The sequence below is a fragment of the Nicotiana sylvestris genome, chromosome 11 (assembly GCF_000393655.2).
Source record: "Nicotiana sylvestris chromosome 11, ASM39365v2, whole genome shotgun sequence".
NCBI classification, from domain to species: domain Eukaryota; kingdom Viridiplantae; phylum Streptophyta; class Magnoliopsida; order Solanales; family Solanaceae; genus Nicotiana; species Nicotiana sylvestris.
Genome location: NC_091067.1, coordinates 124,849,677 through 124,921,765, shown reverse-complemented (window position 1 = coordinate 124,921,765; position 72,089 = coordinate 124,849,677). Strand labels below are relative to the sequence as shown.

At 38.7% G+C, this 72,089-nt stretch overlaps 2 protein-coding genes across 2 annotated transcripts; both read right to left on the bottom strand.

The window, feature by feature from the left end:
* Window positions 1-769: 769 nt before the first annotated feature.
* Window positions 770-1,450, bottom strand: LOC138881612 (uncharacterized). Its single transcript, XM_070161850.1, has one exon. It carries the CDS (start codon window positions 1,448-1,450, stop codon window positions 770-772), a length of 681 nt encoding a protein of 226 aa, XP_070017951.1.
* Window positions 1,451-31,827: 30,377 nt separating this feature from the next.
* On the bottom strand, window positions 31,828-41,992 carry LOC104248971 (protein TIC 100). The gene is made up of 11 exons (XM_009805328.2): window positions 41,294-41,992; window positions 38,994-39,065; window positions 38,781-38,870; window positions 38,518-38,691; window positions 38,076-38,166; window positions 36,448-36,510; window positions 36,306-36,372; window positions 34,610-34,713; window positions 34,408-34,534; window positions 32,796-33,538; window positions 31,828-32,392 (listed from the first exon to the last, which is right to left on the bottom strand). The coding sequence occupies exons 1-11, from the start codon at window positions 41,905-41,907 to the stop codon at window positions 32,075-32,077; spliced, it is 2,463 nt and encodes an 820-aa protein (XP_009803630.1). The 5' UTR covers window positions 41,908-41,992; the 3' UTR covers window positions 31,828-32,074.
* Between the last annotated feature and the right edge of the window lie 30,097 nt (window positions 41,993-72,089).

Sequence of the window (72,089 nt, the reverse complement as noted above, 5' to 3'; positions counted from 1 at the left end):
ATCACAAAATCAACACCGTTCACTTTAAGGCAGATGTTATAATCCTCAACTTTGAAGAAGTCACCGTAGAAACTATGCACTTCTGCCTCATACACTTTGGGACTATCACTTGTGAACAAATATGTCCACTGTCACGGATTTGTTTCCCTTGTCACGGATTTGGGAAACGCTCAGCAAGCTGTACTTCAATCCATTAACATAGTACACATTTTCAATTGAGTGAGAGAGAGACCTCCCAATCCTTCCAACTCCCAGAATGTATTCTTTTTTGCCATTTCCAAAGGACACACTTCCTACTTGCAGAGCCTTGAGTGAAAGGAAATCATTTGTGCTTCTAGTCATGTGTTTTGAGCAGCCACTATCCATATATCATTGTTGGCTGCTCCCTTTCACTGCTCCCTGCACAAGAAAATCAAGGGTTAGACTTAGGAACCCAAACAAGTTTGAGTCCCTTATAGTGAGGAAATGGGTGAATCAGGACTCTTTTGGTCCAAGCAGGCATTACACGTCTTTTATATGAGGGACCAGGTTCTTTAGCAGTAGTTACCTTTTTAGCAAAAACTTTATTTTTCTGTTGAGACTGAAATCTGGCCTTACACGTTTCCTTAAAGTGCCCAGTATTACCACAGTGAGTGCACAACCAATTATCAAGTACAGTAACGTACTTGCTATAAGGGTTGTAAGGGGTCTTTTCCTTTTGGAACCCGATTCCCTACTTGTTTCCCCTATTGTTCGTATACATGGCAGTGATAGCATCAGAGGACCAGGTCTACTTAAGTGATTTTTCAAGATCACTCTTAACTCTTCCTAGATCTTCCTGAAGTTGTTTGTTTTTCTCAAGTTCAGCACACAGACTAGATTTCACTGATTTTAGCTTATCTTCAAGCCTAAGATGTGCCTCATTTGCAACTTCCTTTCCCTTTTGAATAATCTCATGCCTACCTTTTCCTTTTAGTTCCTTAATTATTTCCTTTAGGTCCACAACTACTACTAATAAATCATCTCTCTCATGCTCTATGTTAGCAACCTTTTCAGTTAAAGCTTCTTCCTCCTTTTTAAAACACTCAATGGTCTCTTTTAGATCGACTACAACAATAACTAGATCATCTCTCTCATGTTCTATGTTTGCAATTTTTTCAGTTAAGACATATTTTTCCTTCTTCAAACTCTCAATCATTTCTTTTAAATCGACCACAACAACTACCAGATCATCTCTCTCATCTTCTACTTCTCCTAGTTCCATAATTAATGCATTTTTATCATTTATAAGACTATGATAAACATTAATTAAAATATTTTCCAAAGACATAAGTTTTTTTGGAGAGTAAGACTTCAGATTTCTTTGAACATCTAGAAAGTTTACCATATCATCATCATCATCATCATCGTCAGATTTTTCCATCATGGCAAAGATAGAGTCATACTTAGCTGCATCACTTTCTACTGCCATCATGGAGTCTCTTCATGCAGCAAGAGCTTGTTTCACAACATTTTCAGAGGCATCTTTTCTCTTGAATCGTTTGTCAGGAGCTGGGTTCCTCTTAGCTGCTTTGTTTGTGTTGTGTTTGTATTGTTCTTGCTTGAGGAGAGGGCAATCCTCGATGAAGTGTCCTGATTTGCCGCACTTATGATGGTCGTATACTCTTGACTTGCTGGAGCTTCCCCTTTTTGGAATACCTCCATTTTTGCGAACCATTTTCAGAAATCTTTTGGTCAGGTAAGCCATATCAGCATCCTCACCACCTGAGTCATTGTAGTCTTCCTTGAGGATCAGGTTCTTCTCTCTTTTAGGCTCTCTTATCTCATTATCCTTCTTCTTCTTCATTTCATAAGTCTTCAGATTGCCAATGAGTTCATCAATGGTCAGCTTCTGTAGATCCTTTGCCTCTGTAATAGCATTTACTTTGCTTTCCCAGGAACCAGGTAATACACTAAGTATTTTTCTGACAAATTTGTTCTTGGGGATAATTTCTCCTAGAGAGTGAACCTCATTGATGATAGAGGTGAAGCGAGTGTGCATATCCTAAATGGACTCATTGTAAGCACGTAATTTTTGCTTTACGAGCAATTGCACCAAAAGAAAATAAAAATAGTGACAAATGATTTCGCTGTACAATTTTTCGAGTTTTCCGTGACATGTGTTGTTAGTCATTTATGGGTCTGTCCGTTTTGCATCTAGGCATTATCAAACAAAAATACAAAAATGCCTGTCGTTAAAAGAAAATTCAAAAAAAAAAAAAACATGTGTATGTGTGCATCGTTCGTTCTCAGCTGTGATCTAACCATTTTTATTTTATTTTATTTTTTCATTTATGTGTGTTTATCGTTGTGGGTATCACTCAATATGTATGTAGGTTTATTTTAATTTTTACATTGTTTTAGAAATTTTTGTTTAATTTGAAGAAAAAAAAAGAGAAGGGAAAAGGAAAATCTGATTTGGGCCCCGAAACAAGGCCCAAAACCAAAGTACTGATCCAGTCCAAGACGAGCCTGCCCAAACACGGACTCAAACGACGCCGTATCGGCGTCCCTACCAAAGCCGTTGATCTGATTCAAACGAACGGTCCAGATCAGGCTGTTCAACTCGCCTCAACGACGTCGTTTCAGGCAAGATGATCTAAGCCGTCCAACCCCATTGATCCAACGGATCCAGGCCCTCCTCTAAACCCGTCAACATGGCCCGATCCATGCCCTTTACCCGGTCTCACCCACCATCACGCCCAAACGACACCGTCTTTCCTAAGTGGATGGATCCTGGCCATAGATCTCACTTGATCCAACGGCCAGGATCTAAATCCTCAATACATATATAAGCTCTCCATTACACCCCACGCCCCCCAAACCAAACCCCGCCTTCCCCACTGTACACCCTCGTCCCAAACACAACCCCTTCTCATCCTCGAACCCTAGCAGCCGCCCCAGTATCCCTCGCCATTAAAGCCGGCGGCATGAACGCCGATGACCGCCTCCTGAACACCCTAGGACCACCTCACTGTCCTGAACACGAATCCACTAACCACGAGCCTCGAATCACTTTCGTTCGTCTCGAATCTTCATTTGAAGATTTGAGTCGAACCCGGATCTATGCCAAACCACCCCATCTTCATACCAGACACCCCCCTGACCTTCCTCATGACCAAACCAAGCTTGGTTTGGTCCGAATCTACCCACAACTCCCTAAAAATCAGATCTGGAAATCCAGACTTTAGAACACATGCACCTGGGGAATCCGGCCAGTTTGGACATGGGTCTGAGGTCTAATAGACCTTAATCAAGGTGTTCTCATGTGAGAACACCCTGATTAAAGTTTGTTCGGCCTCAAAAGTTCGAAGTTGAATCAGATTTGGGTCTGTTTGATTTAAACATTTTCGGTAAGTTTTCCTTTCTTTTGTGTTAGTTTTGATTAAGTGGTCAGTATGTTTTCGTTGTGTTTGTTTGTTATTTTTTGTTATTTTTCATTCGGATTTCTTTCATCTCTGTAAAGACCTTTTATTTGGTCGATTGTTTTCTGTGTATGATTTGAATGTATTCTGTGATATACATGTTCGATTAGATTAGTCGTCAAACGAGTTAATTCATATAGCCCCAGTAATTGAACAAAAATTGTCTGATGCCCTTTAGGTCCCTGTATGTGTTGTTTATTTGAACGACTAGTATAGTCGACTCGATAAATGTCGTCGATTAGTTTTCTATAACTAATGAATCGAATGAGCTAATAATGTCGCATGACTAATGAGCCTGTATTGTGATTTGAATGTTGGGCATTACCCATGAATGGTAGTTTGTAACTACATTGTAAACAATTAAAGGCCAGGTTGGGGCAGTTCTGAAATCGAATGTTCAAAGCCCAAAGTGCCCTGATGCTGCAATAGGCAGGGCAGTAATAATCCAGGGTTAACAAGGGCATTCTGGGGTGTTGAAAAAGACAGAAAAGATTAGTATAAATGGGCTGACAAGTAGGGTACTAATTTAGGATTAAACTAATACCAATGGGGAACAAGACACAAGGGTATGGGGCTTAAAATGAATAAACAAATGAGCCCATAATTCTGGATTAAACAAAAACCAGGCGTGGGGAATGAAGGGGGGCTGACACCAAAAGATGCTTAGGCATGGGCTTAAAGGGGTATGGGCAGGCTGCAAGTTGCAGCAAAAAGGCAGCTTAACTGCACTGGTTCATTTGGCTTATAAATAAGCCATTTGAGAACTTAAACGGGGCTGGATTTTTGAGTCTTCAGAAAGAAAAACTTTAGTCTGAAGAGAGGTCTAGTGAGTCCCAAATCACAATAGCGTAAACACAAGGTAGTTTCCAATAGACATTGTAACCAAACACTGCCTGAAAGTTGTACAAGAGTGCATATTGGTCAAAGCTGTCTTGGCCAAGTTCTGTTGCTTGCATTGGCTGAGTTGTTTGTTGGTTGTTGAACTGTTAGTTTTACTGCATTTGAACCCTCAGTTACTGCTGTTATTTCCTTACTCTTTCCTGGGATTGCTGGCTTGGTTTCGACTATCTGCTAGTCCTTGTATTCTGGGAGATATTGTTGGTTATCTGTGGCTGTGGAAAACACTTGGTTTAGTTGGTTGTTGCTGTGTTGTTGCTGTGTGTCTGCTGCTGCTGTATTTACTGCATACTGCCCAGCTGATCATTCCTTTCTTCTTTTGTTCTCTATACCAGGTACACACCTAATACACTGTCAGATGTAATTGGAAATTGAGGATGAATACAAAAATGAGAAAACCTGAAGAATGTCTTTTATACGTAGATTGTTGCATTAAATATCATGTAATGTAGAATGATTTTTTATTTTGGTTTGGATGCTGGAAGCAGCTTGCCCGCCTAGTAAATATCAATGTAGGGGGATTGAATGTTAGTTGTATATGTAGGCTGTTAGATGAATATTCCTAATGCAGTAGGTTGTATCCCAGACTTAGGTTTAAATTGTGTAACATACTCTTTAATGTAGGCCAGACATGTAAACTATCCACTATTAGTATAATTTTTTCCCCTTTTGCTAGTTTGTCACATATAAATTGATAAAGAACAAAGAATCAGTTCTAGGCCTCCACCCCAGGAAGGCCGAGCCCAAATCGAAAATCAGCTAGGCCTGTATCGGAAAAACAGGGCCCAAGTCGGGCCATCTCGCATGAGCTGGGTTTGGGCCCATAATTTGCGACTAGTTGTCCATAAATGCAGTCACGTTTTATTATTCTGTAGTAGCACTTTAAATCCGGTTTTATAATCAACTAAGGCTATTTACTGCTTTCAATTGATAGAGACAAACACGACGAGAAACATAGTTGCTATAGGATATCCCTTAAAAATAACAACGAGATGAGCCTCGATAAAAATAAACAAAACGCAGATACGGGGCCCTTGTTAAATGCATATTAGTGAAGCATTTAGTTTCCAGGACGGGTTGTTTAGCAAATCTCACAACTCTCCTAAAAACAACAATACGTTAGACTCTTTAGGACGCGCCTTAATAAATCTTACCTTCTTAAACTCGGGTGCGCATTTATGTGACCCAAATCCAATTCTCAACGGAGTCGAAATGTGTTTCTAATCACGGGTACATTGATTGTGACGTGGTTCGAGATGCGTGTCGATGACGTTGCAAATTCATTTTTTTTTAAAAAAAATAAATAAGAATGAGATGAGCCTCGCCAAATAAAAATGCAAATTGCGGGGCCCTCAGTAAATATTTGTTTTAAAAATTGTTTAGACTTCGGGATGGACCGTTTAGTAAAATTCCACGGTCCTACCCAAAATAAATACGCTAGTCGCTTTAGGCGCGCCTTTAATAATTTAATTTCCTTAAAATCGGGTGCACATTGATGTGACCCAAATCCAAATCTCAACGGAGTCAAAGTGTGTCGACGACCGCGGGTACATTGATTGTAACGCGGTTCGAGATACATTTTCACAACGTTGCAATTCTTGATAAAAACAGTAAATGATAAAAGCGGTTAAAAGTTAAATTTTGCACATAAGTTCACACTTGTATAAAATCAGATAATCAAGCCGAATATAACAGTTGAGCGACCGTGCTAGAACCACGGAACTCGGGAATGCCTAACACCTTCTCCCGGGTTAACAGAATTCCTTATCCGGATTTCTGGTACGCAGACTGTAATATGGAGTCATTCTTTTCCTCGATTCGGGATTAAAATTGGTGACTTGGGACACCCTAAATCTCCCAAGTGGCGACTCTGAAATAATTAAACCAATCCCGTTTCGATTGTCCTTTAATTGGAAAAAACTCCCTTGCACCCCATCGGGTGCGGAAAAAGGAGGTGTGACAGCTCTGGCGACTCTGCTGGGGACCTAACCCAGAACCACTGGTTCAGGGTTAAGAATTCGAGCTTAGAATAATTGTTATTATTTGGCTTTATTTATTATCTGATTTTATTATTATTTGTTTTAGCCTAAATGTGCAAAATGCTACTTTTACCGCTTTGATATTATTTGAACTGTATATAAACTGTGCCGAAACCCTTCTCTTCTTACCTCTGGGGATGTGCTTACTGGTTGAGACTCCCTATTCTGTTAGTGTCGTACCCTAAATAAAAGAGGCTCGGAAAGTTTCTAAGCCGGCTGGCCTTTTGGTTCCCGGAAAGGAGCTCCTTCCTCAACTCGAGTTGTCCGCTCGGGTACACTGTCTAGAACACCGACCCAGGTTTTGAACATAGAATAACGTGACTTCATGCCGGATCCCTAGTAGGAACGCTTATTTGCATCATGTTGCATATGACTTAGGGGACTCAACACAGGGGTTGGGTCCGTCTAGGACTAGCAACCTGATATGAAAAGACCATTCTGATGCATCCTATTGTTGTCCGTGCATTTATTTGTCTCATGCCCGCATGCTGACCGGGTATTTGAATATTTGGAATATTGGGGAAAAAAAAAGAGTGAAATAACGGTTAGGAATTGATTGTTTATTGTTGAAAAAAAGGAAAAAAAACAAATACTGTCAAAACTCTGCCAAAATTTTGAAAAAAAGTCGTTGTTCTGTTTTTCAAAAAAATAAAAAAATAAAAATAAAAATAAAAGTTTTTCAAAAAAAATAAAATATCAATAGAAATATAGAGTTTGTCTTGTTTTTAAAATGGTTTTTTATGAAAATAATAATAAAAAGAGTCTTGTGTTGTCTTTACTTTTATTATTTGTTGCAAATATATGTATATATATATATATATGAAAAATTCAAAAGTTTTGCTTTACTTCAAAATGTATATATATCTTTATTTGTGGCAAAAGTATTTGTCTTGCTAAAGGTCTAGAAAAGTCCTTTCAGGCTCCCAGTTTTCGAAACAAAAATCCAAAATATTTTCCGTTATTGACTTCTTTAGAAAGTTTTTATATATATATACGAAAATTCAAAATTCACAAAAAAATCGCATATATTTTTGTTTTTATCAGGATAAGTGTCGTTTGTTAAAATCTTATTAATAAATGTGCAGAATGAGCACGATTCCGAATGAACCCTTTTCAATCATGAATAAAATCCCCCTCCAATTGCGGCTCTGGTGGAATGATTTGGGCAAAGAAGGGCATGACGAAATCAAGAAGTATCTGAAAGGCCTCACGAGTTTGTTGGATATCAGGCCACGAGGAGATATCATAAGGGCACTAGTCCCCCACTGGGATCCTGCGCACAATGTCTTCCGTTTCTCAGATTTTGAACTTACCCCAACTTTAGAAGAAATAGCAGGGTATATCGGCAGCACTGAGACTCCTTTGAGGCACAAATATCTGATTGCTCCAAGAGCTGTAGCAATACACAGGTTCCTGGATTCTTTAAAGATAGTCAGAACAATTCATAACCCTGACTTGGCAAAAGGTTTTTGCAGCATGAGTTTCGTATATCAAAGATATGGTCACATAGGAGGATTCGACAAGCCAGAAAACCAGTTGTGCAGCAAAGGTAATCGCCAAAAGTGGGAAGAACATAGACGGATTGCTTTCATGATAACTTTTCTAGGACTACTAGTATTCCCAAGAAAAGATGGGAATATTGACATAAAGATAGCAGGGGTCGTCAGTACGTTGCTCACACAGAGTGATAGTACGTTGGCGCCCATGATAGTATCTGATATATTCCGGGCACTCACTTCTTGCAAAGCCGGAGGAAGCTTTTTCGAGGGTTGCAATTTGTTGTTGCAAATGTGGATGATCGAACACCTATGTCACCGAGCCCAGTTTCTGAGCCATGGATCCGCTGGAAAGACCTGCATAGAGGAGTTCTATACCAGAGTTGATGAAACCTACCTACCAGAAGGAGTTATAGCATGGACCTCATATTTCCATACCCTCAACGCCAGTCAAATACAGTGGGCGCTAGGGTGGCTACCGATCGACGAAGTCATATACATGCCAGCAGCCAGGCCCCATTTTCTCTTAATGGGACTTAAAAGTATTCAACCATACGCGCCGCATCGGGTTTTAAGGCAACTTGGGAGGTATCAGATAGTGCCGAAAGACGAGGATCTGAGCATCCAGGTAATCGAGATCAGTCCCGACGGCCAGTTTCCTGAAGCAAGGGTTCGTCAAATTTGGAGCCAATGTCAATACTTAGAAGCAAATACTTGTGTAATGAATCGGGCAAAAGGGGAAGTTTCGCCCGGGTATCAGGCCTGGTACAAAGGGGAGACATCATCTGGAAGACCGACCAAAAGACCTCACCTGCAAGAATTTGCCAAATCTTCACAAGAACAGTGGGGCTGGTTGGCCAAAGAGCAGGAATATCTTGTCAAAGCAGGCAAACTGAAGCAACAAGTTCAGGATATGAAGTTTGAGTGCCAATTACAGTCTGTTGCCCACAAGGGAGAAAAGAACAAGTTAATCAGAGAAGGCGAGATCCTCAAAGCTCAGATCCGGAGAATGAAAAAAGAGGCTAATAGCCAGCTAAGAAGCCGGGCAGATAAAAGATTGATAGCAGGGTTAAAAGATCAGGTTGCGGAATGCCAGGAAGATTTGGAAAAAGCCAGGGCCAGCACAGCAAAATTGCGAACCAAGTGGGCAAAGGGTGCGATGGCTCGGAGGCAGCGCCTGCAACAAGTCATAAGGGAGTATGAACTGAGCATCGGGACATTAAGGGAAACGAATGCCTCTCTTCGAGAAAGGATCCTCAAGCAAACACGAAATGCCCAAGCCGACAGAAGGCAATATTACGATGCAATGACCAGAATGGAAAGGCAAATGGAGATGTTCCAGGATCAGCTTGCCAACAATGCGCAAACACTGGGATTGAAGAACCAACAGATAAGGCATTTGTTCACAGAAAGGGACAACATCCGGGGAAAGATCGACGAGATTGGGCATTACATCTACATGAGATGCCTGGCATGCGAGCAAAAGCCTCGAAAGACCCTCCTTGTTTCCATCATGGGTTGCGTCCACCGAATCATGAATGAGTTGAAAAACCTGCAGAGGGACCTCACACCAAGGGCCGCGGAAAGGCCGAATGATGCCTCGCGGGTCCCTAAGTTGGAAAATTAATCTTTGGTTGAGTCCTGTCGTTTTTCCATATGTTATTTTCCTTTCTTTTAGTCAAAACGGGTTAAGAACTGTGGAGTCTGTACTATTGCTATTCCTTGCTTGATGTAATTTGTAATAGCAAAATTTTGAGAATGAATTTAATGATTTCACAAGAATTGTGTGTTTCTTTACTTTAAGGCAGAACTACGCCTGGTCTGATTCACGCGGGGACGTGATACGTAGGCAATCCCCATAAGATTCGACCGCTTTTAATAAATAAAAATAAAAATACAAAATAAAACACAGGGTTTCCCAAAGTACTTTAAAAAGGGATGAATGAGCAAACCGGGATGACGTATGTTGTTTGAGGCAAAGCATGTAGAAACGATTAACTGCCTAGGTGCATTGCATCCTCTATGTGTTATGATCAAATCTGTTAAGCTCTAACACTAACAAAGTTTGTTGTTGTCTGATACCAGACAGTTAGTTGTTAAAGAATTCTGGCAACACATTCATACCAAACCAGATCCAAAGGACCGGTAGCAACAAGCATGACTACTTCAGAGAATAGTAATGAGGAAGAAAGGCCGATGAGCCAGTTGCTAAAAGAGGCAATGGAAAAGATTGAAAGGATGGGACTAGAGATGCATGCAATGCAGCTAGCCTTGGCCAAAACACAAAAGAGCCCTGAGACACTGGGACACATGCCGGAGTACCCTCACTCTGGCCCTTCCACAAGCCGCCCAAATCCCCTCTATCATCAGGAAAGAAGCCCTCATGATTCCCAAGCTCCACCACCCCATCAACCTCTCCCAACACCCAATATTCCCATTTTTGTGGGACCTACATCGGCCCCTTTGCAAAGGACGACCAGTGAGCCATTGTTTCAGGCTCACGATACACAATACTATCCCCCTGAGCCTACATTTCATGCACCTGAGCCTCAAGCTTACAATCCACATGTGGAAGTGCCGGCAGAGGTTGAGAAACCGGTTAAGGCCCCTGAACAGGATGAAGTGTTGAGAAAGTTCAAAAGCCTGGAGCAATCCTTCAGGAACTTGCACGGGCTGGGCAATCAAGTCAGCGTGGCATACAAAGATCTGTGCCCTTTCCCAGATGTCCAACTCCCGGCTGGGTTCAAGATGCCCAAGTTTGATTTATATGAAGGACACGGTGATCCCATGGCACATTTGCGGGGATTCTGTAGCAAAATGAGAGGGGCAGGAGGCAAGGATGAGCTTTTGATAGCTTATTTCGGCCAAAGTCTGAGCGGATCTGCACTGGAATGGTATACCAGGCAGGATTTCAGCAGGTGGTACACGTGGGATGACCTGGCGCAGGCTTTTGCAGGTCATTTCCAATACAATCTGGAGATAGTCCCTGACCGTCTCACGTTATTGAGAACTGGGAAGAAACCCGGGGAAAGTTTTCGCGAGTTTGGATTCCGCTGGAGAGAACAAGCAGCTAGAGTCGATCCTCCCATGAGAGAGGGAGAGATGGTGGACTATTTTTTGCAGACATTGGATCCAACCTACTTTGGTCACTTGGTGACAACGGTTGGAAAATCTTTCAACGAGGTGGTCAAAATAGGGGTCATGATAGAAGAAGGTTTGAGGTCAGACAAGATCTTGAACTATTCGGCACTCAAGGCCACAACCCAGGCTATTCAAAGCGGCACGGGAGGTGCGCTAAGAAGAAAGAAAGAAGAGGTTGCCACGATCGAGGCAGGCAGTTGGTCCCGGGCTGGCAGGCCGCATTACAACCAACCCAGGCCTCACAGGTCAAACTACCCATACAACCCACCACAAAATTTCTATCCACCTCGAGAACCACATTGTTCCGTACACCAAGCCCAGGTATACACTCAGCCTCCGGTTCGCCCACAATGGCGCGCACCGGCTCCCCAGAACATATATGCACCACCACAAAACACTTACCCTCCACCAAGGGCATATAGAAATCCTTCAGGGGCAGGTTTCCGGGGAAATCCAGATGCCAGAAATGACAGGTTGCGGAAGCAAAGAACCTTCACCGAACTGGGAGAAACCTACACCGCTGTGTTCCACAAGCTGCGGCAATTGGGTTTGGTTAGTCCTGTCCATACTCGGGAACCAAATCCCCCGCCTCAGAATTTGGATCGTTCAATCAGTTGTGAATACTGTTCAGGGATGCTCGGGCACGATACCGAGAAGTGCTGGAAGTTAAGGCATGCCATACAGGATCTTATTGACACCAATAAGATCGAGGTCCAGACACCGGAGGCTCCTAACATCAACCAAAACCCACTGCCAGCGCACCACGAAACTCACATGATTGAGTTGGTGTGTGAGGGAGGAGAATTAAGAAAACCCTCACAAACAGTGATGATGATCCAAGCCGCCCCAAAAGAAGTCTTAACCAGTGGAGGAACAAATGTACAGTCACAGGGAGAAGGCGTCAAGCCGGTATTAATATGGGGGAAGAGCCCGTCCGTCATCGCAAGCAAACCCGAGCCAAGCAAGTTGGTAATACCAGGGATCCTGCCCACACCGGCAGTCATGTTGAAAGGGGTATGTGGAGAACGGGTGACCATAAAGCCGGTGGTCCAACTGCCAATGCTTGACAGCAGGGCTGTGCCCTGGAAATATGAAAAAGCAGTGGTGACGTACCAAGGAAAACAGGTGGAAGAAGTCAGTTGTGAAGCGCAAGGGCTGACTCGATCAGGTCGATGTTTTGCTCCGGTGGAGTTAAGAAAAACCAACCCAGTGGCAACCAAGAAGCCAGTGTCAGAAGAAGAGGCTGAAGACTTCCTGAGGAAGATGAAAGTACAAGACTATTCTGTGGTTGAGCAGCTGAGAAAAACACCTGCCCAGATCTCACTATTGTCATTACTCCTCCATTCCGAGGAACATCGTCGGGCCCTGTTAAAGATATTGAACGAGGCCCATGTACCCAGTGAGATTTCTGTAAACCACCTGGAAACCATCGCCAGCAAGATTTTCGAGGTGAACAGGGTAACATTCTCAGATGATGACCTGCCGGTGGAAGGAACGGAGCACAATAAAGCTCTATACCTAGCTGTCAAATGTGAAGACTCGGTGGTAACCCGAGTATTGGTGGATAACGGCTCAAGCGCCAATATTTGTCCATTATCCACCCTGGACCAGTTAAAGATTGACCGTGGAAGAATCCGGGAGAATAGCATCTGTGTCCGGGGGTTTGACGGAAACGGAACAGCCACTGTGGGGGATGTTGTACTTGAACTGACCATTGGTCCGGTCCTGTTTACCATGGAATTCCAGGTATTGGACGCCAAGGTATCTTACAACTTGCTGTTAGGACGACCCTGGATTCATGCAGCTAAAGCGGTGCCTTCCACCCTACATCAGACAGTGAAGTTCGAGTGGGAAAGACAAGAGGTCGTGTTGCACGGCGAGGATACAACATGCACCATGAGCGGAACCATTGTGCCTTTCATAGAGACCACTGATGACAAGGGTCCCTGGGTCTACCAGATTCTCGATACAGGGTCGGCCAACAAAATTTCTGAAGGAGAAATCATCCCGCACCCTAGGGTGGCTGCCGCAACAGTCATGATGGTATCAGAAATGCTGGGTAATGGGTTTGTGCCGGGAAAAGGCCTGGGAGTTGAACTTCAAGGGATAGTCCAACCTGTTTCCCTTCCTAAGAATCTGGAAACCTTCGGGTTGGGGTTCAAACCAACCGCAGCAGACAGGAAGGAGGCGCGAAGAATGAAGAAGAGGGTCTGGTTTCTGCCTAAACCAGTGCCACGCCTCTCAAGGTCTTTTGTTAAAGCAAGTGCCAAGGGGTCAGCGATCCCAAAGATTCGAGGACCTTTGATCGGTATAAATGAAGACCTGAATCAGAGTTTTGAGAGGCTATTTGCGGATGTCAGTATGGTGGAAGCTGGAGAAGGTTCCAGCAGAGCAGAGATACAATTTGTGGGGCCTAAGGCCAAGACCAACAATTGGACGGTTACTCCTCTTCCTGTCCGAGGGGAGTCTTGGTAGTAGGCTTTGATTAATGTTTTGTTTGTTTGTTTGTTTGATCGGATTATTCAAGGGTGTAATCCCAATTTTACTTTCGTTTTGTAAAAGTGTGAACCCTTTTTATCCTGCAAATTTAATAAAGTTCTTTTCTTTTGTCCCATTTTAATTTCTTGTTTTGTTCTTTTTCTTTCTGAACAGTTCTCTTTTTACTGGTCCTAATGACATGGCATGCACAGCGGATCTTCGACCTAGTCTAATAAATCAATCTGAATCTGACTCAATGATGCAAGAGGTCGTTTGTGATAATGAATCCGAATGTGACGAAGGGGAAGCCTTCGAAGAAATAAACCGAGAACTGTGCCAATTTGAAGAGAAACCCAAGCCTAACCTAAATGACACTGAGGCTGTGAACCTAGGAGACGCTGATAACATCCAAGAGACCAAAATTAGCATCCACATTGAGCCGAATGTCAAAGCAGAATTGATCGAAACTCTCAGGGAATTCAAAGATGTTTTTGCATGGTCATATGATGATATGCCTGGATTGAGCACCAATTTAGTGGTTCACAAACTACCCACTGACCCGGCATACCCTCCGGTCAAGCAAAAACTAAGGAAATTTAAAACAGAAATGAGTGTAAAGATCAAAGAAGAAGTGATTAAGCAGTTGCAATCGAAGGTCATTCGGGTCACTCGGTATCCCGAGTGGCTGGCCAATGTGGTACCAGTCCCAAAAAGGATGGAAAAATCAGGGTGTGCGTGGATTACCGCAACCTCAACAAAGCAAGTCCCAAGGACAATTTTCCGCTACCCAACATTCATATCTTAATCGACAATTGCGCAGGGCGCGAGATTGGATCCTTTGTGGATTGCTATGCAGGTTATCATCAGATCCTAATGGACGAAGAAGATGCTGAGAAGACAGCGTTTATTACGCCATGGGGAACCTACTGCTATCGGGTAATGCCGTTCGGGTTAAAGAACGCCGGGGCAACGTACATGCGAGCAATGACTGCTGTGTTTCATGACATGATACACAAAGAAATAGAGGTGTACGTCGATGATGTGATCATCAAATCTTGGCGTCAGGAGGACCATGTAGCAGACCTAAGGAGATTTTTCCAAAGACTCCGGAGGTATGATATCAAGCTTAACCCGGCCAAATGCGCATTCGGGGTTCCATCAGGAAAGTTGCTAGGATTCATCGTCAGTCGACGGGGAATTGAGTTAGACCCGTCCAAAATTGAATCCATCCGAGATTTGCCACCGCCAAGGAACAAAACAGAGGTAATGAGTTTGCTGGGTAGACTCAATTACATCAGCAGGTTCATCGCTCAACTCACAGCAACTTGTGAACCCATATTTCGGCTGCTGAGAAAGGATGCTGCGGTAGGTTGGACAGCAGAGTGTCAGGAAGCTTTCGACCAAATCAAAGGGTATCTGTCTAATCCACCCGTATTGGTCCCACCTAAGCCCGGGAAACCCCTAATTCTTTACCTGACGGTCTTGGAAAATTCATTTGGTTGTGTATTGGGGCAACATGACGACACAGGAAGGAAGGAGCAGGCCATCTACTATCTTAGCAAGAAATTCACAGTGCATGAGGTCAAGTACACTCAACTCGAGAAAACATGCTGCGCCCTGACTTGGGTAGCTCAGAAGTTGAAGCACTACCTGTCTTCATATACTACTTATCTCATATCCCGCTTGGACCCATTGAAGTACATCTTTCAGAAACCTATGCCCACGGGAAGGTTGGCAAAATGGCAAATTCTGCTCACAGAATTTGATATCATCTACGTAACGAGGACGGCCATGAAAGCCCAGGCACTGGCAGACCATTTGGCAGAGAATCCCGTTGATGAAAAATACGAGCCCTTAAGAACGTATTTTCCTGACGAAGAGGTGTTGCATACGAATGATTTGGAATTACCTGAGGAACCGGGTTGGAAGCTTTTCTTCGATGGAGCTGCAAACGCAAAAGGGGTTGGAATAGGAGCAGTACTCATTTCTGAAACAGGACGGCATTATCCTGTTACGGCTCAACTACGCTTCTATTGCACCAACAATATGGCCGAGTATGAGGCTTGCATTCTGGGTCTGCGCCTGGCTGCCGACATGGATGTCCAAGACGTCTTGGTCTTGGGAGACTCGGACCTCTTGGTACATCAAATTCAGGGTGAATGGGAAACACGAGATCTAAAGCTCATACCATACCGACAATGCTTGCATGATCTGAGCAAGCAATTTCGATCGGTAAAGTTCAAACACATCCCGAGAGTTCACAATGAGGTTGCGGATGCCTTAGCCACCTTAGCATCAATGCTGCACCACCCTGACAAAATGTATGTTGACCCTCTACACATCCAGGTCCGTGATCAGCACGCCTACTGCAATGCCATAGAAGAAGAAGCAGATGGCGAACCCTGGTTTCATGATATCAAGGAATACCTCAGGATGGGGATATATCCAGAACATGCCTCTGGAGACCAAAAAAGAGCCCTTCGGCGTTTGTCGAATGGTTTCTTCCTCAGTGGGGGAATATTGTACAAAAGAACCCCGGATCTGGGATTGTTGAGATGCATAGACGCCAGGCAGGCAACAACGGTTATGGCAGAAGTACATGCTGGAGTTTGTGGGCCACACATGAGTGGATATGTATTGGCAAGAAAAATCCTTCGAACAGGGTGTTATTGGCTCACCATGGAACACGACTGTATCACTTTCGTGAGGAAATGCCATCAGTGCCAGATACATGGAGACTTGATTCACTCTCCGCCAACAGAGTTACATACGATGTCAGCACCCTGGCCGTTTGTAGCATGGGGCATGGATGTCATTGGGCCCATCGAGCCAGCAGCGTCCAACGGTCATAGGTTCATTCTAGTGACCATTGATTACTTCACCAAATGGGTTGAGGCTAAAACCTTCAAATCAGTAACCAAGAAGGCAGTGGTGGACTTTGTTCACTCCCATATCATCTGCAGATTTGGGATCCCAAAAGTGATCATCACGGATAACGGTGCGAATCTTAATAGCAGCTTGATGAGAGAGGTATGCCAACAATTCAAGATTACACACCGCAATTCCACCCCATATCGTCCTAAGGCAAATGGAGCAGTCGAAGCAGCCAATAAGAATATCAAGAAGATACTGCGAAAAATGGTGGAAGGGTCCAGACAATGGCACGAGAAATTACCCTTTGCCTTGTTGGGTTACCGCACTACCGTCCGGACTTCCATAGGCACAACTCCTTATTTGTTGGTGTATGGAACTGAGGCCGTGATACCAGCGGAGGTCGAAATTCCGTCCCTCCGAATTGTCGCTGAAGCCGGAATTGATGATGATGAATGGATCAAAGCTCGCTTGGAACAGTTGAGCCTGATAGATGAGAAAAGATTGGCAGCAGTGTGTCATGGTCAGCTGTACCAGAAGAGAATGGCAAGAGCGTATAATAAAAAGGTGCGCCCTAGGAAATTTGAAGTAGGGCAGCAAGTATTAAAGAAGATCCTCCCACATCAGGTCGAGGCAAAAGGCAAATTCGCCCCAAATTGGCAAGGGCCTTATATCGTGACCCGAGTATTGTCCAACGGTGCTTTGTGTTTGACAGATGTCGAAGGTAGATGTGTCGACATGGCTATCAATTCAGATGCAGTCAAGAGATATTATGCGTAACTTCTTCAATTATGGCAATTTTGGTTTATTTGTTTGTATTTGGCATTTATTGAATAATGAGATAACGGAGGCAATTCTTTCTTCTATCCAAACACTTTTAACCCTCGCTTTCCCCTTTGAGCCTTAAGCAAATTCTTTCAATACCCCTCTTTTGGAATCACTAATGGGAAAGATACGAAAAAAAAAAAGAAAAGAAAAGAAAGGAAAAGAAAAGAAAAAGAAAAAGAAAAGGAAAAGAAAATGAAAAGAAAGAAAAGAAAAATCAAGGAATATAAAACCGTGGGAACTACGTTTGACCTGATTCCTCAAAGAGGATACGTAGGCGCCTCACGGCTCGGTCATAGTATGCATCATAATAAATATAGGATGCATAATGTACATAGTGTGCATAATAGACACAGCGTGCGTAACGCACGTAGCACAACATAAGAGTAAAAAATAAATAAATTCCCCAAGCAAGAAAACTGGGGCAGAAGTTATGTTTTAAAATCCCACAAAGGTTTGATTCCAAAAGTTGTAGCACATCACCCATCAGATTATTTTCATTTTTCATAGCCTTTCTTTAACCCCACACCAAAACCAACATCAACGTCCAAAAGACCTCCCGATCAATGTTCAAGAGATGTCGAGTCAGGCGAATAAGACCGAGAATAATACACCAAGCCCCAGCAAAGAAGAGGATCGTAAGATTGGGAACGAATTGATAGTCAAAGGAATCTCCAGAAAAGAGGGTCGTATCTACAACACCCCGATTCCTCGAAAGAAATAAAATGAGAGAGTCTCATCGGTGAAAACCTTCGCAGGCACCGAGAGGCGATGTAAGATGAGGGATATAAAATGAGAGAGTCTTATTGGTGAAAACCTTCACAGGCACCATAAGGCGCCGGGAGATGAGAGAAAAGAGAGAGTCTCATTAGTGAAAACCCCTCGAAGGGCACTATGAGGCGACGAGACAGATCAGCGAAGCTACCACATTAGAAACGAAGTGAACACTCCTTTATCATCCCCAGCAAGTCAAACCATCGGGCAAATCAATTGATACAAATAGACTGGGTCGGAATCTATGGTGCACGCCATGATCACGGGGACCAGTTGTGTCCTCCAGATAAGTTCTTTTGATTGTCTCCTCCCACAAAATATTGGTTCAGAAAGATTTTCTCCTTTCCATATCTTTATTTCTTTTCCTAAAATGTGTCTTTAAAGGATTTTTCAAAGCTTACTACCAGAAACCGAAGGGGAATTCATCCAATGCAGGATAATACAAACAGTCTTAAAGGCCGGCCCCAGGCAATGCAGGGATTGTGCTCGGAAATGTTGGAAGAAGTATGCTCCAAAAGGGAGTGGTTTCGGGAGTTAGAAGCAGACTCCCACATCATGTGTTTAAAGAGAAAGCAGAGAAGGGGATAAATTGAAAACCAATCCCCAGCAGGCTAGAGACCCCCAACAGGCAACTTTGCCCGCCAACCAATTATGGGGACAAAGAGCAAGAAAAGGGGAAGAAAGGAAGACCATCCGCCAGAAAGGCACCCTCTACCACCACGATAAAAACTAATTAAATCCTTCTGTCTGCTGCAGGAAAACAAAGGATTGATGAGGACAGCGAGATGCAACGCCAAGGAAGTCACCAAAGCCCACCAGTATAATGCGGGAATACATTTAAGTTCTAGGTCGCCCACCAGTATAATGCGGGAATACATTTTAAGTTCTAGGTCGCCCACCAGTATAATGCGGGAATACATTTAAGTTCTAGGTCGCCCACCAGTATAATGCGGGAATACATTTAAGTTCTAGGTCGCCCACCAGTATAATGCGGGAATACTTTTAAGTTCTAGGTCGCCCACCAGTATAATGCGGGAATACTTTTAAGTTCTAGGTCGCCCACCAGTATAATGCGGGAATACATTTTAAGTTCTAGGTCGCCCACCAGTATAATGCGGGAATACTTTTAAGTTCTAGGTCGCCCACCAGTATAATGCGGGAATACATTTAAGTTCTAGGTCGCCCACCAGTATAATGCGGGAATACTTTTAAGTTCTAGGTCGCCCACCAGTATAATGCGGGAATACATTTTTTAAGTTCTAGGTCGCCCACCAGTATAATGCGGGAATACATTTAAGTTCTAGGTCGCCCACCAGTATAATGCGGGAATACATTTAAGTTCTAGGTCGCCCACCAGTATAATGCGGGAATACTTTTAAGTTCTAGGTCGCCCACCAGTATAATGCGGGAATACTTTTAAGTTCTAGGTCGCCCACCAGTATAATACGGGAATACTTTTAAGTTCTAGGTCGCCCACCAGTATAATGCGGGAATACTTTTAAGTTCTAGGTCGCCCACCAGTATAATGCGGGAATACTTTTAAGTTCTAGGTCGCCCACCAAGTATAATGCGGGAATACTTTTAAGTTCTAGGTCGCCCACCAGTATAATACGGGAATACTTTTAAGTTCTAGGTCGCCCACCAGTATAATGCGGGAATACTTTTAAGTTCTAGGTCGCCCACCAGTATAATGCGGGAATACTTTTAAGTTCTAGGTCGCCCACCAGTATAATGCGGGAATACATTTAAGTTCTAGGTCGCCCACCAGTATAATGCGGGAATACTTTTAAGTTCTAGGTCGCCCACCAGTATAATGCGGGAATACTTTTAAGTTCTAGGTCGCCCACCAGTATAATGCGGGAATACTTTTAAGTTCTAGGTCGCCCACCAGTATAATGCGGGAATACTTTTAAGTTCTAGGTCGCCCACCAGTATAATGCGGGAATACATTTAAGTTCTAGGTCGCCCACCAGTATAATGCGGGAATACTTTTAAGTTCTAGGTCGCCCACCAGTATAATGCGGGAATACTTTTAAGTTCTAGGTCGCCCACCAGTATAATGCGGGAATACTTTTAAGTTCTAGGTCGCCCACCAGTATAATGCGGGAATACTTTTAAGTTCTAGGTCGCCCACCAGTATAATGCGGGAATACATTTAAGTTCTAGGTCGCCCACCAGTATAATGCGGGAATACATTTAAGTTCTAGGTCGCCCACCAGTATAATGCGGGAATACTTTTAAGTTCTAGGTCGCCCACCAGTATAATGCGGGAATACTTTTAAGTTCTAGGTCGCCCACCAGTATAATGCGGGAATACTTTTAAGTTCTAGGTCGCCCACCAGTATAATGCGGGAATACTTTTAAGTTCTAGGTCGCCCACCAGTATAATGCGGGAATACATTTAAGTTCTAGGTCGCCCACCAGTATAATGCGGGAATACTTTTAAGTTCTAGGTCGCCCACCAGTATAATGCGGGAATACTTTTAAGTTCTAGGTCGCCCACCAGTATAATGCGGGAATACATTTAAGTTCTAGGTCGCCCACCAGTATAATGCGGGAATACTTTTAGCTCTAGAGTTTGGAATCAGTAGCCCCACCTGAAGACGGAAGGTTACAACAGAGAGCCCCAAGCAGGAAAAACAATAAAATCCCCAGCGCCAAGAAGCAGAAGTCTGCCAAAGCAAGCGCACATTCAAAAGCAAGAAAAAACGCGTCTCAGAAGAAGCAGTTCGGAGACATTGTAGCATGCCCAGTATGACGATACTGATGAAGAGACATACCTGAAAAAGCCAGTGGAAGATTTAAAGAAGAAAGCCATGTTCCCAGCGGATCAAGCAAAGTGATGAAAACTGGCATTCAAACGTCAGCAAAGGACCAGCATCATCTCCCAAAGTCACAAGATAAAGGCATCGGAGGAAAGTGTTAGCCGACAAGAAAGCAAGGCAACAAGAACAAGTTGAAGATGGATAAGATTTCAGGATCCTCAGTTTAGCTTAGCTTCTTGTTTTCCTTTTAGAGCAATGTAATAGGGAGATCGGTTGAGCAGTAGCATCCTACAGCAGCATACAACAGCGCACAACGACAGCAAACACTACAGTCACACGGTAGTCCCAGCTACCAAAATTTCCCGAACTACATTGACCTGATTCCTGTTCAGCCCAGGATATGTAGGAAACCTCTGAAGCAAAGGTTCGGTCAAATCTTTTTCAAAAAATGCTTCACACGGAGTATTCAGACGGGCAAAAATCGCTCGCTTTATCTTTGCGCGAAAACCCTTCTGTCTTCGGGCAAAGAGGGGCAGCTGTAAGCACGTGATTTTTGCTTTACGAGCAATCGCTCCAAAAGAAAATAAAAATAGTGACAAATGATTTCGCTGTACAATTTTTCGAGTTTTCCGTGACATGTGTTGTTAGTCATTTATGGGTCTGTCCGTTTTGCATCTAGGCATTATCAAACAAAAATACAAAAATGCATGTCGTTAAAAGAAAATTCAAAAAAAAAAAAACATGTGTATGTGTGCATCGTTCGTTCTCAGCTGTGATCTAACCATTTTTATTTTATTTTATTTTTTCATTTATGTGTGTTTATCGTTGTGGGTATCACTCAATATGTATGTAGGTTTATTTTAATTTTTACATTGTTTTAGAAATTTTTGTTTAATTTGAAGAAAAAAAAAGAGAAGGGAAAAGGAAAATCTGATTTGGGCCCCGAAACAAGGCCCAAAACCAAAGTACTGATCCAGTCCAAGACGAGCCTGCCCAAACACGGACTCAAACGACGCCGTATCGGCGTCCCTACCAAAGCCGTTGATCTGATTCAAACGAACGGTCCAGATCAGGCTGTTCAACTCGCCTCAACGACGTCGTTTCAGGCAAGATGATCTAAGCCGTCCAACCCCATTGATCCAACGGATCCAGGCCCTCCTCTAAACCCGTCAACATGGCCCGATCCATGCCCTTTACCCGGTCTCACCCACCATCACGCCCAAACGACACCGTCTTTCCTAAGTGGATGGATCCTGGCCATAGATCTCACTTGATCCAACGGCCAGGATCTAAATCCTCAATACATATATAAGTTCTCCATTACACCCCACGCCCCCAAACCAAACCCCGCCTTCCCCACTGTACACCCTCGTCCCAAACACAACCCCTTCTCATCCTCGAACCCTAGCAGCCGCCCCAGTATCCCTCGCCATTAAAGCCGGCGGCATGAACGCCGATGACCGCCTCCTGAACACCCTAGGACCACCTCACTGTCCTGAACACGAATCCACTAACCACGAGCCTCGAATCACTTTCGTTCGTCTCGAATCTTCATTTGAAGATTTGAGTCGAACCCGGATCTATGCCAAACCACCCCATCTTCATACCAGACACCCCCTGACCTTCCTCATGACCAAACCAAGCTTGGTTTGGTCCGAATCTACCCACAACTCCCTAAAAATCAGATCTGGAAATCCAGACTTTAGAACACATGCACCTGGGGAATCCGGCCAGTTTGGACATGGGTCTGAGGTCTAATAGACCTTAATCAAGGTGTTCTCATGTGAGAACACCCTGATTAAAGTTTGTTCGGCCTCAAAAGTTCGAAGTTGAATCAGATTTGGGTCTGTTTGATTTAAACATTTTCGGTAAGTTTTCCTTTCTTTTGTGTTAGTTTTGATTAAGTGGTCAGTATGTTTTCGTTGTGTTTGTTTGTTATTTTTTGTTATTTTTCATTCGGATTTCTTTCATCTCTGTAAAGACCTTTTATTTGGTCGATTGTTTTCTGTGTATGATTTGAATGTATTCTGTGATGTACATGTTCGATTAGATTAGTCGTCAAACGAATTAATTCATATAGCCCCAGTAATTGAACAAAAATTGTCTGATGCCCTTTAGGTCCCTGTATGTGTTGTTTATTTGAACGACTGATTATTACCCGTTATAATTAGTGTAGTCGACTTGATAAATGTCGTCGATTAGTCTCCTACGACTGAATGTTCAAATATTCTGAATGGGCCTGTATTGTGATTTGAATTGGGCATTGCCTGAATGGTAGTTTATAACTACATTGTAAACAATTAAAGGCCAGGTTGGGGCAGTTCTGAAATCGAATGTTCAAAGCCCAAAGTGCCCTGATGCTGCAATAGGCAGGGCAGTAATAATCCAAGGTTGACAGGGGTAGTCTGGGGTTTGAAAAGAGCAGAAAAGGTTAGTTTAAATGAAGCTGACAAGTAGGGTACTAATTAAGATTAAACTAATACCAATGGGGAACAAGACACAAGAGTATGGGGCTTAAAATAAAATGATGCCCATAACTCTTGATTAAACAAAACCAGGCGTGGGGAATGAAGGGGGGCTGACACCAAAAGATGCTTAGGCATGGGCTTAAAGGGGTATGGGCAGGCTGCAAGTTGCAGCAAAAAGGCAGCTTAACTGCACTGGTTCATTTGGCTTATAAATAAGCCATTTGAGAACTTAAACGGGGCTGGATTTTTGAGTCTTCAGAAAGAAAAACTTTAGTCTGAAGAGAGGTCTAGTGAGTCCCAAATCACAATAGCGTAAACACAAGGTAGTTTCCAATAGACATTGTAACCAAACACTGCCTGAAAGTTGTACAAGAGTGCATATTGGTCAAAGCTGTCTTGGCCAAGTTCTGTTGCTTGCATTGGCTGAGTTGTTTGTTGGTTGTTGAACTGTTAGTTTTACTGCATTTGAACCCTCAGTTACTGCTGTTATTTCCTTACTCTTTCCTGGGATTGCTGGCTTGGTTTCGACTATCTGCTAGTCCTTGTATTCTGGGAGATATTGTTGGTTATCTGTGGCTGTGGAAAACACTTGGTTTAGTTGGTTGTTGCTGTGTTGTTGCTGTGTGGTCTGCTGCTGCTGTATTTACTGCATACTGCCCAGCTGATCATTCCTTTCTTCTTTTGTTCTCTATACCAGGTACACACCTAATACACTGTCAGATGTAATTGGAAATTGAGGATGAATACAAAAATGAGAAAACCTGAAGAATGTCTTTTATACGTAGATTGTTGCATTAAATATCATGTAATGTAGAATGATTTTTTATTTTGGTTTGGATGCTGGAAGCAGCTTGCCCGCCTAGTAAATATCAATGTAGGGGGATTGAATGTTAGTTGTATATGTAGGCTGTTAGATGAATATTCCTAATGCAGTAGGTTGTATCCCAGACTTAGGTTTAAATTGTGTAACATACTCTTTAATGTAGGCCAGGCATGTAAACTATCCACTATTAGTATAGTTCTTTCCCCTTTTGCTAGTTTGTCACATATAAATTGATAAAGAACAAAGAATCAGTTCTAGGCCTCCACCCCAGGAAGGCCGAGCCCAAATCGAAAATCAGCTAGGCCTGTATCGGAAAAACAGGGCCCAAGTCGGGCCATCTCGCATGAGCTGGGTTTGGGCCCATAATTTGCGACTAGTTGTCCATAAATGCAGTCACGTTTTATTATTCTGTAGTAGCACTTTAAATCCGGTTTTATAATCAACTAAGGCTATTTACTGCTTTCAATTGATAGAGACAAACACGACGAGAAACATAGTTGCTATAGGATATCCCTTAAAAATAACAACGAGATGAGCCTCGATAAAAATAAACAAAACGCAGATACGGGGCCCTTGTTAAATGCATATTAGTGAAGCATTTAGTTTCCAGGACGGGTTGTTTAGCAAATCTCACAACTCTCCTAAAAACAACAATACGTTAGACTCTTTAGGACGCGCCTTAATAAATCTTACCTTCTTAAACTCGGGTGCGCATTTATGTGACCCAAATCCAATTCTCAACGGAGTCGAAATGTGTTTCTAATCACGGGTACATTGATTGTGACGTGGTTCGAGATGCGTGTCGATGACGTTGCAAATTCATTTTTTTTTAAAAAAAATAAATAAGAATGAGATGAGCCTCGCCAAATAAAAATGCAAATTGCGGGGCCCTCAGTAAATATTTGTTTTAAAAATTGTTTAGACTTCGGGATGGACCGTTTAGTAAAATTCCACGGTCCTACCCAAAATAAATACGCTAGTCGCTTTAGGCGCGCCTTTAATAATTTAATTTCCTTAAAATCGGGTGCACATTGATGTGACCCAAATCCAAATCTCAACGGAGTCAAAGTGTGTCGACGACCGCGGGTACATTGATTGTAACGCGGTTCGAGATACATTTTCACAACGTTGCAATTCTTGATAAAAACAGTAAATGATAAAAGCGGTTAAAAGTTAAATTTTGCACATAAGTTCACACTTGTATAAAATCAGATAATCAAGCCGAATATAACAGTTGAGCGACCGTGCTAGAACCACGGAACTCGGGAATGCCTAACACCTTCTCCCGGGTTAACAGAATTCCTTATCCGGATTTCTGGTACGCAGACTGTAATATGGAGTCATTCTTTTCCTCGATTCGGGATTAAAATTGGTGACTTGGGACACCCTAAATCTCCCAAGTGGCGACTCTGAAATAATTAAACCAATCCCGTTTCGATTGTCCTTTAAATTGGAAAAAAACTCCCCCTGCGCCCCTCGGGCGCGGAAAAAGGAGGTGTGACACTCATCATCCTTCATTCTGAAGAGATCATACTCTATGGTTAGCATGTCAATCTTCGACTGCTTGACTTGTGTTGTCCCTTCATGAGCTGTTTGGAGAGCTTCCCAGATCTCCTTAGTATATTGACATGCTGAAATCGTGTTGTATTCATCTAGTCCAATATCACAGACGAGGATTTTTTTTGCTTGAAAGTTCTTCCCTATAGCCTTACGGTCAACATCGTTGCATTCCTTTCTTGTTTTGGGAACTGTCACTACTAGGTCATCAATGGTCTTCGTAGGAACGAAAGATGCATTACAGATAACATCCGAGAGCTCTAAATCTTTAGCCATGATAAAATCATGCATCCTTGTCTTTCACCATCCATAATATTGGCCGTTGAATCTTGGTGGTCTGTAGGTAGATTAACCTTCTTCAAAGTTTGGTGGAGCAGCCATAAGGATCCTTTCTAGGTGTTAGCCTGATAGAAAGAACCTGCTCTGATACCAATTGACAGAAACTAAAGGTCCACCAAACTATACAGAGAACCAGATTCTCTATTAGTTCCCACAGAACACACGCACACTGCAGTAAGTAAATGATACAATGGAGTTTTGCGTGGAAAACTCTCAGCTAATGGGATTAAAAATCACGACCTACCCTTGTAGGATTTCAACCTCACTATTGAGCAAACTTCAGATCACAACTTATTGTGACCTAGAAAATTAACCACTTAATCCCTCACGAACTTGTAACAACTCTATTACAAAGCTTGCAACTCGACTAACTCTAGCCAAGACACAAATACAAGGTTTATGATTTTACAAAAGTTTCCTACATAATGCTTCTAACTAAGCTAAGAGGAAACAAGTAAAGTACTTTAACAAAGGTGCAACACAACTAAAGACATATAATGACTCAATATAGGGAACTGGTCCTTTGTTCTTGATGCCCTTGAGAATCACTTGCTGGATTGACGCTCACTTAGGAGAATGCTTGATTGACTCTTGAATGTTCAAGTGTTATGTTTCGCCTTTGCTTCAATGTTAATATTACATAGGTGACATTACTTGAATGATACAAGCATGTTTGGTACAAGGGCATTCCCCATAAAGTTGACTGCTGCACTGTTTGTACAGTTGCGTGTGCAGGCAGCAACTTTACAACTGTTGGGGGGTTGACTGGTACAGTTACCAAGGGAACTGGTGCCCATATGTTCCTTCTGTTGTTTCTATGACTCTGAAGGGTTGAACCACGTCCCTAGCTTGAGGCTTATTATTCTTAGGTACTTGAGGATATGTAACAGGTTCCTCGTCTGATTCTTATCATTAAGTTTGTTAGATCATCAAAACATCGTAAGGATGCATATAACCTATCATATATATCTCATGACAAGTTCAATATTCAATTGTTTTTTTAATTTGTTGTCCGAACCTAATCCCTTTCATTCTTACGTACGAGTTACCTACACGCTAGAGAATACCGAATGGAATATTCAAAATAATAAAAATATTTAAATAGGGAAAGGGAAAGAATATTAAAGAGTTTCACACACTTGACTTTAATTATATCCAAGAGATTCAATCTAATGTTCCCCATTTGACTGGACCCTGCAGTTTATCCATTACTGTTCAATTATTTAATAAATTAAAAAAGATAAGAACAATTATTTAATCGAATGCTGTTTACTAATTATATAATATTCTTATTTTTTTGGTTTCCTTTAAAATTGGATTCTTGACATTGACATGCTATCGGATAGTTGGTGATAATTATGATGTAATCATATGCATATGATTGTTTGTCGATGTTATTGTAATCAGTTTTCCATTTAATAATGAAGAGAAATTCTACAAAACACTATTAAAAGAAATTTCGGAAAACTAAAATACACTACAAAAATGACCAAAAAGAAACTTTCTAAATTACTTATCGGGGTTGAATGTAAACACAATAATCCTGGAGTTACAATCAACTCTTAATATCCAACCTATCAAAAATTATGTAGGATGAGTTTGGATAAACAACCCGAAAAACTCAGAACTTGATTAGGTACATTACTTGTATTAGTAGTATGATGTGATTTAAATATTTAAAATTCTATGAATTGATTAAGGTGGATTAATTTAGGTCATATCCAAATCTTATCTTGTCGTGTTTCCATAAACGAATGCTCTAAATCCTATTGATTGGAATTGAAAGCGGGAGAAAGGAGATGTAAAAACTTATCCGCAATTGGTGTTTACGTCAAGCAAATAAATGCATTATATTTGCCCTACATTAAAGTTATTTATCATTTAACCATGGTTAAGTGATATACATCTACATTTTAATTTGTAACTCTCATAATTAAACTGCTTGATTTTATGTAAACATCGGACACATGTAAGTATTGACCATGTCCTATATGTGATGCAAGTTGTATGAAGAACTTTTGAAATTTTAATTCCAAAATAAACCAATAAAAGAAGAAAAACACAATTAAAAAAATGGGATTAACATGGGAATATAATTAGAGTTGTAGTTTAACAACTTTATTTATACTCCTTCTTGTCCATATTATCTATCTTAAGGTTTCCGTCGATACTTCAAAACGCCATTTAATAAATTTAATCATGAATTTTTTTGTTTAAACTGCATTTTATATCTTCGAAAATTATCTTATTTAGACAAATACTCTACTATTCGAGCAGAAAGGATAAATCTGAAGGAAAAATATAACAAATACTAATACCATATTTTTTTAAAAACGTCTAATATTTTTCATCTAAATGTAGGTTTCAGTAACAATTGAGGCCGTGCGCAGCTGGTGCAGGTGAGTTCTAGGAAGGTTTGAGCCCAAATGCCACGTGAAATTATTAAGGAAGGGTTGGTCAATACAAGTAGTTAGGTAACTGTCCTAAATTTTGGCTGCTTCCTTTTGTTGAATATTTTGGAATTAGTAGGCATTCAAAAAAACACTACTCCCCCGGACCAATTAAATAAGTGTCCATTTATATAATTAAAAAATAATAATTTATTTTTTAAAATTACCCTTATGTACGTATTTCTAAAAAAAAATTTACTCCGCATATTAAATTATACTGTAACATTTAATTAAGGGTAGTTTAGTCACACTAACTAAAACTTATTAAATATCTAGCTCTTTTCTCTGTCTGGAACCTAAAACTTTTATACATTTCATAAAATATGTACCTTAATTGAGAAACTTCTTAATTGTTAATTGACTGTTAGTTGTTACTCAACTAAGTTCTTAAACTTTTACTAGAAAAAGCAAATTAAATAGAAACAATTACTGTCGATTGGGAGCAAAAATGGTGGATCTATGAATTGAAATACGTCCAAGCACTGTGCCTCTTAGGCTGAATTGTTTGGACTTTTTGACCAATATTATGAATATATCAGTCTTTTTTTCTCCAATTGTTTGTGTCACTATGTTGTGGTACAGCCTCAAGCAACTTGTACCTTATAATTATTTTTCGGACCTTCATATGACTAGTTACAATTTGAATAGAAGAAAATGATTATACAAAGATTTCCTACGTTTTATTTACATATATCTTGTATTATTCTTTTATCGATAACCTATGAAAAAAGGTCATATAACCTAAAAACTATTGTAATTAACCATAAAAGTGATCTTCCTGTCTTAGTTTGTTTTCTTCATTATATTAATTTCTTATTTTCTTGGTGTTGGAGGTGTTGGGAGGATTTTGAGAAGTAACAGCTCGTTTGGTACGTTGGATAAAGTGGGATAATATGTAGGATTAAATTTATACTGTATTTGGTTGACGGTATAAATATATCTTGGGATAAATTTATACCGTCAACTAAGCATATATAAATTTAATCTCAGACTTAACTCTGAATATTCCATCTTATTCTATCAAACTTGGGATTATTTTATCCCACCTCCAAGGTGAGATAAATAAGTCCAGAGATTATAATCTCATGACTATAATTCCGGAATAATTTAGGTCATATATCAAATGACACCTTAGAGTTTGTGCAATTACTGGAAGAAAATAGTGAAGTGGCCCCTCAAATTTAGACCTTTTGTCATTTAGGCTTTCTAAAATGTTGTGAGTTGCTCTCTCTGTCGCTGATTTTGAAAAATCATGTGTCCATTTGTAATAGAAGATAAAATTATTGGTTGGCATTAATTATCCTAACCTGGCCTCATCTTCATTTTGACCTCTATTATTGGCATTTGCCTTGCGGCTGTCTTCTGGCAATTTGCAAGGATTACTATCTTAAAGAGGACATAAAGTATTCAAAAATTGCAGTGTCTCCCCCTTTCTCATGTTGATATTAGAATGAATTTAAGTTATATATACGGATAGTGTAAAGATTTTTTTTACTATTAAAATTTTTTAACATGTCATAGTAAGTTAGTTACTATTTTTATCAAGTTACCAATTTATACTTACCATGAAGATCTCGATAATTACCTTGTATATTTTTCACCGTTAGCGCAAACAACTTAAACTCTAGAGTGTAATACTTGTATATATTCCCCGTTTGTCCATAGATATTTTTTTCTTTTTTTTTAATTTATCTTTTTAAAAACGTGTTTGTCCATTAAATTTTGCAAGTTATTGAAATTTTTTCCAAAATGATTTTCAAGACCACTTTTTCAAAATTTTCAGAAATTTTTATTCCCCACTCACAAACCTGCAACTTTTTTTTCAAGTGTAATGCATGTCCAAATATAATTGCAAATTTCAAATACCATTTTTTAGCTTAACTCCAAATATTACTTTTTTCATAAAAATTATAATTTTTATGTCCAAACGCCTACAGTCTCTTTGTAGTCAAACACGTTATTTAAGTACATTGCCGGTTGCTTTAGGCCACCTATTTTTTGGGGCCCCAAATTTTTCTAGTAAATGTGTATGTTATTTTATTTTAAAAAAAATATTTATTGTTTTAAATGTAAAAGTACAATTTTCATCGTAAAAAAGGAAAGATTGAATAAACTGAGAAAAGGAATAGTCTTTTTGGGAGTCATTCTCTAGACCATAAATTGAAAAAGAATTCGACAATTCATAAATTGAAACTTCAATCACAAAAGGAGCCCTTGATAGATTTTTAACAAAAAATAAATTAAAAAGTATATCACAAGAAAGATTAAATGAATAAGATATATTAGAAATTAATATAAGAAATTGATTATAAAAAATTATTAATAACTTTGCATATAAAAAAGTAAAAAACTGGACTTCAAATGGGGTTCTTTTTTTTATATTTGTTTTTAACAGAAAGTTTAAGGCCTCTCATTGAAATTTTGCTTTAAGCCGTCATGTTTATTGAGCCGACCCCGTTTAAGTACTTTCTTATTACAAGCCATACAGTAGAGAGAGAACAATTATTTAGTTTTTACTATTTCTCCCAGTGACGTGATTAGCGTAATTGAAGTTTGAAAATGTTGACTATTCAGAAGACAGCATGTTAATAAATCTCTTTCAACCAAATGTAAACATCATATTGGCATGTTGGAGAAGGACTTAAATAATGCCGAAATGCATTGTATATATAGCAGCTATTTTGTATTCTGGCTATCTTTTTTAAGTGGACCTAAAGAAATTCAACATGGGACGATAATATTTCATAATGTGCCAAATTTACTAGGAAAAAATAAAATGAATGCCTCCCCTATCACCACTTGCATGATGTTTATCTCTTAGCTAAGAAAATGATAGCTCACTCCTTTTCATCTAACCTAATTGGTTAGGGCCATAGTAAACAATTTCAATCACCGTTTCCTTTTGTTATTATTTTAGCGTCTTTTATATTTATTTTAGTTAAAGTTTAACTTAGATATTAATTTTAAAAGCGAATAAATATTTGTTACAAGGAAAAAGATTTAAGAAATTAAGAATATAAACAACAACAACAACCAAGTTCAATTCCACAAGTGGAGTATGAAGATAGTAGTGTACACGCAGCCTTATCCCTACCTTGTGAAGGTTAAGAACATGTTTCCGATATACCCGACTCAAGCAAAGCACAATCATAGCAGTTGTAAGTGAAATAAACATGAAAGAGAAGCAGTATCAACATCGAAAATTAAGAATATAAAAAAGAATAAATTATCATAGTTAAGTGTTGTGGAGAGATTGAAGTTGGATTTCATATTGATGGGCTTACTTGTAAGATCACACTGCAACTTTCAGTTTAGACTTCTCATGAGAGACCAGTTAGGAATGAAGGCAAGTGTTAAGGCTCTATTATTAGTATTTGGGTACTTAGTTCGCCTATTATGAAAAGATAAGTGTTAAGGCTCTGACCAATACAAGCTCAGCTTCATCTACCCAAAAAGTCAGATGAATGCAAAGCAGCTTGGACTACTTTAATAAGAATAACAAATATGAGAATAATACATGTTATGAATGAAGGAAATAGGAACAACTAGTTCTTAGACAAACCGCATATGGGGCTAAGCCATTGTACAAGGACCAACAATGGTGGAACAATGTATGCCATGGATATGCACACAATTGGCCGCAGCACTGCAAAATTGATGAAAGTAGTTAACAATGAATGAGAGGAAAAGGGAGGGTAAATAGCTTCACTACAAAGGTAATGGTGTGTGCAATGATAATATGTTGAAGCATTGGTCTTCTTGGTATCTTTGGATTTGTGAAGATGCTTTCTGCTTTGAGTGGCTTCTGATACACGACTTGCTGATGTACTTCTCTGGCCACTGTGCTTGACGCACAGCTCTTAATCTTCCATTTTTGCTAACAGCATAAGGGAAGCTAATTGAGCCTGGAGTTTCTTGCTCCTTCGGAAATTCATGAATACTAGATGGAGTGAACAATGGAGACGGCTTTGGCCTCAACTTTCCCTCCCTCCAAGCCGTAAATGTATGCAGTAAATTAGATGGCACCTGCAGGCCAAAAGAAAATTCCATAAGTTTGTAATGAATATAATGTTGACCCCAACTTGCTTGGGATTGAGGCGTATTGTTATTGCAATGAAGATAATGCATTCAGTAAAGATGAATACTGTCTACTATTCCTTATAGCAGCTAACCTTCTGCAGACATCATTAGTCAAATTCTTTAATATCCATTACTCAAACATCTCAAATAACAATATGTTCACATAGTCAATCTCTAGTAGTTTGATATAAGCTATTAATTAGTTCTGAGATATGTTTGAGTGATGCTGAATGATCATTTCATTGTGTTAACCACAGGTGAATGTTCACTTTAAGTAATCCTCTTTAGATTCATTTCATGAAACTATAACTATATGTTTCACTGAAACTTCAAGTGCTTTCAAACTTACAGTGGAAACCAGGCTACAGGCGGCAAAGGACAAAGAAGATGCTCCAAATGGAGCCTTTCCGGTTTTGCTATCCTTCTTGTCACTTTTAGCTGCGCTTTGATTGTCAACAGACCCGAAACTTGATGCAGTAACCTCCTCTTCGTCGTCCTCCTCCTCTTCTTCCTCCTCATCTTCCTTCTTTTCCGCCCACGTTTTCTCAACGTTATCTGTTGGTTCATAAGGCACTATATCATCCTCTTCTTGGATTCCCATTTCAACTTTCTTTTCCTCCTCTTCTTGCATTCTCTTTAATTCGTCATCCATGTCTTCCATTGCCTCCTTCAGAGACAATTCTGCTTCTGCTAATTCAAACTCTTTCTTCAAGAGCTCTATCTTCATCTCACCTGCTTTCTTTTTCTCTTCAGCCCATTTCTCCAGCTTCTCAAACATTGGTTTGCATGCATTTTCCATAGAGGTAACAAACCGCTTCCACATGTTATCTGATTGGACAGCCCCACCTCGCCCATAAAACTCGTCAAATCCGAGGGGAAGGAATTCAACCTTATCAGGATCAACATCTTCACCCTCTTTTACAAGAGGTTGCCAAAACAATCGTACCCCATGTTCCTCGTCTTCCACATAGTTGATAATCCTTCCAGTTGGAGTGTGCAGGATGACCGGATCTTCGGTATATACAAGTTTAGAAGGATCTTCAGGATCAGGCTCCGGTTCCTTGTTAAGTAGAATAAATTCTGGCTTTTGATCTAAGAAAAAGGAAACAAAAGTAAGTCTACATAAAGAGGCTTATCAGAAGAGATATTAGACATCAGGTCAATTGGAACAATATGAACAGAAATATATTTACATTACAGGAGAAGTACTAAGGGCAATATCTACTTTATCATACTCAAGTATCCATAGCAGCTGGGAAGTTGATCGACTAAAAATCAAGTTTGAAATAATGTATTTTTCGGGGAAGTGGCTGGGTGTTTTTTTTTTTGGATTGGTAGGAAGTGGTTAAGTGTTCTGGTGATAGGGAATAAGAAAATATATATATATATATATATATATATATATATATATATATATATATATATTTTAAAGTAATATGAATGTAGATTTAATAAGAGTCTTATAGAACACCAGATAAACAATATACTACTACTTTAAATTTGACTCTCTTAGTGAAACAATTCTTTCTGCCCAAGGTAAAGCACCTGTTTCAAATATAGAAAACCAAACACTTCTATTTGAGCTAAATTCTTCCCAATAGAATCTTCTTTCAAGCATTCTCACGCAGCCTTTGTGCATTGTGAAGGACAGGTTTTTCTTTTAACATGCTTAAAGAAATTTTGACACGCTAAAATACCAAAAGGTAGAAAGCCTTCAATGAATTAAAATCCAACACGACTGTCCACATATGTTTCTCAATGATGCTGATAGCACAAGTTGAATACTACGACAAAGCTCAGGGGGGTTGTGCACAATCAAAACTGTTGATAGAAAGAAGTCAAGACTTTCATCCCTCTCTCCCTCCCTCTCTTACACACATAATATGAACATACAGTGCGACAACATTCTTTCTATGACCATCCCTAATAGATGATAATATAAAACAAATAGAAAATCCTACCTTTGGACCACCAATATTCAAGCTCTGCAGGCATAGGTAATCGCAGAGGAGCTTTGTAAAATGAGTTCAACCACATTTCTCTCTCTTCATCCACATCATGCACATATGCTTTCCAATAATCAGGAACCTGCGTAACAAATGAATCAGTTCTAACTTCCCCAACGTTTTATAACAGCAAGGATAACAAACAGATTCAACTTACTTCATAAAACTGGTTGATGAATCCTGGTGCCATCCACACATCATCTTCTTCATATAAATATGGATGCTGAGGATCACTATAGGGACCTCTCTCTTCTCTCACCACTACCAGGGAACAGCCAAAGTAGGTTAGAAAAGTCGATAGTCCTCAAATCAATTCAGAAAGTTCACGAACGATGATAAGAGAACGGGAGCTGATAATTTCAAATATAGAATCTTGATAGCTGATTTAGAGAGAGAGAGAGAGGGAGAGATTGAAAATCAAAAAAGAAGCAGTTTCTACAATCGTATGCTAGACTCAGCAATATAATAGGACCTTACAATTCAAACGAGATCCTAAAAAACTATCTTATGCTCTCAATTTCAAAAACCTTCAATAGCTGAAACGGTTAATTAGTATTGGGGCATTCTATCATATAGTGAGTATTTGAAGTCAGAAGTTCGAGCATGCTCAACCAATCTTCTGCACATCAATTGGCATCAAGAGTAAGCTACACACTCACCAAATGTCTCTAGAAGTGTTTCAACACTTCCCCAAAAACAAAATGCTAAGTCAAATTCGACCAGCAGTTTGGAAAAAAGAAAATGTAATAACAAGAAAACATTTTCACTACTGATGAGAAAAGCGATATTATGACAAATTGCATTGAAATTGAATACTGGAATGGGACTGCATTCATGATAATCATAGTGCAAAAAATTAGAAGCGCACAATATGAGCCAATAATACTAAGATAGTTCTCATAATCAGAGTTCAGCTATAAATGACTTTCTGATAGTGCATATAGTTGCTTAACCTCCAAATACATTTGATAACCACGTAACAGCATTACTGGTAAACCTGTATGTGCTAGTCCTACACAGACAACGATATCTTCCACTAAAGGTTGTATTAGTTTATTCGGAAAGCAGAACATGACTTTTTATTATTTTTTATAGATATAGTTACATAGCGCACAGTTCCATACAATTGTGAACTAATACCTAAAATAGGGTTTATACACATAATACGATTCTATTTGCTTCATAAGTAGGCTATCTCCTTTATTACGCTGTCCAAACAACTGATTTTCTTCTGTCCAAAGTGCTTATTAGTCATATCCTTCAGTTAAACAGATGCACAAGTAAACGCTCTCAGTTGATTAATTACATCTTCAACAAGTACATAGAAAGTGGTATATCTTGCACAGAGTGAATCACTCATCCAATTAATATGCCACACACTTAGTGAATCACTCATCCAATTAATATGTCACACACAATCTTTGTCAAATATGTATATAAGTTCCTTTTCTTCGTGCCATATTCGACATGTTTTCATTGAAAACCTTAGAGACGAATTTCCTCTTCTTTTTGCCACATTAGACAACGTTCTCAAAGAAAATATTTACTTCGAAACAAAACTCGAGTCTCGAACTCCGTAAATGATCTACGTGACTGTAAATAAGTCCCTTTCCTGTTAAATTCCATAATGGCAGGCAAAAAATTGTTATCAGGTCATCTAATTATTTCGCGTAGAAACTCATGAGTGTAGCTAGTCATGGGGAAAGCACGTAAATCAGATAAGGCATAATGACGGGCAAAAAATCATTATCAGGTTATCTAATTATTTCACGTGTAAACTCATGAGAGTGTAACACTGTAACTAATCATGGAGGAAAGCACATAAATCCGACAAATAAGAAAACAATACATACTTCCATCAGGCTTGTTAACAAACATCCGAGCCTTAGCAGCTGCAACTTCAGCTATACCTGCATGCATCTGAAATAAATACTGTAAATATTTTGTAGGTGTCGGCTAAAAAGCCAAGCTGCATATGCTTAGTCTTCAATTTACCGCCGAAATTTCTGCATCACATCCATAAGTATCCCTCACAAGTTCTCCAAAGTAAAAACGACCCTGCATCAAAATGTGAAAAGAGATAAATTTGAACTCTATCACCAGGCCTAGATTCTCAAAGCCTCTAAAGATGTATGTGCATCAAAAACATGAAGTGAACAGAAGAAATGATGAGACTAAGAGAACACTGTCAGGCAGTGGTTTTGTGCAAGCGGGTTCAATCTTAGAAGTACATAACTTTAGTCATAAAATAGTAGTTGTCAACTGGGTTCAAATAAAATATTTATACAAATTTTACGCAGCTTTAATCGTAATTTATACATATGCACAATATTATTTTTTGATGAAGCGGGTTCAGTTGAGCCCACTTGCCACCACGTGCGTCCGCCACTGCTGTCAGGAAGTGACTCTTCCTTCCATAGCTTTGGATCTCATTTTGCCATGTTTTGCTTAAAACTATTGCTTCTGTTTAATTTTTAGGAGTAGTTACATATTAAGAAACTTCACATCAATGTGTGAAGACAATAAATCTATTATATTAATAGCCTGTTTGGCCAAGCTGCAAAAATCAGCTTATTTTGAGAAGTGCTTTTCTCAAAAGTAATTTTGGTGAGAAACAGTTTGTGTTTGGCTAATTAGTTTGAAAAGCACTTCTGAGCAACAATTAGTGTTTGGCCAAGCTTTAAAAAACTGCTTCTAAGTGTATTTTTCTCAAAAGTGTTTCTCAAAAAAGTGCTTTTGGAGAGAAGCTACTTTTTTCTGCTTCTCCAAAACTGCTTCTGCTTCTCCTCAAAAGCACTTTTTCCCTTCCAAAAGCTTGGCCAAACACCTCAATTTTTGGCCCAAAAAAAGCACTTTTGGCCAAAAAAAAAAGCTTGGCCAAACAGGCTATAATAGTGGTAAAGCTTTTGTCAGTTGTTTGATGTTTCCTGCACATAATCGGGGGTTATCCAAGAGCACTACTGACAATAGGGTTTCTAGAGTTCGTTCTTTTCTTTTCATATCTCAAGCAACCTATACTCATAACCTGCTCAGACAGATAGCCATACACAACCTTCTAAAAACCGAGAGAGAGAGAGAGCCCAGGTACAGCTTGTAAACTGTCTTCTTTGCCAGTTCCTTTTTCCCATTTGTTGAAAGTTTTTTCTTTGATTCTTATCCACCGTTCTGGTTCTAAAGGGGAGCCTTGGCACAACGGTAAAAATTGTTGGACCAGGAGGTCACGGGTTCAAGCCGCGGAAATAGCCTCTTGCAAAAATGCAAGGTAAGGCTGTGCACATCAAAGCCAATATGGTTTGGCCCTTCCATGGACCCGCGCGTAGCAGGAGCATACTGCACTGGCTGTCCTTTATTCTGGAATACACCTAACTTCCACCAGTAGGGCAAAGGATGGACAAATTTTGCAGTAAAAACTAGTGATAAATTCATCAACTCGTATCTTATTTGAAATACCGTCTTTATGCTTTTAAGTATTAAGTACATTCTCCTCATTTTAAAATCATAGGCCATGATTTGGCTGTAAGGTTGAAGATTATCTAGTGAGAATGAGAGTCGTCTGCAATTTGTTAAATTTTCTTATTGGACAAATAATTTCTACACGAGATGAAGGTTTGATAGGCACTTACATAAATTGTGCGTTCATTAACTTCATATAAACCACAACCGTGCATTCTCCCATGCTTCCATTGGCCAGCATAGCGATATCGCCCCTTCTCCCTAACAGGAGAACATAACAAGAAGATCGAGATTAACATGTAAGTTCGTGCCTTTGGGTCAATTCCGCACTTACTCCCAGTTTATACATAGTAGAGATCACAGTAGATCAGCAAGTGAACAATGATAAAGTACATTTTGAGAAAGCAATTTTTTTTCTTGAGAAAGTGAACAATGATAAACTACTCCATTACTCAAATTAAAACAAATCCACATCTAACATACTGCAACTGAAAAAACATGATAACAAAAAGATCACCTTTACTGGAACTGAGGGGGAAAACATCAATAAGTTCAGCGACAAAGAAAAGGCAAGGCATGCCCATCAACTCTCAGTTTGGACGTAAAACTTACGGTTTCTTTCCAAATTGCCTGACCCATTCACCATTCTCATAGAATGGGATTTCATATTCTCCGCTTGTTAGCTCCATGGTATCTTCAATATCCTTCTCCAGCCATTCTCTGTCTTCTGGGGACATGAAGTCTCTCTTTATTATCTTGCCTTCGGCTCTCATCTTGGCTTCAAGCCTGCGAAACAATTAAACTACTTAATAAACTCTTAGAACATTAAAGCACACAATATCTCTTATGAGCAACATTTTGGAACGTAAACATACTTGGATCCTGGAACGGGTTCAATGTGGGGTATCTCAACCTCAACAACTCCATGACCTTCCATGTTGTTTTGAAGCCATTCACCTTCATACCTGCGAGAAGCAAACAGAAAAATGAGCGATGCTGACGCGAAGTTAAGGAAATCCTAACAAACAACGTGATATAAATTAGGCATAATTGTAGAGCGACAACTAGTAAAAATAATACCGACAAACCTGACCAGCCCTTGCTCAGCAACATAAACACCTTTTCCATGTGCCAAATCGTCCCAAACAGTGCCTTCATACCTTCGAATGCAAAAGGCCATCAGTTTTACAGATAACATCATCTAAGAACAAGAACAAAAAGGTAGAAAAGATAAACCATGGCCAAGAAAAAGGTAGAAAAGCTAAACCATGACCAAGTGGCAGCAAGTAATTGTCACATCAGCGTCGCTTAATGTTAATATAGCTTACGCACTGGAGTCTGGAGTAGTTAGACATAAGTCTAACATTAATTTGATAAGGGATACCAAGTTGGGGAAGCGGGAACCTAACAAGGACATTTTATTCCCTAACTGAAAAAGTGAAGCTGCAATTATGGCCATCAAATAGAATCTAGTTTATATGAAATGCCCACACGAATTGGCAAACATTTCCAAACAAAAAATTAGAAAATGTCAACCATGTAAGAGGCATGAAAAGACAGAGTACAGGCAAAACCATGCAACACTGCAGATTTGTTACTCATGTCAATTATTGACCTATTATATAATAATTGGAAATCAACTACTTCAATATGAGAAGTGCTTTACCAGTTTAAGGTACTTCTTACAGGGTAGCCATTAGAAAATGTTTTTCTAGTTCAATCAGGAGTATCATTTATTTCTGCTAATTAGAAACCAAGTTTCCATATTCCAGTTGTTCATATAGGAGCAATGGGCCTCATTGTGAAGACCTATTCCAGTTTAAGCCACATTCCAAAGCTTCACATCTGTAAACAACCTTTAACCGAGTACTTCATTAAAACAAAAAACAACCTTTAACTGAGTTTCTCATGTGGAGTTACCAGTCAGTTATATCTATAGCATCTCTAGTGTTCTAGAGTAGGAGAAAAACAAGAGGTATAATTGCCAGAGCTTAGGACAAACTCTTGCTTGTTAAGTCTTTGTTCACTCAAAAGTTTATACCAAATTGCTGAGTAGAGGTCTACTAACCTTACCAAATTTCAATCTATTAGCAATCTGAGAGCTACTGTTCCAGTTACATACTCAGATTTCTTGTGCATTTCTGAGTATTATATAAGGAAACATAGAAACAAGGAGATCTCGTTCCATAATCCATGCGTTCGTTGATCTAATTACATATTCCAAATGAATATACACATGCCACATGCCCACCCCTAAATTGAACCATCTCTGGTGAACCTTGAGGATTATGCAGCAAGTGTACTATATCTTCAACACCCGCAAATTTGAGCTTGACCATGATAGCATTAGATAGAAAGTATAGTACCATTTACAATATCATAGGAATAGAGAATTTCTTTAACATATTAGGACTAGTACTCAGGTTTTTTTAAAAGATAATTATCTATTAAAGATTTGAGGAAATAAAAATGCCAATTCATCCAACAACAAGCTCTATTTACTACAACTAGATGAAAAATCTCTTCCATCACAGATTGGAAGTCCAATTTCTCTATTCAAGATTTACTTCAAGATGATTAATTAGACACTACATTAAAGTAAGGAAATCACTAAGTCTAAATATATAGGATATGTTAACAATGTCAATAAAGTTTGACACTTGAGAAGGGAAGCCTTGCCGCAATGGTAAAACTTGTTGCCGTGTGACGAAGAGGTCACGGGTTCAAGCACGGAAATAACCTCTTGCATAAATGCAAGGTAAGGCTGCATGTGTAAGACTCAATTGGTCCGGCCCTTCCACGGCATAGCATAAGCTTAGTGCGTCGAGACTTGAAAAATCATAGCACACAACTAATTTTAGCTTGGGAAAAGAACTCCTCCACATTAACACAGAGAATCAATGACACATTCCACTATTCAACTCCAATGCTAATGAAAATAAGAAGTAACTCTAGCAGCTAAAAGCATATAGCCAATCATATACCTTTCTTTCTTTTTTAAATGACGGTTGTGTAACTGGGCCAGCTTGCGCACACATCGACTACTCCACACCAGTTACCTGCTACCTCACACCAGCACAGGTACCGGGTAGCTGTGCTCAAAGTTCACCCTTTGGTTGTGGGGGGGGGGGGGGGCGAGAAGGGGGAACATTCTTTACCTCAATTGTAAAGCAAACACACACCCTTATACCCAGTATTCAAGTCCAATGCCTATGAAAATGAAAACTAACACTAGCAGCTAAAAACCATATACCCAATCATATTCACATTCAAAGTTCAAAAACAAAAACAAAAACAAAAAACAATCTTTACCTCAATTATAAAGCAAATAAAAACCCATTAAGCAAGATCTCTCCAAAAAAAGAAAGTGAGCAAAAAAGAGACTCACGAGCTACCATCAGCAAAAATGTAGCTAACCCATTTCAAGAACTCTTCAATCCTATCAAGCTCTTCAATCACAGATTTCGGGTTCGAAATATCATAGTTATTATCCGGCACCACAGGGAACGGTTTCCTATAAGGAACATAAAACGGGGCAATAGGAGGGTCCCGACCCGCTCTAGTTTCTTCACTAATAATATCCTCTTCTTCTTCATCAACCCAATTCGGGTCCCAACCGGGTTTAGTCATTTCAATCGGAGCATCCCCCCAAAGCTCCTTTAAATCCTCTTCCCTCCAATTTTCAGGGTCGTACGGAAAGTCAAACAAGTCCTCGTGATAAGTGTATTCTTCTGCTTCCTCTTCTAGCTCACGCTTTCTGCGTTTGGAGTTGAGGACTCGCATGAAACGCTTCACATTTGCTTCGGGTGTGTTGTTTTCTTCGTCGTCTGTGTCGGGTTCGCCCCCGGCCCGGGTGTATGGTAGGAGCCCCGTTTCGGACTCCGAGTCCGAGTCTGAGGAAGTGGGTTCATCGAGTTCTACTTCTTCTTCTTCTTCTTCTTCATCGTTCTCCTCTTCTGGATTGGGAGAACTGTTTAAGTTGGTTTCGTCTGGGTCCGCCATTGGAGAGTGTTGTCCGTACGAGTAAAGAGTAAGAGAGTGGGGAGTAGAGGAGAAGAGGATGAAGAAGATAAGGTGTGTGTGAAAGTTGCTTGTTTATATAGGGGGACAACGATGGGAACGATGTGAAGCAAAGAATGGTTGTACGTGCGGTATTAAGTGTTGTACATAGTGAAGTGAGGGCGATTTTCCGAGTATGGCCAACACTGCAGGCCGCTTCTCCTTTTACTTGTGTTTTATCCTCCGTAAAAGGTGAAAAATATAGTTTTTGTGTTAAGATTAAGGTCTCTAATAGACTAATACTGCTTTCATTGTAATTTATTTGATACTTTTGGCTTGTCGAAAATTAAATTAGGAATTTTAACTAATATTTTAAATTATTATTTATCAATCGACATGAGAAGAATTAAAATTGTAATGTCTTTTATATAATTTGTGAATAATTAAATTTAAATTTTAAAATATTAAGTTGATCTAATTCATTTAACTTTAAATATTAATCAAATTGACTTTTGAAAAGACAAAATTATCTCATAAATAACAACGGAGGTAGTAGTAATGGTCACTACTCATAATATGTAATAGTGATAATATTGATATCCAATGCTTTAGGAAGTGAAAATAATTTTATTGTTACCAAATGAAAAATAAAAAACAAAACACTTGTGTTAAAGTTAACTAGTTAAGGCCTGTAATTATATACTTAGAGGCGGAACCACGTAGAAGGAAGGAAATTCAATTAGGTTCCCTCGAAAGTTATACTACGTAAATAAAATACAAGTAAAGATTTTATTATAGTTACTTTCATACTAATGTAACTATGGGTGGCAAACGGGCGGGTGAATCCGATATGGAAGGGTCGAAAAGGGATAATGAAAAAATAAATAAAATATTCGACTCGGTCCGTATTTAATATGGATATAAAATGGTTTAACCGACAGATAATATGGATATCTATATTATCCATAGCTTCTTGAATATGATCATTTTTTGAAAGAATTTCTAGTCTCATAAACTTGCAGATCAATTTGATTCTTTGCAAATGTAAAATTTAAACCCAATGGTTATCTATTTTTTAATGGATAATATGAATCTTATTCATAAATGACTATTTCTAAAAATGTTATTATCTGTAACGACCTGACCGATCATTTTGAGCATTTGCACTTCGCTCGCCAGTTCTTGGGCATGACTAGCCCCGTATGATGTGTTATGATTTATGTAAATCGTCGGTTTTGGTTTTCAGGATAATCAGAATAGATTTGGAAGAATAATTCTCAACTTGAAGCTTTAAATTTGAAAGATTTGACCAAGTTTTGACTTTTTAGTATTCGATCTCGGATTTAGATTTTTATAATTTGGTTAGCTCCGCTAGGTAATTTTGGACTTGGAAGCGCATCCGGGATGTGATTTGGAGGTCCGTGGTAGAATTAGGCTTGAATTGGCGAAATTGAAAATTTGGTGTTTCTCGGTCAGTAGTGGAAATTTTGATATCAGGATCGGAATGGAATTCCGGAAGTTGGAATAGCTTTGTAGTTTCATTTGTGACGTGTGCAAAATTTGAAGTCAATCGGACTTGATTTGATAGGATTCGGCATTGAATATAGAAGTTGGAAGTTCTTAGTTTCATTAAGCTTGAATTTGGGGTGTGATTCACGATTTTAGCATTGTTTGATGTAATTTGAGGCATCGACTAAGTTTGTGTCATATTATGGGACTTGTTAGTATACTTGGTTGGGGTCCCATGAGGCTCAGATAAGTTTTGGAAGAGGTTTTGGAAGATTTTGACGTTTTGAGCATAAGCATGTAATGATCTAAATGTCCATTTTTAGTTCTAGAGATCGAAATTTGATTTCGATACTTTCGGGATTTTGATAATGAATTATAGGAGTTATCTGAAAAGTTTGGACTAATTTCATCAAGTTGCGGTTGGGTTTTTAACGTGAAACATGAGTTAATTATTTATCGAGCGAAATGGACATCGCACTGAGTAAATGAGCTCCGAATTGAGTTTCGATTGAAGGACTATATTCGTATTATTATTTGTGACTCATAGGAATAAGAATCATCAAATTCCGAGTTCGTACGATGGATTTAAAGCCTTTTTAGTGAAATTAAAGATTGCTGGTACAACAGATCTGGTGTGCACCTTTAGCAACCAGATTTGACACTTTTAGCGACGGGAATTGGCTTTTAGAGACCAGAATCGGGTTTTTAATGTTGTTATGTTTTTTTAGCTTATTTTGACGTTTTTTGGGTGAAAGAACACGGCTTGGGGCGATTTTTGAGCAAGACATCATGGGAAATCTTGAGGTAAGTCACTTGTGATCATTTCTACTCTATAATATTGAATTATCATCGAATAATCTGACTAGATTACATGTTTTTAAGGTGTAAATTGGGATTTGGACCTAGGGATTTGAAAATAAGATTTGAAAATTTGGAGGCCGAATTGTTATCGGAATTTAGTAATTTTGGTATGGTTGGACTCGTGGTTGAATGGGTTGTCGAATTTTGTTAGTTTCGTCGGATTCCGAGACGTGGGCCCCACAGGCGATTTTGAGTTAGATTTCGGGTTTTGTTGGAAAATTAGTATTTTCATATGGAATTAATTCCTATAATTAGTATTGACTGAATTGAATTAACTGTGGCTAGATTCGGGTCGATTGGAGGCCGATTCGAGGGGTAAAGGCATTTTGGAGTAGAATTTTGCTCGAATTGAGGTAAGTAATGATTGTAAATCTAGTCTTGCGTGTATGAAACCCCGGATTTCACATTGTTTTACTATTTTGAGGTGACGCACATGCTAGATGATGGGCGTGTGGGCGTGCACCGTTAGAAATTTTGACTTGATTCGTCCCGTACCAACTATAAAGTTGCATATTTGACTTAAATTATATGATACTTATGTGTTTTAGAAAGAATTTCCTATAAATTGGGCTAAATGCCATATTTGGGCCTTGTGCCAGAGCTGTTTGGAACCTTAGGGCCTTTTCTTATTATCCTCTCACTGTTTTTGATTTAAGATCTATATTCAGTCATGCCGTGTTTACTGATTTCATAACTCAGTCTTTATTACTCCGTTTTGATGCATAAAATGATATTTTGGGCTGAACACCCTATTTTACTGATAGCCCGAGTGGTTTGAGAGGTTTCTGACTGAATGAGGCCGAGGGCCTGTGCTGTGAGAATATTATGGGATCGGGCTACACGCCGCATCATGTTGTTATTGATTCATAATTTTTGAGAGGCAGCGGGCCTGATTGATTATGCCATGAGGTGCTTGTTATAGTGCTTGGGCTGTAAGAGTCCCTCAAGAGTCTGTACACTCCCAGTGAATGCGGGTACCCTGAGTGAGTGATATGATATTTTACCCGAGGGGCTGTTCTTAATTCATGTTGTGCCCGATGGGTTGTTTATGAGCGATTGTGAGGTAATGCCCGAGGGGCTGTATATGAGTGACTGTGAGATTTGCCCGAAGGGCTGTATATAATTCATGTTTGCCCCAGGGGCTATTCACGAGTGATGTTCGCCGAGGGGCTGTTCTTGATTTATGTTGCCCGAGGGGCTGTATACGAGTGAGTTTTGCCCGATGGGTTGTTTATGTTTTCATCATTTTAACTCATTGTTTCATCACTTTGTTGAAAACTGTTGAAAGATGTTTTAAATGGTTTTACTGAAACTGGATTCAAATGGGCTGAGTTGATTCAAAAACCCTGATTTTAAAAGCCTGCTGTATTTTACTGAGATTTCATGATATAAACTGTATATGTTTTATTGCTCGTCACTATTGCTCAGTCTCTATTTACTTTTATTACTTACTGAGTTGGCGTACTCACATTACTTCCTACACCTTGTGTGCAGATCCAGATATTTTTAAACCCAGTAGCGGGTGTTGATTACTTAGTGGGAGGCCCATCAGAGTTAGTAAGGTAACTGCCTAGCGATCGCAGCCCTGCTTTTCTCCCTCCTTATCCTCCCTTAGTTGTATTCAGTTATTTCCAAGTTATGTTAGTCTTGATGTTGTCAGACGCTTGTAGTAGATGCTCATGACGGCTTTCTTTTCGCTCTTTTGTTTTGATTTAAACTCCTTACATGTTGTTAAATAGCTTTGGTTTTGTCTTGAAAATGAAAATATTGATTGGTTTTGGCAGTGTGTCGGCTTGCCTAGTACCACATTAGGTGCCATCACAACAGGGTTAGTTTTGGATCGTGACATTATCCAACCTATTTTTAATGGATAATATGGGTGAATAACTGTCTTTTTTCTATTTCACCACCACTAAATGTAACTGTATAGGTGTGTGATAGTGTTGGTATATATGTAATGCACTAGAGACACTCTACGTATAGTGATGTAGATAGCCATATGTTCAAGTGGGTATTTGAAGGAAGACGACTTATAAGTTTTTGAGCAAAGTTCATTTGTAACTACTAGGGCCAAACTTATATCACCTGATAGCCACAAAATAACCTCATAATAGTCATAGTCTAAAAACAATAATAAAGGCTAGCAACTGAAAATGCTAAAACCATACGCTCAACGCAAACGAAAAGGAAATCACTCATAATCGATTTTGTATCCTAAATTCACGCGTTCAGTATGGGATCTTCAACCTCCAAACACTATAAAAGTCGCCCAATTATTCAAATTGTCAAAAATTCTAAGGTTTTTGAAGATTAAACCCAGAGAAGAGCTCCAAAAAATTCACGTTGAAATTCAAAGTTTTTGCACAATTGCGGCTTACAACCAGCTTAATAGAGTTGAGATTTCGTTTTTAAATTGTGAAATTGATACAAAATCGACAAACTCAACTAATGTCTATGGAGATTGTGAATGTTGGAACTATTGTTCCAATTTTGATTCCTATTTTACTTCAATACAGTGGTGAATGGGTAAGTGAGAGTAAATTTGTTAATTTCCTTGTTAATGGCGTGCTGATCAATTCGGACTGTAGCTATGAGTATTTTGTTGATGAGATATACAAGCAATTGGGTAGAGATTCAATTACAAGTGCGATGGAGATAAAATATATAGTGAATGATGGCTATATAGCAATTCCAATATACAATACTATGAGTGTGCACTTGTATATTGAGATGAAAAAGAAAAACCTGGATATCACTGAATATCCATTATGCATAACATTGAAAACTGTGTATTCAAGTGTTGAATGCTCATATTTAGGTTCATACTTGGGTGCAACTTACTCGCAACAACTTTAGTTGGCTTACAATGTCAGAACATAGAAGAAGTACACAGAACTAATATTGTTGAGATGATGGATAATCATGGAAAAGAAGACAAAATTGAGATGATGAAGGGAAATTGTATAATAAACAATCCACAACATGAAGAAATTGCAGAAGGTCAGTTGTATTGGGACAAAGATACACTCATTAGTGTAATAAAGTATTACGCAATACGAGAAAAATGTCAATTTATAGTAGATAGATCATCTACAACAAGGTATGATTTCTACGTATGAGACTGCACTTCTATGTAATTTTGTGTATACCGCTTGTATAAAAAAATGTATAATTATTGAATAATGAGATTGCATATGTATATTGCTTGTTTATTTGAGACACAAGTGTAAAAATCTGAAGAAGTGCATTATTATAACACTATATTTTAAATAGGTATTGTCTTACATGCGTGGATGAAAGCTGCAAATGGAGTCTTAGATCTTCAAGTCTACACAAATCAAATGTCTTCAAGGTTAGACGGTTCAATGATGTTCAAACTTGCTCTGAAATGAATAGACTATTTTTACAACGTCATGTTATTTCGTCAGCCATTGCAAAAATGATTTGCAATAAATATGTCAATCCAAAAATAATATACACTCCGGCAGACATCATGAGCGACATGAAACAATAGTATGGGATTAATATAAGTTACGTAAAAGCTTATAGAACAAAAGAAAAGGCGCTTAAACTGCTAAAAAGGATACCACACGAATCTTATAGTAAACTGCTAGGTCACTTGTGTAAGATAAATATGACAAATCCTGGTTCTGTCACAATGTTACATAAATTAGAGGACGAGCGCTTCATGTATATTTTTGTCGCACTAAATCATCAATCATAGGATGGAAATACTGCTACCCTATTGTAGTGGTTGACGGGACATTCCTAGTAAAACAGTGTTTCTCAGCCCATACATCATTTAAATATCAGTTAAGTAATAAAACTGAGTAGACATGGCTGAGTATGAAAACAATGGGAAAATAGCATGATTGAGTTCAAATATAAAGTCAAACAGTGAGGAAATATCAGTAAAAAGCCCCGAAGGGTTCAAATAGTTGGCACGAAGCCCAAATATGACATTCAGCCAAAATAATGATGATAGCAAACAGTTATCAAGCAAATACGCGATAAAATCATCAATCGGGACGAACCAAGTCACAATTCAAGCCTAAATCTACTCCAAACCTCCAAAACTCATTCTGATCACGCTCCTAAGTCACAAATCACCTCCCGAAGCTAACCAAACCATCAGAACTCGCATCCGAGCCCTCTAACACATAAGTCAACGTCTGGTTGACTTTTTCAACTTAAGCTTCCTCAAAAGAGACTAAGTGTCTCAAACCTTATCAAATTCAATCCGGATTCGATCCAGCCAACTCGAGACCACATAACACAGATAAACAAAGCATAAAGAAGTAGAAATGGGAAAAATGGAGTGGTAATTCATGAGACGACTGGCCGGGTCATCACATCCTCCCCAACTTAAACAACCATTCGTTCTCGAACGAGTCAAGAAACATACTTGAAGCCTCAATCTCTGCAACACAACTCTCAAATGCTCCGCGTGCTCCTCCTGACTACGCGAATATACCAGAATATCATCAATGAAGACTATGACAAATGAGTCAAGATAAGGCTGGAACACACTGTTCATCAAATGCATGAACGTTGCTGGGGCATTGGTCAGTCCAAAAGACATTACCAAGAACTCATAATGACGTATCGGGTCCTGAAAGCTGTCTTAAGGATATTTGAGTCCCTGATCTTCAACTGGTGATAACCTGAACGAAGATCAATCTTGGAGAACACTCTCGCTCCCTGAAGCTGGTTGAATAAATCATCCATGTGAGGCAAAGGATACTTGTTCTTAATTGTTACCTTGTTTAATTTCCTATAATCAATACACATCCTTATAGTGCCATCCTTCTTCTTCACAAATAGAACTAGCGCACCCCAAGGTGACACACTAGGCCGAATGGACCCTTTATCAAGGAGTTACTGAAGCTGTTCTTTTAATTCCTTCAACACCGCTGGTGCCATACGATACGGTGGAATAGAAATGGGTTGAGTGCCCGGCACCAGGTCAATACCAAAATCAATATCCCTGTCCGGTGGCATGCCCGGTAGGTCTGCAGGAAACACATCGGGATGATCCCTCACAACTGGGACAAAATCAATACTGGGAGTCTCAGCTCCGACATCCCTCACAAAAGCTAGATATGAAAGACAACCTTTCCCAACCATACATTGGGCTTTCAAGAATGAGATCACTCTACTGGGAACATAATAAGTCATGCCTCGCCACTCAATTTGTGGCACACCCGGTATAGCCAATGTGACTGTCTTAGCATGACAGTCCAGAATAATACGATACGGAGATAGCCAATCCATGCCCAAAATGACATCGAAATCCACCATACACAATAATAAAATACCAACACGGGTCTCCAGACCCTCAATAGTCACCATACACGACCGGTACACACGGTCTACAACAATAGTATCGCCCACCGGGGATACATGAATAGGTGAAACAAGAAACTCATGGGGCGTACCCAAATAACGAGCAAAATATGATGACACATAAGAAAAGGTGGAACCGAGATCAAATAATACAGAGGCATATCTGTGGAAAACTGAAACAATACCTGTAATAATAGCATCCGAAGCAATAGCATCGGGTCTGCTTAGAAGTGCATAGAAACGGGCCTGACCGCCCCCAGATCGACCTCCCCCTCTGGTGCTACCCCTGGCTGACTAACCCCCACCCCTAGCTGACTGAGTGGGTGGTGGTGAAGAAACTGGCGCTGAAGCCGATGACTGGCCTCTCTACTGAGACGAACTAGCTAAACAACAAGGACATTGCCTCCACATGTAACCCATCTCGCCACACTCATAACAATTCCCATGTGCTGGAGAAGGGGACTGAAAGGAACTGAAAGGAACCCCTCGCACCGGAGTGACTAGCAGATGCGCTCGGCATAGAAGAGCCCTGGACTGATGGAGCACGGGATGAAATCTGAGCTGGAAGGGCACTAAGTGATGACTGGCCCTGCTGAGAACTGTGATAACCATGACCCAAAGATGCCCCACGATAACTTGAGCGAGCTGGCTGAGCATACCTGAATGGACGACCTCGGCCGTGTTGAAACTGACCTCTCGAATGAGCACCACTATAACTACCAGATCCTCGAGGCCTCTTGGCCTCCCTCTCCTCGCGCTCCTGGCGATGAATAGACTCAATCTCACAAGCAATATCCACAACCTCCTCAAACGTAGCACCAATCACCCTCTCCTTGGTCATCAGAATACGGAGATGATAAGTAAGACCATCAACAAACCTCCTAATCCTCTTTGTATCTGTCGGGACCAACCAGATGGCATGAAGAGCCAACTCAGAGAACCTTCTCATACTGCGACATAGTCATCTCCCCCTGACGCAACCACTTAAACTGCCTACGCAGCTCCTCTCTGCGAGACTACGATACGTACTTCTCCAGAAAGAGAACGGAGAACTGCTGCTAGGAAAGGGGTGCTGCACCAACAGGCCTACGCCTCTCAAAATCCTCCCACCAAGTGAAAGCAGCTCCTGAAAACTGATAGGTGGTAAAAGTGACCCCGATGGTCTCCAGAATACCCGTTGTAAGAAGCATCCTCTGACACTTGTCCAAAAAGCCCTGGCATCCTCGTCCTCTGTACCGCTGAAGGTCGGAGGCAAAAGTCTACCAAATCTCTTCAACCTACGCTGCGCATCCTCCGGCATGACAGGAACTATATAGTCCTGAGTAGCTGCAATCGGCTGGGCTGGATGCGTCCCCGGCATTTGAAGTCCCTGCACGACCTGCTCAGGTGTGCGAGCATCGAGAGTCAGATTGCCTCCCCCTGCTTGAGAAGTAGCTGTGACTGTAGTGTTTGAAACCGCCTAAGCTAGGCCAGTGCAAATTGATAAGATCTGAGCCAAGGCCTCCTGAAGACCCGGAATCATAATGGGCACAGCTGGTGCCTGAGTTGGTGTTGTTGGAGCGTCCATAACTAGGATCTGATCCTGAATTGGGGCAGCTGGTGGATCTACAGGTGCTGCTCTAGACGCTCTAGCCGCTCTTCCCCTACCATGACCTCGATCACGTCCTCGACCTTTGGTGGCCACAACTGGTGGTACTGGGGGTCGTCCACCCCGACCAGTAGCGCGTGTCCTCACCATCTGTGAGAGAGTAGAACAAAAGAAGTTTAGTATTCGGATCAACAAGTTCGCACGACAAGAATTTCAAGAATATGAAGTTTTTCCTAAAGGTTCTGAAGCCTCTCGAGGATAACTACAGACGTCTCTATACCGATCCGCAAGACTCTACTAAACCTGCTCATGACTCGTGAGACCTATGTAACCTAGGCTCTGATACCAACTTGTCACAACCCTAACCCGGACCTGGTCGTGATGACGTCTCTCGTGAAGACAAGGCCAGACAACTATTCCCAATTCGACATTAAACAATTAAAATAGCGGTAAAACAGTCTAAGACATGATTAATTATACGAAGTAGCAGATAATATCGATAAAAATACGGAAGTACAACCCAACACAGCCCTAACCGAGGTGTCACAAGTCACGAGCATCTAACAACATGGAATCCTCAAATGTAACTACAAAGTATAAATACTGAACTAAGGACATAAAGGAAAAGAGATAGGGAGGAGCTCCGGGCTGCGAACGCCAACAACTACCTAAAGACTCCTCGAGATCCGCCTGAAGCTGGAATGAATCAGCACTCGGGAGCGGGACCATCTACGCCTGAATCTACACACGGGGTGCAGGGAGTAAAGTGAGTACTCCAACTCAGTGAGTAACAAATGTAAATAACGACTGAAAATAAGAAAACACGTAAGGCACAAGACATTCTATAATGAAGCAATAAAACCATTTAAAAGTAGTAAACCAGTGAAAAGTTAAGTAACAATCCTTTTTCAACAAGTAAACAGGTAATTGACAGGCAGTTAAGGCAAAGTAAACAATTAGAAGTTCGCCCCTCGGGTACAATATCATCAAATCTGCCCCTCGGGCAACATCTCAAAACAATACCAACCCCTCGGGCTCAATCTCACATCACAATGGGTACCCACACTCACTGGGGGTGTGCAAACTCCTAGAGGGGCCCCTTACGGCCCAAGCGTAATATCAAGCCATCTCGTGGCATCAACACCAGGCCATCGGCCTCATATCAATCAAGCCACCCATGGCGTACATATCTTAGGCCCTCAGCCTCAAATCAGTATCAGTGTTTTCTCATAACATAGGCCCTTGGCCTTACTCAGTCAAAATCCTCACAAGCCCCTCGGGCAATAGTAAAACAGTGTTTCTCAGCCCAAACATCGTTTAAAATATCATTTAAGTAATAAAACTGAGTAAACATGGCCGAGTATGAAAACAGTGGGAAAATAGCATGACTGAGTTTAAATATAAAGTCAAATAGTGAGAAAATATCAATAAAAAGCCCCAAAGGGTTCAAATAATTGGCACGAAGCCCAAATATGACATTCAGCCCAAATAATGATGATAACAAACAGTTATCAATCAAATACGCGATAAAATCATCAATCGGGACGGACCAAGTCATAATCCCCAATAGTGAGCGACCCCACACTCGTCATCAAGTGTGTGCCTCACCTCAATATAGCACTACGATGTGCAATTTGGGGTTTCAAACCCTCAGAACATCAATTAAAATCATTACTCACCTCGAACAAGCTAAATCTCTAGCTCGCGACGCCTTTGCCCCTCGAATCGGCCTCCACGATCGTCGAATCTATCCAAAATCAGAACGAGGACGTTAAAATATGCTAAGAGAACAAAGCCCAAGCGAAAACAATCAATAAAGGGCACAAATCCCAAAATTACCAAAACCCGACCCCCGAGCCCATGTCACGAAATTCAGAAATTTTCACACCAATAGATTCCTTATCTCCCCACGAGTTCATACATATCAAAAGTTCTCAAATTCGACCCCAAATGGTCCTCCAAATCCCCAATCAAAAGTCCAAATTTTCAAGCCCTAGCACTTCAATTTTTAGCTTAATTTCCATGATTTTCTAGGTGGAATTCACATAATAATCGACTTTTAAGTCCAAGAATCTTACCTCCCAATGATTCCCCTTGAACCCCTCTTCAATCTCCTTCAAAAATCTCCCAAAATGACCAACTATGGAGGAAATAAACCCAATTCTCGCGGACAAGAAGAGTTTAAAAACATTCAGCCCAGGCCTTATTTCCTTCTTCGCGAACGCGGTCAAACTCTCGCGTTCGAGAAGCACAATCTTACTTTGACCAATTTTTCCTCTATGTGAACGCGACATGACCATCGCAAACGCGATGGTTCCTCAACCTTACCCTTCGCGAACGCATACCCTCTCTCACGAACGTGAAGAACAAACACGACCTCAGACTGGCTGACCAAAAAGACCCTACGCGAATGCGACTTACATCTCGCGAACGCGATGCACGAGCATCCATCCCCTTCGCGAACGCAGAGCCTCCCTCGCAAATGTGAAGGCTAAACTTCCACTGACCTCCACTGACTCTTCGCGAACGTGAGGGTCCACTTGCGAACGCGAAGAGTAAAAGCCTGCAACAGCTGAACCTGCAACTTCTGCAATTTTTCCAACTTCAAAATGATCGGATTGACCACCCGACACTCACCCGAGACCCCCGAAACCTCAACCAAAGGCATAAACATGTCCTAAAACCTTATTCAAACTTGTTTCAATCACCAAAACACCTCAAACAACATCAAATCACTCAAAACACATCGGATTCAAGCCAAACTTTCTAAAATCTTCCGAATTACGCTTTTGATCAAAAACCCAACCAACCACGTCCGAATGACATGAAATTTTCCAAACACATCCCAAATGACACAACAGAACTACTGCAACTCTCGAAATTCCATTCTGACTCCTATATCAAAATCTCGCCTACCAATCGGAAATCGCCAAAATATCAACTTCGTCAATTCAAGCCTAAATCTACTCCAAACCTCCAAAACTCATTCCGATCACGCTCCTAAATCACAAATCACCTTCCGAAGCTAACCAAACCATCGGAACTTGCATCCGAGCCCTCTAACACATAAGTCAACATCTGGTTGACTTTTCCAACTTAGGCTTCCTCAAAAGAGACTAAGTGTCTCAAACCTTACCAAATTCATTCCGGATTCGATCCGACCAAACCGAGACCACATAAAACGGATAAACAAAGCATAAAGAAGCAAAAATAGGGAAAACAGAGTAGTAACTCATGATACGACTGACCGGGTCATCACATCCCCTTTCTTCATTTCTCTCTCTTCTTTGTTCCTTTTATCACTTTCAAACTCCTCGTCTCTCCCCCAAACTTATAATTTTGCCAATTGTTTTTCAAGAATGCTAAGGAAAGATTGGGTGCCAAGAGAGGGTCATTACAAAATGGATAAAGGCTTGTAGCGTGGTTATTAAAAGAAAAAGGGCTTAGGCTCAAATGGGTTGACTAGGGATATCACATTAGTAGGCTATGGAAGATTTCAAACTTCAAATGAGATTAAGGAGAGCCTACATTCATTTCTCAAGCCAAGCTATACTTAGAATTTCACCTAGAAAACATTCAGGGCAAGTTCTAGACTATTAACACGGGAACTTGGACTTGCAATTCAATACCTCACCTCTCATGGATTGCTAAAGAGAACGGAGTCGAGGTCCCACAACAACCCTAGTTAAGATTGAGAATCACAAATGGCTTTACTGAACCACTCGATGACTGCTTAAGTCAACACAAGAGTCAAAAGGTCACAATAAGAGCTATTTTCTGCCAACAACTTATTTTTAACCATACGATCATAGGTAAATGTATTGGTACCAAGTAAAGGATGCTTGAGACCCTTTTATTCATCACTATATTTGCCTAAACATAAAAGAAAACGGACTCAATTCCTTAAGAAGATTCTCACGCCATCCATCGTTGGGAAGAGCCACCTGGTTCACACAAAATCCACCTTTTGAAAGAACCGTGACATTAAGAAAACCAAAGGCATATTGTTCACTTAAACGAAAAAGAAGCTAACAAATAAAAAAGAATCTACTAAAGCAAATAAGAAGTTAGACTACTGAGAAAGACAAAGTAAAGAAGCTACGAATATATAAACCGAAGTAAAATGAATATATACATAAGGAAAATGAATATATACATCAAATGTGGGAGAATATATATACATACTAAAGAGAAAATAAAGATAAAGGAAAAATAGTGTAATAGTTATTATATGCCAAATGTCAATGTCAATCAATCAGAATAGACCACCCCCAAATGAAAATAAGCATTGGGGACCACTCCCCAACTGAAAATAAGTATTGTCCCCAATGCTTAACAAAAATAAGAACATGGAAGGGTAGAGAGTGAAGAAAACTTCCTATGTGGTCTCTGTTGACATTAATTTTGTCCCTCCTTTCTTCCAATCAATTTTCTTGAGCTTTTAAATTATTTATATACTTTATTTTTACTACTTTTAAGTTATTTATATACTTTACTTTTACTACTATTATTGTTACATTTGTTAGTAATAGTGGTATTATTATTATTATTATTATTATTATTATTATTATTATTATTATTATTATTATTATTATTATTATTATTATTATTAATACTATTACTACTACTACTACTACTTTTAATACTATTACAAAATTATTATTTTATTATTAGTACTATTAGCATTATTATTAATATTACCATTAATATAATTATTATTGAGTTAACAGACTTATTTTAATATGTAATAATACTACATATGCTCAAAGTATTTTATTGGGATTTTTACCTAGCTATACTATATTAGAAACTTATTTACTGTTATTCTTTACGTTTTGTAGTTTTAATAAGTATCTAGGTTTTTCTTACAAATTGTGTATATTTCTCCTTAAAAGACTCTCATCTCATTATTAGTGTCTTCAATTAAGGGATTCAATTATATCCTTTCCTTTTTTCTCTTTCCTCTTCTCTCTCCTTTTTTTAACATCAAAATCCCTTAATCTACACCCAGAATCTCCATCTTCTCTCTTTCCACTATTGGCGACAGCTTTATATTATTAAATCTTTAATTGCATCATTCTTTTGTTGGGAGACCGAACAACACTGAAAATGAAAAAATATTTAGGGATTGTATGATAACTGTATCATAATTGTATTTAAATTGTATCAGATATATTAATGCGTAAAACATAATTGTATCATACTTGTATCACAATTGTATCTAACTTGCAGATGGTACATTAATATCCAAAATAATATCTGATACAATACTAATAAATTATTATATAATTATCACATATTTGTGATATAAACTGTGCAATTTGTCATGAACTCACAACTACTCATTATTCAGATACAAATTTGATACAATCCCGAAAGTACTCTTACACAATTCTGATACAATTATGATACAACTTAAAACCGATTCTAAACTTAAACTAATACAATATCGTATTATATTTGTATTAGCACTGTATCATATATTATTTTAGGTACAAATTGTGATACAATTCTAGATTATGATACAACTTTGATCTTCATCTTTTTCAAGTTTCAATTTAAAACATCCACCTAGAACCAACTCTAAACTTAAATTATGATACAATATTTTAATAGTATTAGTGTTGTATCAGAATTGTCTTAGGTATTGATGTATCAAATACAACTCAGATACAATTATGATACATTTATCATACAATCGTAATACAATTCCGAAACTTCTTCTTCCTCGAGTTTCAATCAGAAATTCAACCTAAAACCAACTTTAAACTTAACGAATCTCCCTTAAAATTGAGATATAAACTCTAAAGGATATTTTCAATCGTTTTCAAGGACACCCAATCCAAAAAAATCACAAATTCGTAAAATCTGAATATCTAATTCAAAGGTTCGAAACTTTTTAATGGTATGTCAATGGCAGACCCCTCCACCTGCAATTTCAAAGATAATGTTGATGAGTGTGTCAATAATTGAAGCTTTTTAATGGTTGTTGGTGGAATTGATTCAGAGAAATATATGATGCTACAATTTTTTAGAGATAATAGTTTGATTTGTATGGGGGAGGGACGGAGGGAGAGAGAGAGAGAGAGAGAGAGAGAGAGAGAGATAGAGAGAGAGAGAGATTAGTTGATTTGTATGAAAGAGGTGATGATTCGGGTATCAGTGGGTTTTTTACGGTGGGTAAGCACAAAGACAGATGATATTTTGTAATCCTTTGAAAAAGGAAGAGTATCTTAAATGTAGGGGGATTATGTGTAACTGATACTCAGTATTTAAGGTATGTTGTATTTTCTCCTTTTTATGATTTTGTATAAAACTAATAAATATAGGTATATAAAGTAATTAATAAGGAACCTAAATAAAGATAGTAAATAGATTTCTATTATAGTATAGCCAGATAAAAATTCCTATTTTATTGAGTCCAAATTATTATTAAGATATGGGAGCCCAATTAAATTAATTTGAAGAAGGAAAAGGCCATGATTTTCGGCCCAAACAAAGCCTTCATATCACCACATTTCAGCAGCTCATCATACCCTAATGTCCATCACATTATCCAGCAGCCCAAGTAACTAAAAACTAAGTCTCCTAATCTCCTCCAAACCAGTCGTACTCTATGCCTCCACTATTTTTGAGCAAAATTCCAAAGCCTTTTCACCGCAAGTCAGTAGTGTTTAGCCATTTTCGTGCAGCTCTTGCATCGATATGAGAAATCGAGGATCAATATTCACATGTGTAAAACGACTATTTTCTTTCTTCTTCCATCGATTTTGGGTCTCTCTCGCTGAATATATAGTTGAGAAAGAGAAATTTTTCCTTTGACCATATGAAAGTTCAAAATCATCTCCTCTTACAAAATCTTCTAATCTGAAAAAGTGACGATTGATTTCAGATCTTTTCTGCCACACTTTGGACCATTCTTGAACGGTAATTTTGAAAATCAAAACCCCAACCCGTGACCTTCAACCATTTTGAAAATAATCCCGCTCAAAAAATCAGAACCCTAAGTTCCATCTATAAATACTCCCAGCCGAAAGAGGGCTTGAACACTAAAAAAATAATCTCTCAACTCAACTGAATCTTTGTTTTAGTACTTACAATCTTATGAGAAATTTTATTTTGGGTGAGACTCACCCAACAATAGTTGTATGAGGCCTTCTCTATTTTTGACAAGTGTATTTGTGGGATCCATTCACTAATATTGGATTGATTTAAATAAGAAAAAATGAGTTAAGTGAATGTGGGCCAACTGAAAGGATTAAATGAAATAAAAATAAAGTAAAGAGGATTGTGGGTCCCACGCAAAACCACAAACATCATCTTAAATGAATTGAAGACTTCTCCTTCTCGTTCTTATCAACTGAAACAATACCCAGAACAAATTTTAATCCTGTTCGGTCAAATTTTAGCTCAATTCTAAAGATCTTCTGCTACTTCCGTTTATCCATGGATTTAAGGTAAATTCTTTCTCAATCTCTTATGGCTTCTTTGTATATTGCTCACAAAAATAAATTATATTTCAGATATCTCATAATTATAGATTCTAGATGTTGAAGCTCTTCTACACTTGAAATTAGTAGTACCAAAATACAAAATTCACTTGTCATATTAGTGTAATATCCTGCAGTAAATTATTTAATAACACCCCTAGGAAGAGAACAAAAGTAGATTCAAATATATTCACACAAAATAGAGGGTCCTATTATGCTTCAATTGATGCCGACACTGGTTATTGTTTGAGCTGGGTGTTGGCTGCAACATGCTGTCTGCAAGCTTGATTCTTGAGTCAACAATTGGGTGAAAGTACTATTTGAATTTTCATATAGCTGCATATTTGAAATTGAAAGGAAAATACATATTAAAATTATTAGATGACAGAAAGGTGCAAAAACCATTAACAAAAAATATTTAACTTGACATGTATAGAGATTAAACCTCAAAACGTAATCCCGTGGACGCATGTGGTAGTCCTACTTTAGCTTTTGATGCCTTTTGAGATGTCTTTCTCCTTCTTTGCTGAGTAATTGACTTTAATCTCCCATATACCTTTTCCTTTCCTTTTTTCTTTATTGGATCCAGAATATGATCCATACTACCTAGCAGAGGATTAGTAGTTGAAATAAACTTATGCCGATTTTTATCACGACCATCTACATATAACGCACTTTGGAGCTTAGTTATCTCAACCTTTGCTTGATACAAATATTTTCTAGCAATTTCCTCGAGGTCGACATCATTTGCTGCTAAAGTCATAACTACAAATGACTCATTCATTAAACCATTTAAGCGAATTGCCATAGAGGATTTTAACGGTTCCTACTTATTGATGTACTCCTCAAATCCATTACTATGTTTAGCATTCTTAGTCTATCTTTTCAAAATGTATTGCTCCGGGATACAAGAAAAGTTCAAGTCAAAGAACAAAACTCTTAGTGCATGACAACATAGCCAACCCATGGATTCAAACATCTGGCAACTACAAATAATGGATTTGTCCAGAGAATTGAACAGGACGATTTCAGTTTGCCCACTTTCACCCTTTAAAACTGTAAACTTACTACAAGTCCCATTAGTATCAACATTGACTACTTTTTTGGTTGTCCCTTGCAAAAATTCATGTTGAAATCTGGAAAAAATTCTTCTGGTGTAAACACTAGCAACATGCTTTAAGATCCCACAATCTTCTATGAAAAGTTTAGGTTTTCCTCGACACTTGTAATCCTTAGTTTCCTCAATATCACGCATTTCAGTTGCTCGTTGCTCATAGTGCTTTACAAATTCAGTTATACTCATTGTCTTGCATGCCATTTCTGTAAAGACCCTATTCGTGCTCTCACTTCTTTGAGTTGATCTGATACCTGCAGAGAAAAAAAAACGACTAAATGCGGGACACCACTTCGCCCTCAAGTCATATAGCTTCTGAAGCCAAGTGGTACTCCCACATTCCAATCACTTATCATTTTCTGCCATATTAACTCAAATTTTATCTCTGACGTGCACCTCCACAGAAGTTTATTGAAATATTCTTTGAATCCCGATTTCCAGTAAAGATATGGTATATTCTTTTGAGCATTTCTATCAATATGCCATTCACATAATCGATGACATGTATCAGAAAAAAACTTCTTTAACGGCAAATGCTATGGCATGAGCTTGATCGGTAAAAATTGTTCTTGGTGCTTTTCCTCCCATTGCCTTCAAAAATGTTTGAAATAACCAAACAAAAGAATCAATCGTTTCATCGACACAATAATGCACATCCAAAGAAAACATTTTTCCATGATTATTCACACCAACAAATGGAGCACAAATCATGTCATATCTATTTGTACGATATCTAGTATCAAAAATCATCACATCCCCAAAATACTCATAGTGCAATCTAGATATGCTATCTCTCCAAAAGAAGTTGCACAATCTGCCATCTTCATCAACTTGAAAAAAATAAAAGAGGTTTGAATCCTCTGCTTGCAAATGCATAAAATGATTTACCAAAGTTTGAGCATCTCCACTACTAATCATGTTTCTCTTGTGCGCTTGTATGAAGTTATGAGCATCTTGTTCAGTAAATCCTGCATTTTCAATTCCACCAGCTTCATTCTGAAGGTATCGAACAACTTTTTTTGCACGAATACCAGCATCAACCATAGAACCAAGAATGTTTTTGGTAGCACTTGTAAGCTTTCGACCGGATTGTATGAAATGTCTCAAGTTCTCTTCTATCATGAGATGGCTATGCACACATTGAATTTACATATTTCCCATGTCCCATTTGAAATTTTGAATTTTATACGAGCCAGACAACCACATTTATATTCTAACCTTTGTCGCTTTTTTTCTTAAAAAGGGGAAAGCTTGTCAGATTTCCCTTCACAAGAACAAAGAAATAAACATCTGGTAATTTCTTTGTTTCTATTAAGAGTTTTTGGTCCTTTTCGAACACCGAACCCTTTTGCCATGGCGTAGGAATTGTATGCATTGTATGATTCTTCTTTAGAACCAAATTTCATGCCAATCTTAAAAGCAAAGTTCTTGTCGATATTATACACATTATGTATCATTGTGGAATTTTTCTCATTATTTGAATTGTGATCTTGGTAAGAAACAGGAGTAGTAGGCACTGTCATAGTCTCCATAACGAAATTAACTCCACCTCTAGCCACTGGTACAATAGTTTCTGCTGTTTTAGGAAACAAAAGCAAATCCCTCTTAGAACACAAAATTAGAAAATAAACTTAGAGTGAATTCCCCTCCCTGTCCAGTTATACATACTGAAGCTAAGTCCTTGATAAGATTTTTTTTATTGTTGTCTATTCTTTATCACTAAAAGATTACAGTGATATAATTTAGTCTATTCTTAGGCACTATTCTTTATCACTATAGTTGTGAATGAAATCTTTTGTGCAAATTTGGCCCACCATCTCATTTTAGTACTAAAAGATTACAGTGATAATAAAAGTTCATATTGATCTTATTTTAAATTTATAGTAAACAATATTTTTGTATTGATAATTTTTCTTGCAGGTATGATAACAAAATGGATCAAATGCAAAAGTCTCAATGTCAGTGGGCACAAATTTGTATTTGTTAACAAGAAGACATAAATTTTATATTGATAAGAAGAGTATTTTGTAAGCACAATTTTGTATTTCACACTGATATTGACAAGAAGAGTATTTTGTGAGCACAATTCTGTATATCGATGAATAACTTCTAAAGGTTCAGTTTTTAAGCTTTGGCAACTGAAGATCAATTTAGAAAGATGTAAACTATGATAATAAAAGTTAAAATAAAAACAAGAAGAAGACAGATAGATACAAAATGTATATGGAATATTACGTTTGGATAGAATGCCGTTTTTCTTTGCTTGAATATAAATTTGTTGTGGCCTTCGTTTGGGCTATGTTGATCCACAGTTCAAAGAGATGAGAAATTTTGTTGGAGTCTATACTCTATTGTAATGACCACAAATGGTAATTAAGGAGGGAAAATTGCTTCCACGTTTTCTCTTTCCCTCCATTTTTCTTGTACTATCTATTTAGTTGTCTATTTATTGAATATAAATATATGAGGTAGGAACCACATCAACAACAAATTCACTTAACTCATTTTTTCTTTTAAATCAATCCAATATTGGTGAATGGACCCCACAAATACACTTATCAAAAATAGAGAAAGCCTCATACAACCATTGTTGGGTGAGTCTCACCCAAAATAAAATTTCTCCAATCTTATGCTCAAAAGTCCTTCAATTTCGTCGCTCAACTCTTGTCTTTTGGAGTAGACGTGGAGTGTCGAAAGCCCTTAGTTCACTGCCACGTGGAAGGTAAAAACTCGACCTTATCCTATTATTCTTATATATCAGTAACATACCGTATTTGAATCACGTGTTAGGCTTTCTTTCGTTTAACTGAATCACGTTATAAAATAAAGACTATAAAGTAAAGACAAGTATAGAGAGAAATTGATATATTATTCGAATTCAAACTCATGTACATAATGAACTGAAATCTCTTCTATTTATAGGAAAAAGGAAGCTGCTGTGTAAGCTGCTACTATACCAGATATGGATAATCTTTTACTGAGAGCAATGTTTATCCATAACGGAGTACTGAAAGGATAAGCTTATTATACCCGATATGGATAATCTACTACCGGGGGTAGTGTTTATCCATAATGGAGTACTGAAAGGATAAGATTATTATACCCGGTTTGGATAATCTTCTACCGGGGGTAATGTTTATCCATAACTGGGTACTGAAAGGATAAGCTTATTATACTCGGTATGGATAATCTTCTACCGAGGGTAATGTCTATCCAAAACTGGGTACTGAAAGGATAAACTTATTATACCCGGTATGGATAATCTTCTACCGGGGGTAATGATTATCCATAACCGGGTACCGAAGTGATAAGCTTCTTCAGGAAGCTTATTTCCAATAGAGTACTTAAATAGATAAACATATTTACGGTGGAGTCCCATATGGATAAGCTTCTTCAGGAAGCTTATTTACAACGGAGTACTAAATGAACATCCATAATATAATATATTTATAACACTCCCCCTTGGATGTTCATTAAAAGATAATGTGCCTCATTAAAACCTTACTATGAAAAACCACGTGGGAAAAAATCCTAGTGAAGGAAAAAGAGTACACATATTTAGTAATACGCATTGCTGGCTGCCTCATTAAAAACCTTATAAGGAAAACCCTGTGGGAAAAACCTTAGTAAGGGAAAAAGAGTACAACGCGCATTTTACTCCCCCTGAAGAAAACCTTATTTCAAATATTTGAGTCTCCGCATTCCAATCTTGTATACCATATTCTCAAAAATTGATGTTGGTAAAGACAATCTGTTGGATTGTCACTTGAACTAATTTGATGCACATCAATGTCACAATTTTCCTGAAGATCATGTATGTAGAATAATTCTGGTGAAATGTTCTTCGTTCTATCTCCTTTTATAAATCCTCCCTTTAATAGTGCTATGCATGAAACATTGTCTCCGTATAATATTGTGGGTCTTTTATCACATTCCAACCCACATGTTTCTCGAATGAATCACTGATCTCAATCATATGCACTCCCTGCTTGCCGGTTTGAAATCGAGCTTTATGGGTATCGGATAAATAACCTGCATCTGCATTACCAATACGATCTGCACCACTTTTGTTAGCATTAGCAAGATAAATAAGTGCACCATCTACACCGAGATAGAGTATTTCAGGACCAAGGAGCTCCTCATCCTCTTCTAGAGGTTGGAATGGATCCTTATTCACTTCAAGTGATTGAATATCCATTGGTGTACTTAATGGGTACACTTTATCCATGTAAAAGCATTTTTTAGACCCTCTTGGAGCTCTTCTGGAGTTTCAATTTATGTCACCAACATAAACAGCAAGTGTAACAAATTCTGATGATATTTTCTTTATAAAAATACATGGACAAATAACATAATTTATGTAACTTTCTTTTAGCAAATATTTACTGAGGCGATTATACCACACACACACACATTGCTTTAAACCGTACAAAGATTTTTATAATTTGATCTAGTACATTTCTCAAGACTCTGAATTATATGCTTCAGGCATTTTCAATCCTTCAAGGATCTTCATATAGATTTAGTCAAATAAGTCATATAGGTTAAGACTTGTATCTAAATGGTATGACATCTTCAAGTGTCTGGACTGCTGGTCCGATCCTCACAATCTTTTACAATATTGTGCACTATATTGTATCAAATATATCGTCGACGATCATTTTGTGTCGGTTCCGAAGCGACATACTTGTGGAGATCTCATCACTTTCTTTATTTTTAGGTACCTGAACTTTTTCGGGAGTTTCATGAAATGTTATGTCGTGGGCTCTTCTAGAGCTTATTTCCTCCTCATTATGATCATTTTGATCATTAGATCCTACTATTTTTCAAGGATTGTTACCTTTGGAACCGATTGGTCTACCACGCTTCATGCGTACAGTAAACTCTATCCTTCAGGGACTTTAAATTTAATAGGAGCATTTGCAGCTAAAATATGATATTTAATTTTGGATTAGCAAATGCTTCTAGCATTCGGATTGAATTATCTTCTAAGTGAGGATCATAATAATTCGATTCATATAGCATATTTTTCAACTATTTATTCCATCCCCCAAATGTTAGAAAAACTAACATATATCCCCAATCATCTTTGGGAAACATATCTTTGTGTATTATGGTAGAGAAATTAATCATATACCACGCAACAAAAGATAGTAAAAATATTTGGTTTCTGATCCTAAACCAATTGTGAAGGGAGGACTTATCATATATTGTTGATCTGATGCATACAAGTGCTGCTATATGCAATTTAGAAAATCTTAGACCAACACATGAAGCTTTGTTCTCATAAGCAATGGTTTAGCCATTAATAGGAGGTATTCAATGCTAAACCAGCTTGGATATAAACCAGCATTATCAAGATGAACTGTCTTGATTTCATAATCTGAAAATTATGCTCTTAATCGAGAAAAGCAATTCCAAATGCCAAACTGCAGGTTGACAATAATTACACATGTAACCATCTCATATATGCACCTATAAGTGGTTCACATGATAGGTGAACGAGCCCATATTCACCTTTTATATATTTCAGAATCAGGGGTCTTAGTCCCAACTTTAGCTGGTATAATCAATTCATTATGAGAACAAGCAACACATGAGAATTCCTGAAGAATCTTCTAGTTCTTTAGTATATGCTTATCTGAATTCTCAAATAGCTCATTTAAAAATGGCAAATGAAAACTTCAAGTTTATCATGTCATGTGCTATCTCTTAGTAAACTTCTGGTTTACTATGGCATAAACTTTTGCTTTAGTAAACTTCTGGTTTACTGTGATACATGATATAGTACAAATTAAAGAATAAGGCGAGTAACTTCTCACATACATATTATTTTACCCCCTATGATTGTGGAAACATGAAGATTATCAATCTTCCAATCATTTGTAGTCTCAATATGATAGCCATTTGTATTAGTAAACTTCAGGTTTACTACAACATATGTTTTGACCATAATCATATAATATGAATGACATATTTGTATATAAGCTCTTCGAGAGCCTTCATTTATTATCCACAATCTAATATTTATCTGGCACTACTGGTGTCATGTATCCTTTAGGCAAACAGTTAGCTCTTCAGGAGTTGTTGATACATTTTGTACTATCAAATATTTCTCATACACTTCTGGTATCATGAGAGAAAATCACAATCAAATAAACAATGTAAAACAATTGTTTAAGCACAAGAAAACTCTTCTTCATAATATTTTCCTACTTCAGGAGGCAATTTCAATTGTGTTACTTCTTCAGGAGCAAATTTAAAATACGAAATATTGAGTATATATTCTCTCAATTATATTACCTCTTCTAGGGCTAAATTGTGATATATTTACATCAAGAGCACGTTCATATTTACCTTATTTATTAATATTGTCACATTCACTTCAGGGAATGGATTAATATTATCAAAAGTTCTCATCCTTCAGGAAATCGAACATAATTATCTGAATGCGCATTAATCACATCAAATTGTGATGCCTCAACCTCTTTTAAAATATTTACTACTTCAGGAGCAAATCGAGGCGTGCATTTAATATAGAGAATATTTATGTAGCTTATCTTCAATTGTAACCATAGAAAGCCTAAATTATCACTTCTGGTGATCATAGGCATATACCACTTCTGGTAGTTAACAAAATATAATTACAATGAGATATACGAAATATAACCACTTCTTGTGGTTGTATATTTCTTGCAAACTCTGCTAGAGTTTAAGTTGATCTAATAATGTTATCCATATTCTTCAAAATGACATAAACAAGATATATTATAGTAAACATCATTATCAAATCATAATTTTTCTTTATGTACAACAATTACATAACCATACTATCTATTACAAATAACAAAAATTAAAATATTTACATTTCTACAGATTCACCACCGATTACATGACTTGTTTCTCCTTCTGGGAGTGCAAAGTAATCAGCTACATCCAAATGCATGAAGTCTAAATTATCTTCAGAAATAAAATTTGCTTCAGCATTTTTCTCTGTCTTCTTCAGGGAGGCTTGATAAAGCTCAACCAGGTGCTTTGGCGTACGACAAGTACGTGACCAGTGCCCTTTTCCTCCACATCTATAGCATGCATTTTTTGCATTTGGTGCTTGCACCGCTTCATGCTTTTGTTCCTTCCTTTTCCACTGCTGGTGGTGAGGAGTGTTCTTTGATGCATTGTTATTACCATGATTAGAGTTTATTCCCCGACCACGGCCAGGACCACGACTGAGGCCACGACCTCTTCCACGTCTAGCTTGGTGGAAGTTCGTCTCATTCACTTCAGGGAATGGACAAGAACCAGTAGGTCGACTTTCATGGTTTTTCATTAATAACCCATTATGTTGCTCGGCTATAAGAAGATGTGAGATAAGTTCAGAATACCTTTTGAATCCCATCTCTCGATATTGCTGCTGCAGGAGCATATTCGAGGCATGAAAAATGGTGAAAGTTTTCTCCAACATATCATGATCAGTAATATTATCACCACATAATTTCAATTGGGAAATAATTTTGAACATAACAGAATTATACTTACTGATAGATTTAAAATCTTATAGCCTTAGATGAGTCCAATCATATCGTACCTGTGGAAGAACGACTATCTTCAGGTGGTCATATCTATCTTTCAAATTATTCCACAGTATGACTAGATCTTTAATAGTCAGATATTCCATTTTCAGGCCCTCATCAAGGTGATGGCGTAGGAATATCATTGCTTTGGCCCGATCTTGGTTTGATGCCTGATTTTTGTCTTTGATGGTGTCTGCCAGACCCATCGCATCAAGATGAATTTCAGCATCAAGCACCCAAGACATGTTGCTTTTGCCCGATATGTCCAGGGCTACAAATTCAAGTTTAGAAAGATTTGACATTATCTAGGAAAAGAAAGTTCTTACCTCAGATACTTTCAAAATATTTGCTCGAGATGGCAGAGTCTCGTGCTGATAACGTGTTATAAAATAAAGACTATAAAGTAAAGACAAGTATAGAGAGAAACTGATATATTATTCGAATTCAAACTCATGTACATAATGAACTGAAATCTCTTCTATTTATAGAAAAAAGGAAGCAGCTGTGTAAGTTGCTACTATACCAGATATGAATAATCTTTTACTGAGAGCAATGTTTATCCATAACGGAGTACTGAAAGGATAAGCTTATTATACCCGATATGGATAATCTTCTACCGGGGGTAGTGTTTATCCATAATGGAGTACTGAAAGGATAAGCTTGTTATACCCGGTATGGATAATCTTCTACCGGGGGTAATGTTTATCCATAACTGGGTACTGAAAGGATAAGCTTATTATACCCGGTATGGATAATCTTCTACCGGAGGTAATGTTTATCCATAACTGGGTACTGAAAGGATAAGCTTATTATACCCGGTATGGATAATCTTCTACCGGGGATAATGTTTATCCATAACCGGGTACCGAAGTGATAAGCTTCTTCAGAAAGCTTATTTCCAATAGAGTATTTAAATAGATAAATATATTTACGGTGGAGTCCCATATGGATAAGCTTCTTCAGGAAGCTTATTTACAACGGAGTACTAAATGAACATCCATAATATAATATATTTATAACAAATCAAAATATGTTTGTAGTTTTGTACCAAAGGGGACATTAGCACTCATGTCTTTAGGACTTATAATTAAAATCTGCTATAGTAGCCAGGGGCGGATTTAGGGGGCGCAAGGGATCCGAACTCCCTTCGTCGAAAAATTACACTGTATATATAAGGCAAAATCTATTTTTTTATCTCTATATATATTAAGTTTTGAATCCCTTTAACACAATCAAAAAGTGTAGTTTAGTGGTTAAGGGAGTTCAAAATCTACATAAGACAAATTTTTTTTTAACTCCTTCGTGGAGATCGTGCCTCCGCCACTGATAGTAGCATGTATTGTTCAGCTCTGTAAAGAACCATGTTTTCTTTAGTCAAAAGGCCTTGGTTACAAATCTTAGTTATAGAGTAGTATTTGTACTTTGAAATTGATTACTAGCTTCACTGAAACGGCTTGTGTATAAGTTACTGATTTTGTGACAAAACTATTATAACTTATGATTTACGTGTAGAAATCATGACTTAGATCCTTCAAGCTTTTAGATATCATGGATTAAGATTGTGACTCCCTGTACAACTTTTGTAACTCTTGAGTTTGGTCAAAGTAAAATACTCGTATAAGTGTTCATATTTTGAGGTAAGAAATATTGTTTATGTCAAAGAAATACATTATTTGTCAACTTTGAGTTTTGAAGCCGAGGACATGTATGTGTTGAAGTGCTGCTCGTTTAAGCTAATAACTAGTTTAAATGCTAATGTAGAAATCATGATTTAGTTACTTTTATCTCACCTCTTAGATGCCATGGCCTTAGGCCCAGTTAATTCTTGCTCACTATAGGATATTTTAAAAGGAGTCTTTTAGTTAAAAATGTGTTTTGGTATCATGAACCTGTAGTCTTGTTTTATGTTTTGAATATTCTGTCGTTATAAACTACTTTTTATTAGCTCATGTAGTCTTAACTCATAAGAAGCAAAACTTTAATATAGTATAACTAGAGTTTAAAGAAAATAGGTTAGTTACCTATACGTTTAAGCTAAGGATTAAGCCTGCTTTTGGTAGAGTTGCATTAGACATAGTTGAGAATTAGATCTTCTCTTCTAATTCATATTTCCTGTCTTTTCCCTCTTTGTTTGCATGTACTCTTTGGAGCAAATGGAGTCTTAATTCGAGATTCTTGCAGTGAAGTCTCATAGAGACTCATCACTACCACCATTTCATGGAGTCATCATATCCCGTAGAGTCACTGGATAGCAAGAAAACAAGCGAAACGCTTGGGGCGCCTATGACATTCTTCTTTTATTTCTTTTGCCTTTCACTTTATCTAACTTCTGCGATTGTTAATTTGCTCGTGTATTTGAAGTTTTATCTCAAGTTTGGATCTAATTATTTAGGTTCTCTCCTATAGTACTTATATTACATATGATTTACTTAATTAGAATAATGAATCTAAGATCGGAAATCTAATAACCCATTTTACTTATTTGCCATTAAAGTATTCATTTTCTAGTAAGCTTAATATTATACTTCAAACACTTCTTTTTATATGAGAAGTCAAATCGGTCTCAAGACAGTCAGCTAAGTATTACTGGAAGTAGATATATGAAAAAATGATTTTTTAACATACTCATTGAGTCTATCTTTGGAAGTTGATTTCAATCATGTAATGAAGCTGTGATTTCGTCATGATAAAATGACACGAAGTTTATACTTATTTTTAACAAAAGGAAAACTTATCTGAAAAACTTACTTTTCAAATAAAACTCCTACTTGTTACTTGGCTAATTTAGTCCCTGCTTTCTTATCCCATTTTTGATCATTTAATAATTTCAGATATTGACATTTAGCTATGAGTTATTTTTAACTTATAAATACTTAAAGATGTTCTTATATTTTGTACAAAACTTTAGATTAATTAATCTAAGTTTGACCGGTTAATCGTAATTAACGAATCATATAGGATGCTTTTACAACCTTCCCTAAAGGATTAATTAGAACCCTTACCCATAATCTTAAGTTAAGCAGACCATAAAACAAAGTTAACTTTAAGCATTACTTAGTTAAAAATTGATGTCCTAATTCACCCTTAATCAATTAGGTGGAGACTCTCTTAGTTAATTAAATCTCGTATTTACCAATATGTTGTACTCTAATTTGATCCGTGTTAAAATGGGGTACAACAGTCTCAGTCTCTATGGCATCCACAACACTCTCGGTCTCCTCTAACTGAACTCATCATCTCTTGGTTGAGGGACAACTGGGTTGCTGAGCATCTGGATCATCTCCTCAGCAATGTGGGCAGTCGCAACCAGCTCCTCAGACTAGCTGGCTGCTGCCTCTGGTGCCTCGGGTATTGCTGCCTGTGCTGCTGGGTCACCCTTCATAAGTAAATCTAATGGTAGATCTCCAGCAGATGCAATCTTGGGGACCGCCTTTCTCAACTTGTCCACTAACCTTTTTGATGCCTGAGACTTTCGCATCTTCTTTGTCTGCTTTCCCAACTCCTCAATGACCTTCCCATGTGCCACTAGAGTCTTCATAATGGTCTTCTAGTTCTCCAGAATCTTCTTCAATATTTCCTCCACTAACGGAGGTACCTGTGGCTCTACTGACTATGCTACAACAGCACTGGATATGTCAAACAGCTTTGAAGTAGCTACCTGCATCCAGTTGTTGAGACTTGCCAATGTCTGGGAGACTCGCAACGTAGTCTGTGGATAGGTTGATGAAGCTGGCACTGATAATATGGAAGAAGTAGGTGGTGGCACGGCTACTGTCCCGGTGGAGGGACCGACTGCTGTGGAAGGCATGGCATCACTGGAAGGCTCAGCAGCTGAATTAGAAACTACTACCGTTGGCTCTTTAGACTGGCCAGCGGAGGTAGTTTCCTTACCCTTGAACTTCGGGTTGTCATCACCTTGGAGGTGGTACCATGAGAAAGGCTTCTTAATCCTAACATCTTTATCATATTGCCTTGGTTCCACCCTTTGATCTTTGAAGTATTCATTGAGTAAGTTCGGGTACGGGTAGGTTCTTTCACCTTTTTGGACAGCAAGAGTGATGTTGGTGGTCATGATAGCGCCCACATTGATCGGGTACCCAGCCATAATTGAGGCCACCAAGACTGCTCGAGGAAGTGGGAGGTTGTTCTCATTGAGGCACGGATCAATGCGGCTGCACAGGGATGTTTGCCACCCCTTTGCTTCAAAGTTTAAGGTAGCTCAGACTATTGGAACCCTTGCTGTAAGCCACGGAGGTGGTGGTCCTCGAGCCGCCAAAATCTCAGCTAGCCACGGGCGAGCTGCATTACCCATAGCCAGTTTCTCCAAGTATTGGACTGCCTCCACCTCTTCAAACCCCACATAATTGTTCAAAGCACAGGAATCGAATTGGATTTTAAGATTTCGCACTTTTGTCACCTTGGTACCCTTCTTAATGTGAGCCACATTGCCGTAAAATCTTTCACCAAGTGCTCATTTGCATCGAGGACGGTTTGGGTGAACCATTTCCATCCTTTTCTCTCTTGGAATTGTCTGAGGACATTTGGGTTGTGCTTGTCCAAATCCTTCATCAAGAATTGTCGCTCAAGAGGGAGTGATTGCTGGGGCCACCACCCTCTAAATCTGTGAAAGGCAGTCAAGCTGACAAATTTGTCTTCCCACATCTCTCTTCTTCTTGACCTCTCTAAATCCCCCACTGCAGTATCAC

Excerpts from the sequence above, each read along its gene's own strand:
- LOC104248971 (XM_009805328.2), bottom strand. The coding sequence starts at position 41,907 with ATGGCGGACCCAGACGAAACCAACTTAAACAGTTCTCCCAATCCAGAA. Across the intron at positions 39,066-41,293 it reads ATTTTTGCTGATGGTAGCTC|GTATGAAGGCACTGTTTGGG; the intron begins GTGAGTCTCTTT and ends TTGCATTCGAAG. Across the intron at positions 33,539-34,407 it reads TGAATATTGGTGGTCCAAAG|ATCAAAAGCCAGAATTTATT; the intron begins GTAGGATTTTCT and ends CCTTTTTCTTAG.
- LOC138881612 (XM_070161850.1), bottom strand. The coding sequence starts at position 1,450 with ATGGCAGTAGAAAGTGATGCAGCTAAGTATGACTCTATCTTTGCCATG.